Below are 66969 nucleotides of genomic sequence, written 5' to 3' on the forward strand. Positions count from 1 at the left end.
AAAAACCCCAAAACTCCCCCAAAACCCCAAAATTCCCCAAAATTCCCAAAAAAATCCCAAAATTCCCTCAAAAACCCCCAAAATTTCCCCAAATTCCCCAAAATTCCCCAAATTCCCCAAAATTCCCCAAATTCCCCCAAATTCCGCTCACCGGGGCCGGGGCCGCTCCTCCTCTGGGGGAGAGAAAATGGGGAAATTTGGGGAATTTGGGAATTTTGGGAATTTGGGGGAATTTGGGGAATTTAGGGGAATTTGGGGAATTTTGGGGAATTTGGGGAAATTTGGGGAATTTGGGGTTTTGGGGAAAATTTGGGGGGAATTGGGGGATTTTGGGGAATTTGGGGAAATTTGGGGAATTTGGGGATTTGGGGGCGATTTGGGGGGAATTTGGGGGAAATTTGGGGTTTTGGGGGGGATTTGGGGATTTGGGGAATTTTGGGAAATTTGGGGGATTTGGGGAATTTGGGGGAATTTGGGGAATTTGGGATTTTGGGGGATTTGGGGAATTTTGGGGGGTTTGGGGAATTGGGGATTTGGGGAATTTGGGGGAAATTTGGGGGATTGGGGAATTTTGGGGGAAATTTGGGGAATTTTGGGGGTTGGGGTTTGGGGAATTTGGGAATTTGGGAAATTTGGGGAAATTGGGGATTTGGGGATTTGGGAGATTTTGGGTGATTTTGGGGGATTTTGGGGGGATTTTGGGGGAATTTGGGGAATTTTGGGGGATTTTGGGGGATTTGGGGTTGGATTTTGGGGGAATTTGGGGATTTGGGGAATTTTGGGGGAAATTTGGGGAATTTTGGGGGGTTTGGGGATTTGGGAAATTGGGGGAAATTTGGGGTAATTTGGGGGAAATTGGGGGAAATTTGGGGGATTTCAGGGATTTTGGGGATTTTGGGTTTTGGGGGGATTTGGGGTCCAGGGCTGTTTTTGGGTATTTTGGGGCGGTTTTGGGTGTTCCAGGGGGATTTTTGGGGTCCAGGGGATTTTTGGGGTAATTTTGGGGTATTTTGGGTCATTTTTGGGCTATTTTGGGGCAGTTTTGGGGTTATTTTTGGGGCTCTTTTAGGGCAGTTTTTGGGGTGTTTTGGGCTGTTTTGGGGTTATTTTTGGGGCAGTTTTTGGGGTATTTTGGGGCAGTTTTGGGGGTATTTTTGGGGCACTTTTAGGACAGTTTTTGGGGTGTTTTTGGGCCGTTTTGGGGTTATTTTTGGGGTATTTTGGGGCAGTTTTTGGGGTATTTTGGGCTTTTTGGGGCAGTTTTTGCAGTTTTTAGGGTTATTTTTGGGGCAGTTTTTGGGGGTGGTTTTGGGGGCATTTTGGGGCAGTTTTTGGGTCATTTTTGGGGTATTTTTGGGGGAGTTTTGGGGTATTTTGGGGCAGTTTTTGGGTGATTTTCGGGCAGTTTTTGGGGCAGTTTATTGGGCAGTTTTTGGGGTATTTTTGGGGCAGTTTTGGGGCAGTTTTTGGGTCATTTTTGGGTGATTTTGGGTCATTTTTGGGGCAGTTTTCAGACTATTTTGGGGTCATATTTGGGCCATTTTCGGGTCATTTTTGGGTGATTTTGGGTCATTTTTGGGGCAGGTTTTGGGTCGTTTTTGGGTCATTTTTGGTGCAGTTTTTGGGTCATTTTGGGTGATTTTGGGTCATTTTTGGGCTATTTTGGGGCAGTTTTCGGGCAGTTTTTGGGTCATTTTCAGGGCAGTTTTTGGGTCATTTTTGGGCCATATTTGGGTCATTTTTGGGTCATTTTTTGGGTGATCTTGGGTCATTTTCAGGGGCAGTTTTTGGGTCATTTTGGGGTCATTTTTTGGGTGATCTTGGGTCATTTTGGGGTCATTTTTTTGGGTGATCTTGGGTCATTTTTGGGTGATTTTGGGTCATTTTTGGGGCAGGTTTTGGGTCGTTTTGGGTCATTTTTGGTGCAGTTTTTGGGTCATTTTTGGTGATTTTGGGTCATTTTTGGGGTGTTTTGGAGCTGGTTTTGGGGCAGTTTTTGGTGTCATTTTTGGAGCAGTTTTCGGGTCATTTTTGGGTGATTTTTGGGTGATTTTGGGTCATTTTTGGGTCCCCTACCTGGCTCCTCCGGGGGGCTTTGGCGGCTCCGAGGCTGCGGGGGAGGAACAGGGAGGGGTCAGAACTGGGGGTTTTGGGGGAAATTCCCCAATTTGGGGTTTTTGAGGGGAATTCCCCCAAAATTTGAGGTTTTTTGAGGGGAAATTCCCCAAATTTTGGGGTTTTTTGGGGGACAATCACGAAATTTGGGATAATTTGGGCAACAATCCCAAAATTTGGGATTTTCTGAAGGAAATCCCTCCAAATTTTGGGGTTTTTGAGGAAATTCCCCAAAATTTAAGGTTTTTTGAGGGGAACTCCCCAAATTTTGGGATTTTAAGGAACTTCCCCCAAATTTTGGGGTTTTTTTGGGATTTTTTTGGGATTTTTTTTCGATTTTTTTTTATTTTTTGCGGATTTTTTTGGGATTTTTTTGGGATTTTTTTGTGGATTTTTTGGGGATGTATTGGATTTTTTTGGGATATTTTTTTTGGGATTTTTTTTTGCGGATTTTTTTGGGATTTTTTTGGGATTTTTTTTCCGATTTTTTTGGGATTTTTTTTGGATTTTTTTGGGGGTTTTTTTGGATTTTTTTTGGGTTTTTTTTAATTTTTTTGTGGATTTTTTGTGGATTTTTTGGGATTTTTGGGATTTTTTGGATCTTTGGATTTTTTGGGATTTTTTTGCGGATTTTTTTGCGGATTTTCTGGGATTTTCTTTGGGGATTTTTCTTTTTTTTTTTTTTGGATTTTTTTTGGAGATTTTTTTGGGAGATTTTTTTGGGATTTTTTGGGATTTTTTGGAATTTTTTTTGGGGATTTTTTTTGGGTTTTTTTTGGGGATTTTTTGGTGTTTTCCTTCCTCACCTTCCTCCTCCTCCTCCTCCTCCTCCTCCGGCTCCGCCTCCTCTGGGGGGGGGATTGGGGGGAGGGGCGGCAGCGCCCCGCCCCCCGCGCTAATTAGCATATGGAGTGTGCTAATGAACCCGCTAATTATGCTAATTACACCCGGTAATCATGCTAAACAGCCCGGTCATTATGTCAATTAGCCGATAATTATATTAATTAGCCCGTTAATTATGCTAATTACACCCGGTAATTATGCTAATCAGCCCTTAATTACACTAAGTAGTCCGGTGATTATGCTAATTAGCCGATAATCATGCTAATTATCCCAGTAACTATGCTAATCACGCCCGGTAATTACACTAATTAGCCCGTTAATTATGCTAATTAGCCGATAATCACGCTAATTATCCAGGTAATTATGCTAATTACACCCGTCAATTAGCCGATAATTATACTAATCAGCCCGCTAAATATGCAAATTAGCCGATAATTAACTAATCAAGCTAATTAGTATGATTACCGGCTAATTAGCCCGTTAATTATGCTAAGTAGCCGAAAATCACGCTAATTAGAAGCTAATTATGCTAATTAGCAAATTAAATACGCTAATTAGGCCATTAACCATGGCAATTATCTCGGTAGTTATGCTAATCACACCGGTTAATTACGCTAATCAGCCCGTTAATTACGCTAATTAGCCCATTAATTATGCCAATTAGCGATCATCATACTAATTAGCCCGTTAATTATGCTAATTAGCCGATAATCATGCTAATTAGCAGCTAATCATGCGAATTGGTTGATTATGCTAATCAACATATTAACCACGCTAATTAGCCCGGTGATTATGCTAATTACACCCGTTAATTATGGTAATTAGCCGATATTCATGCTGATTAGCCCGCTAATTACGCTAACTAGCCAGTTAATTATGCTAATTAGGTCCGTTAATTATGCTAATTAACAGATTATTATGCCAATTATGCTAATTAGCCACCCCCAGGCCTTTCCGTTAGGCTCCGGGGGGTTCGATGTCAATTAATTAAGGACTAATTAAGGATTAATTAAGGATTAATTAAGGATTAATTAACGGGTTTGGGTTAATCAAGGGGATTTTAAGTTCTAGAAGGGTTTAATGGGAATGAATTAATTATTAATTAACGCTTTGGGGTTAATTAAAGGGGTTTCACCTTCTGGAGAAGGTTTAGTGTTAATTAACCCGTTATTAATTAACGGTGTGGGGTTAATTAAGGGGATTTCACGTTCTATAGAGGGTTTAATGTTAATTAACCCATTATTAATTAACGGTTTGGGGTTAATTAGGGGGTTTCATGTTCTATAGAGGATTTAATGTTAATTAACCCATGACTAATTAACGCTTTGGGGTTAATTAAGGGGATTTCACGTTCTATAGAGGTTTAATTTAATTAACCCATTATTAATTAACGGTTTGGGGTAATTAGGGGGATTTCACGTTCTATAGAGGGTTTAATTTTAATTAACCCATTATTAATTAACGGTTTGGGGTTAATTAAAGGGGTTTCATGTCCTTTAGAGGGTTCAATGTTAATTAACCCGTGACTAATTAACGGTTTGGGGTTAATTAGGGGATTTCACGTTCTATAGAGGGTTTAATGTTAATGAACCCGTGTTAATTAAAGGGGTTTGGGGTTAATTAAAGGGGTTTGGGGTTAATTAAAGGGGTTTGGGGGCAGTTTTGGGGCATTTTGGGGTCTGGCTGGGGTTAATCAGCGTTCATGAGCATTAACGATCGTTAATTAGCATTAATTAGTGTTAATGATGGTAATTAGCATTAATTAGTGTTGATGATGGTTAATTAGCATTAATGATGGTTAATGATGGTTAATTAGCATTAATTAGCATTAATGATGGTTAATGACGGTTAATTAACATTAATGATGGCTAATGAAGGTTAATTAGCATTAATGATGGTTAATGAGCATTAATGATCGTTAACGATGGCTAATTAGCGCTAATTAGCGTAACAATGGTTAATTAGCATTAATGATCATTAACGACGGTTAATTAGCGCTAATTAGCGTTAATGATGGTTAATTAGCATTAATTAGCATTAATGACGTTAATTAGCATTAATGATCGTTAACGATGGTTAATTAGCGCTAATTAGTGTTAACGATGGTTAATTAGCATTAATTAGTGTTAACGATAGTTAATAGCATTAATGATGTTAATGACGGTTAATTAGCATTAATGATCGTTAATGACGGTTAATTAGCATTAATCGTGTTGATGATGGTTAATGATGGCTAATTAGCATTAATTAGCATTAATGATGGTTAATGACAGTTAATTAGCATTAATGATGGTTAATGACGGTTAATTAGCATTAATTAGCATTAATGATGGTTAATGACAGTTAATTAGCATTAATGATGGTTAACGATGGTTAATTAGCATTAATGATCGTTAACGACGGTTAATTAGCATTAATTAGTGTTAATGATGGTTAATGATGGTTAATTAGCATTAATGATCGTTAATTAGCATTAATTAGCGTTAACGATGGTTAATTAGCATTAATGATGGTTAATTAGCATTAAATAGTGTTAACGATGGTTAATTAGCATTAATGATCGTTAACGATGGTTAATTAGCATTAATGATGGTTAATGATGGTTAATTAGCGCTAATGATGGTTAACGATGGTCAATTAGCATTAATGATCGTTAATGACGGTTAATTAGCATTAATTAGCGTCAATGACGGTTAATTAGCATTAATTAGCATTAATGACCGTTAATGACGGTTCATGAGCATTAATTCGCGTCAATGACGGTTAATGATCATTAATTAGCATTAATTAGCGTCAATGACGGTTAATGATCATTAATTAGCATTAATTAGCGTTAATGACGGTTAATGATCATTAATTAGCATTAATGACCGTTAATGATGGTTCATGAGCATTAATTAGCGTTAATGACCGTTAATGACGGTTCATTAGCATTAATTAGCGTTAATGACGGTTAATGATCATTAATTAGCATTAATGACCGTTAATGACGGTTAATGATCATTAATTAGCGTTAATGACCGTTAATGACGGTTCATTAGCATTAATTAGCGTCAATGACGGTTAATGATCATTAATTAGCATTAATTAGCGTTAATGACGGTTAATGATCATTAATTAGCGTCAATGACGGTTAATGATCATTAATTAGCGTTAATTCGCGTCAATGACGGTTAATGATCATTAATTAGCGTTAATTAGCGTTAATGACGTTAATTATCGCTGATTGTTGGCGCTGCTGGGGCTCTCTCACCCTCCTGGGGTTCCCTGCGGGAGGAAGAAGCGGCTGAGGGGGATTTGGGGCATTTTGGGGAATTTGGGGAATTTTGGGGAATTTGGGGAATTTGGGGATTTGGGGAATTTTGGGGAATTTGGGGCATTTTGGGAATTTGGGGAGGATTTGGGGGGAATTTGGGGAATTTGGGAATTTGGATTGGGAATTGGGGAGGATTTGGGGGAATTTGGGGGAATTTGGGGGAATTTGGCGAATTTTGGGGCATTTTGGGGGAATTGGGGGAATTTGGGGCATTTTGGGGAATTTTGGGGAATTTGGGGGATTTGGGGAGGATTTGGGGCATTTTGGGGGGACTTGGGGAATTTTGGGGGATTTGGGGAATTTTGGGGGATTTGGGGCATTTTGGGGGATTTGGGGAATTTTGGGGATTTGGGGAGGATTTGGGGAATTTTGGGGATTTGGGGAATTTGGCGAATTTTGGGGCATTTTGGGGGAATTTGGGGAATTTGGGGGAGATTTGGGGAATTTTGGGGCATTTGGGGAATTTGGGGATTTGGGGCATTTTGGGGGAATTTGGGGGAATTTGGGGAATTTTGGGGATTTGGGGAATTTTGGGGCATTTGGGGGAATTTGGGGGGGAATTGGGGAAATTTGGGGAGGATTTTGGGGCATTTTGGGGTGGGTTTGGGGCATTTTGGGGAATTTGGGCATTTTGGGATTTTTGGGGAATTTGGGGCATTTCAGGGGAATTTGGGGAGGATTTGGGGCATTTTGGGGGTCCTGGAAGATTTTGGGGAGGATTTGGGGAGGTTTTGAGGAATTTCGGGTTTTTTTGGGGTGCGTTTGGGGAATTTGGGGTCCTGGTGAATTTGGGGGATTTTGGGGGTCCCAGGGGAATTTTAGGGAGGTTTTGGGGATCCCGGGTGAATTTTGGGTCAGTTTTGGGGGATTTTGGGGGTCCCAGGGGATTTTGGGGGTCCTGGTTGGATTTTTGGGAGGATTTTGGGGAATTTTGGGGTGGATTTTGGGGAATTTGGGGCATTTGGGGAATTTTGGGGAATTTGGGGATGATTCGGGGGTCCCAGGTGAATTTGGGGAGGTTTTGGGGGTCCCAGGGGGCTTGGGAGGATTTTGGAGTGGGTTTGGGGTCCCAGGTGAATTTGGGGGATTTTGGGGGGTCCTGGATGGATGGGCTCCCAGGTGAATTCGGGTGAATTTTGGGGTGGGTTTGGGGGTCCCAGGGGAATTTTGGGTCAGTTTGGGGGATTTTGGGGGCTCCTGGTTGGATTTTGGGGAGGTTTTAGGGAATTTCGGGTTTTTTTGGGGTGGATTTGGGGGTCCCGGGTGAATTTGGGGAAGTTTTTGGGGGTCCCAGATAAATATGGGGCAGTTTTGGGCCATTTTGGGCCATTTTGGGCCATTTTGGGGCAGTTTTGGGGCATTTTGGGGCCGTTTTGGGGCATTTTGGGGCAGTTTTTGGGGCATTTTGGGCCATTTCGGGGCATTTCGGGGCAGTTTTGGGCCATTTTTGGGGTGATTTTGGGGCATTTTGGGGTCACTCACTCGATCTCCTCCTCGGGCTCTGCCATGGCTGCGATTTGGGGGCTCCTGGGGGGGGGTCGGGGTCTCAATCCCCCCCAAAAAACCCCAAAAAACCCAAAAATCACCCAAAAAACCCCAAAATCCAACCCAAAAAAAACCCAAAATCTCCAATCCCCCCATCCAAAAACCCCAAAATCCCCCCCCAAAAAACCCCAACTCATCCCAAAAAACCCCAAATTCACCCAAAACCCCCCAAAAAACCCCAAAATTCTCCAAACCTGCCCCCAGGAACCCCAAAATCCCCCCAACCCCCCCCCCCCAAAACCCTAAAAATAGAAAATCTACCCCAAATTCCCCCCAAAAACCCCAAATTCCCCCCAAACTTTCCCCAAAATCCAAATTCCCCCCAAAAACCCCAAATTCCCCCCAAACTTTCCCCAAAATCCAAATTCCCCCCAAATTCCCCCCAAAAAACCCCAAAATTCCCCCAAATCCCCCCAAAATTTCCCCAAATTCCCCCCAAATTCACCCAAATCCCCCCCAAATCCCCCAAATTCCCCACCCAAAACCACCCCCAAAACCTCAAATTCACCCCAAATTTTCCCTAAAAATCCCAAATTCACCCCAAATCCCCCCCCAAAACCCAAATTACCCCCCCAAATCCCCCCAAAAATCCCCAAATTCTCCCCAAATTCCCCCAAACCCCCCCAAATTCTCCCCAAACCCCCCCAAATTTTCCCCAAATTCCCCCCAATTTTCCCCCCCCCATTTCCCGCTCCCCTCCCCCACCGCTCTCCTCTCCCGGGTCCCTCTCTCGCCCCTCCCCCCCCCTTGGGGTCCCTTTATCCCCCCCCGCCCCTCCCCCCGCCGGTGACGTCACCGCCCATTGTCCCCGGCTCTGTCGCGACATCCGACACCGCCCCTCCCCCCCCCTCGGGGCCTTTTTGGGGTGAAAAAGACAAAAGGGGGTGGGGGAGGGGCGCGCGGTGACGTCACGGAGCCGCCCCTCCCCCACCCCGCACCTGTCGCGGCTTTTTTGGGACCCCCCCAAAAAATGACAAAAGGTGGGGGAGGGGAAAGGGGGGGGAGGGGGGGGAGGGGTCACCTTCACCCATCCCCCACCCCCCGAATCCTCCGCAGCCGCTTTTGGGTCCAAATTTCTTTATTTTGGTACAAAAAGGGCCCCGAATTCACCTCCCCCCCACACAAAAAAAAATAAAAATAAAAATAAAAATAAAAATAAAAAATAAAAAATAAAAATAAAAAATAAAAATAAAAATAAAAAATAAAAATAAAAATGAAAATAAAAAATAAAAATAAAAAATAAAAATAAAAAATAAAAAATAAAAATAAAAAGTAAAAATAAAAATAAAAATAAAAATAGAAAAGCACCAGGGACCGACCCCTCCCCCACCCCCAGCCCCTCCCCCAGCCCCTCCCCAAATCCCCCTCCCCAAAATGGAACCGGGGGGGGGAGGGGAAGGGGGGAGGGGCTGAGCTCCAAAATTGGGGTCCGGAGAACAAAAATTGGGGGGAAAACCCCGAAAATTGGGGGGAAAACCCCAAAATTGGGGGGAAACTCCCAAAATTCGGATCCAGAGAACAAAAATTGTGAAACTCCCAAAATTCGGGTACAGACCCCAAAATTTGGGGGGAAACTCCCAGAATTCGGGTCCAGAGAACAAAACCTGGGGTGAAACCCCCAAAATTGGGGTGAAACTTCCAGAATTCGGGTCCAGCCCCAAAACTGGGGTGAAACTCCCAGAATTTGGATCCAGAGCCCAAAATTGGGGTGAAACCCCCAAAATTGGGGTCCGGAGAACAAAAATTGGGGGGAAAACCCCAAAAATTGGGGTGAAAACCCCAAAATTCGGGTCCAGAGCCAAAAAAATTGGGGTGAAACCCCCAAAATTCGGATCCAGACCCCAAAATTTGGATCCAAATGCCAAAAATTGGGGTGAAACCCCCAAAAATCAGGTCCAGAGAACAAAAATTGGGGGGAAAACCCCAAAATTCGGATCCAACACCCCAAAACTTGGATCCAAATGCCAAAAATTGGGGTGAACCCCCAAAATTCAGATCCAACTCCCCAAAATTCAGATCCAGACCCCAAAAATTGGGGTGAAACCCCCAAAATTCGGGTCCAGAGGCCAAGAATTGGGGTGAAACCCCAAAAATTGGGGTGAAACCTCCCAAAATTTGGATCCAGACCCCAAAAATTGGGGTGAAACCCCCAAAAATCAGATCCAGACCCCAAAACCGAGGGTTTTAACCCCAAAAATTCAGATCCAGACCCCAAAACTGGGGGGTTTAACCCCAAAAATTTGGGTTTGTTCCCAAAACCGGGGGGTTTAACCCCAAAAATTCGGGTCCAGACCCCAAACCCGGGGGTTTAACCCCAAAATTCGGGCCCAGACCCCAAACCTGGAGATCCAACCCCAAAAATTCGTGTCCAGACCCCAAAACCGGGGGGTTTAACCCCAAAATTCGGGCCCAGACCCCAAACCTGGAGATCCAACCCCAAAATTCGGGTCCAGACCCTAAAATCAGGGTTCTAACCCCAAAAATTCAGATCCAGACCCCAAACCCGGGGGTTTAACCCCAAAAATTTCCATTGGACCCCAAAACCCGGGGGTTTAACCCCAAAAATCCGGGTGGAACCCCCCAAAATTTGGCTCCAAACAGCAAAAGGGGGCAGCGAAACCCCAAAATTCCCGGTCCAGACCTTAAGAACTGGGGCCTGACCCCCCAAAATTTGGGGTTCACCCCCAAAATCCGGGTTTAACCCCCCAAAATCCAGGTTTAAATTCCCAAAATCCAACTCTAACCCCCCAAATCCAGGTACAGACCCCCAAATCCAGGTACAGACCCCAAAATCCAGGTTTAACCCCCCAAAACTTGGGGTTAACCCCAAAAATCCGGGTTTAGCCCCCAAAATCTGGGTCCAGACTCTCAAAATCCGGGTTTAACCCCCCAAAATCTGGGTCTAATCCCCCAAATCCAGGTTTAACCCCCCAAAATCCAACTCTAACCCCCAAAATCCAGGTTTAACCCCAAACTTGGAAATAACCCCCAAAAATCGGGGTTTAACCCCCCAAAATCTGGGTCTAATCCCCCAAATTCAGGTTTAAGCCCCCAAAATCCAACTCTAAACCCCCAAAATCCAGGTCTAACCCCCAAAATCCACATCCAGATCCCCAAAATCTGGGTTTAACCCACCCAAAAATCCAGGTCTAGCCCCAAAATTCAGGTTCAGACTCCAAAATCCAGGTTTAACCCACTAAAATCCAGGTCCAGACCCCAAAATCCAGGTTTAACCCCAAAATCTGGGTCCAGACCCCCAAAATCCGGGTTTAAATTCCCAAAATCCAACTCTAACCCCCCAAAATCTGGGTCTAACCCCAAAATCCGGGTCCAGACCCCCAAAATCCGTGTTTAACCTACTAAAATCCAGGTTTAACCCCCCAAAATCCACCTCTAACCACCCAAAATCCAACTCTAATGCCCCAAAATCCGGGTCTAACCCCAAAATCCGGGTTTAACCCCCCAAAATCCGGGTTTAGCCCCCAAAATCTGGGTTTAACCCCCCAAAATCCAGGTTTAGCCCCCAAAATCCAGGTCTAACCCCCAAAATCCACATCCAGACCCCCCAAAATCCGGGTTTAGCCCCCCAAATCCAGACCCTTCCCCAAACCAGGGGGGTTCCCCCTCCCCAAAATCCATCCCTGCCCCCCCCCCCCAGAGGGATCCAGCCCCCCCAAAATGTCCCCAAACCCCCCAAATTTGGGGCGCTCACACCTGAGCGGGGTTGGGGGGCAGCGCCAGCTCCAGCCCCCCAAATCCCCCCCAAATTCCCACCAAAATCCCCCAAATTTGGGGCGCTCGCAGCCGGGCAGGATTGGGGGCCAATACCGGCTCCAGCCCCCCCAAATTCCCCCCAAATTCCCCCAAATTTCCCCAAATTTGGGGGCGCTCACGCCTGGTTCGGGGGCAGCGCCAGCTGCAGCCCCCCCTGTGTCACCACCAGCCGCAGCCGGGGGGGGCTCCCCGGGCCGGGTTTGGGGGCGCTGCCCCCCAGGCGCACGTGGGCGTACAGGGACAGTTTTGGGTCTGGGGGCTCCGCCGGGGCCGGGGCCGCTTTGGGGGCGGCCCTGGGGGGCTCGGGGCGGCTCCGCAGCCGCACCACGGGGACCCCGGCCCGCAGCTTGCAGCGCCCCCCGCAGGACACGCAGTCGTGCAGGGACACGCGGGGCTGCGCCGCCAGGGGGCGCCCGGCTCCGGCGAGGGGGCGCCGCTTCCGGTTCCGGTCGCGCTTCCGGTTCCGGGGGCGCCGTTTCCGGTCAGGGGTCCCGGACTGGGTTGGCCCCGCCCCCCGGCGCATGCGCACCTCGGTCTCGCGCAGTTCGTATTTGGGGGGGGGGGTCCTGAGGGGGGGGAGGGGAGGGGGCGGCTTGGCCCCTCCCCCCCCCCGCGGCCACGGAAGGCGCCCTTGCCGAGCCTGGGGGGAGGGGACGGGAATCAGGGACCCCAGACCCAAATTGGGGACCCCAGACCCAGATTGGGGGGGGGGGGAACAGGAATGAGGGACCCCAGACCCAAATTGGGGGGGGAGAACAGGAATTGGGGACCCCAGACCCAAATTGGGGACCCCCGACCCAGATTGGGGGGGGGAACAGGAATGAGGGACCCCAGACCCAAATTGGGGGGGAGAACAGGAATTGGGGACCCCAGACCCAAATTGGGGACTCCAGACCCAGATTGGGGGGGGGACGGGAATCAGGGACCCCAGACCCAAATTGGGGACCCCAGACCCAGATTGGGGGGGGGGAACAGGAATGAGGGACCCCAGACCCAAATTGGGGGGGAGAACAGGAATCAGGGACCCCAGACTCAAATTGGGGGGGAACGGGAATCAGGGACCCCAGACCCAAATTGGGGACCCCAGACCCAGATTGGGGGGGGAACAGGAATTGGGGACCCCAGACCCAAATTCGGGGGGGGGAAGAATGGGAACTGGGGAGTCCTGACCTGGAACTGGGGACCCCCGACCCCAGAATTGGGGACCCCCACCCTGGAACTGGGGACCCCCACCCAGAATTGAGGAGCATCACCCCTGAACTGGGGACCCCCACCCAAAATTTCGGGGTCCCTCTGAGGTTTTTGGGGTCCCTCTGGGGTTTTTAGGGTCAGGATTTTGGGGTCCCTCTGGGGTTTTGGAGGTCAGGATTTTGGGGTCCCTCTGGGGTTTTTAGGGTCAGGTTTTTGGGGTCCCCCTCTGGATTTTTGGGGTCCCTCTGGGATTTTCAGGGTCAGGATTTTGGGGTCGCTCTGGGTATTTTGGGGTCCCTGTCAGGATTTTTTGGGGTCCCCGTGGGTATTTTGGGGTCCCCGTGGGGTTTTTGGGGTCCCTCTGGGTATTTTGGGGTCCCCGTGGGTATTTTGGGGTCGGGATTTTGGGGTCCCCGTGGGTATTTTGGGGTCAGGTTTTTGGGGTCCCCGTGGGTATTTTGGGGTCCCCGTGGGGTTTTTGGGGTACCTCTCGCAGGTGCGGCACTCGCAGCCGCGGTTGCCCTCTCCGAAGAAGCCGTCGCCATAGAAACAGGTGATTTCTGCCCGGGGGGGGATGTCCCGCAGCGCCTGCACCCGCGCCCCGCCCGGCGCCGACACGAACTGCGCCCCAAAACGGGAGAGAAACGGTGAGACCAAAAATGGGAAACCAAAAACGGGACCCCGAAAAGGGGAGAGACCCGAAAACGGGACCCTGAAAATGGGACCCCGAAAACGAGAAACCAAAAATGGGGGAGATACAAAAACGGGAGAGAAATGGTGAGCCCAAAAATGGGAAACAAAAAACGGGAGAGAAACGTGAGACCAAAAACGGGACCCCGAAAATGGGAGAGAGACAAAAATGGGAGAGAAACGTGAGACCAAAAATGGGAAACCAAAAATGGGACCCCAAAAACGGGACCCCGAAAAGGGGAGAGAAACGTGAGACCGAAAACGGGAAACCAAAAACGGGACCCCAAAAATGGGAGAGACCCGAAAACGGGACCCCAAAAATGGGACCCCAAAAATGGGAGAGAAACGTGAGACCAAAAATGGGACCCCGAAAATGGGAGAGACACAGTGAGGCCAAAAATGGGAAACCAAAAACGGGACCCCAAAAATGGGAGAAACCCAAAAACGGGACCCCGAAAATGGGAGAGAAACGTGAGAACAAAAACGGGACCCCAAAAATGGGAGAGACACGGTGAGACCAAAAATGGGACCCCAAAAATGGGAGAGACACGGTGAGACTGAAAATGGGAAACCAAAAACGGGACCCCGAAAATGGGAGAGACCCGAAAACGGGAGAGAAACGGTGAGGCCGAAAATGGGACCCCAAAAATGGGAGAGACCCGAAAATGGGAGAGACACGGTGAGACCAAAAATGGGAAACCAAAAATGGGATCCTGAAAATGGGAGAGACCCGAAAACGGGAGAGAGACGTGAGACCGAAAACAGGAAACCAAAAATGGGAAACCAAAAATGGGAGAGAAATGTGAGACCAAAAACGGGACCCCGAAAACAGGAGAGAGACCATTTCCCCCTCATGTTTCCCCCCTTTTCTCCTCACGTTTTCCCCATTTTCCCCTCAAGTTTCTCTCCATTTTCCCCTCACGTTTCCCGCTCTTTTTCCCCCCTCACGTTCCTCCATTTTCCCCCTCGCATTTCCCCCATTTTCCCCTCACATTTCTCTCCCTTTTCCCCCTCACATTTCCCACCTTTTTTCCCCTCACATTTCCCACCTTTTTCCCCTCACATTTCCCACCATTTTCCCCCCACATTTCCCCCCCTTTCCCCTCACATTTCCCTCCATTTTTCCCCTCACCTTTCCCCGCCCTTTTCTCCCCTCACAATTCCCGCCCTTTTTCCCCCCTCACAATTCCCGCCCTTTTCTCCCCTCACAATTCCCGCCCATTTCCCCTCACACTCCCCACCCCAAACCCAACCTTTTTTCACCCCAAAACCCCAAAAAAACCCCCAAAAAACCCCTTTTTAAACTCACCCTGCAGTTCGGCCGACAATCTGAGGACAAAGCAGCACCATCAGCACCCGCTGGAGGCCCCCACAGCGCCCGGGTGCGTCCTGAGGGCGCTCGGGGGCCTTGAGGGGTGGGTGGGGAAGGGGCCGGGGGTGGAACTACAGGAGGGATTTTTTTGTGTTTTAGCCGCATTTCGGGGCAGTTTCGGGCTCCCACCGTGGTTGATGAAGGCGGCCGGCCCCAGCCAGAGCTGGGTTTTCCTGCGGCGGGTGGAGTACATGAGGCTGAAGTCGTTGTCCCCCGCCCGCAGCAGCGCCCGGTCCGAGCCCCGCAGCTCCACACTGCAGCCGCCCAGCAGCTCCAGCGTCTCGTGTTTCTGCCTGCACGGCCAAAAATAGGGGAAAAACCTCAAATTTTGGGGTTTTTAAAAAAATTTAAAGGGTTTTGGAGAAGTTTAAAAGGTGGATTTTTGTAGAGATAGCAGGGCTGTAGAGTTAGGCCCCATAGGCCCCACAGCTCCACGCTGCAGCCGCCCAGCAGCTCCAGCCTCTCGTGCTTCTGCCTGCATGGCCAAAAATAGGGGAAAAAACTCAAATTTTGGGGTTTTTAAAAATTTAAAGGGTTTTGGGGAAGTTTAAAATGTACAATCTAGAGAAATAAAGGGTTGTAGTTAGAATTAATAGCAGCTCCACGCTGCAGCCGCCCAGCAGCTCCAGCCTCTCGTGTTTCTGCCTGCACCCACAAAAACGGGGAAAAAAATTAATTTTAGGGTTTTTTTTTAAATTTAAAGGGTTTTGGGGAAGTTTAAAAGGTGGATTTTAGAGATAGCAGGGCTGTAGAGTTCGGCCCCACAGCTCCATGCTGCAACCGCCCAGCAGCTCCAGCCTCTCGTGCTTCTGCCTGCACCCACAAAAATGGGAAAAAAACCAAATTTTGGGGCAAAACTTAAACTTTAAAGGGTTTTGGGGAAGTTTAAAATGTACATTTTTGTAGAAATAGCAGGGTTGTAGAGTTGGGCCCTGTAGGCCCCACAGCTCCACACTGCAGCCGCCCAGCAGCTCCAGCGTCTCGTGTTTCTGCCTGCACCCACAAAAACGGGGGAAAAAAAATCACATTTTGGGGAAAAATTTAAAATTTAAAGGGTTTTGGGGAAGTTTAAAAGGTGGATTTTTGTAGAAATAGCAGGGTTGTAGAGTTGGGCCCTGTAGGCCCTGCAGCTCCACGCTGCAGCTGCCCAGCAGCTCCAGCCTCTCGTGCTTCTGCCTGCATGGCCAAAAATAGGGGAAAAAACTCAAATTTTGGAGTTCTTAAAAAAATTTAAAGGGTTTTGGGGAAGTTTAAAAGGTGGATTTTAGAGTTAGCAGGGCTGTAGAGTTAAGGCCCCATAGGCCCCACAGCTCCACGCTGCAGCCGCCCAGCAGCTCCACACAGTTTTTGGGGTGGATTTTGGGGTTTTTGGGGTGGATTTTGGGGTTTTTGGGGCAGTTTTTGGGGTTTTTGGGCTCACCATGTGCGCGTTGCCACCACCCTGGCGCCGTTGGTGTCCCGGCTGTAGCGGGTGCAGCGTTTTTGGGGCGGTTTTGGGGTTTTTGGATATTTTGGGATATCAGGGCAGTTTTTGGGGTGGATTTTGGGTATTTTTTGGGGTTTTTGGCTCACCACGTGCGCGTTGCCACCACCCTGGCGCCGTTGGTGTCCCGGCTGTAGCGGGTGCAGCGCTGGATGCTGAAGCCGCTCTCGGGCAGGAGCGTCCGCAGGTACCGGAACACCTGGGGGGGGGGGAAAAAGGGGGAAACCAGGGGGGCTCGGGACCCCCACAGGGACCCCAGAACCCCAAAACCCTGCCCTGACCCCACTGAGACCCCACAGAGACCCCAAAACCCTGCCCTGACCCCACAGACCCCCCTGTGCCCCCCTTAGGGACCCCTCCAGACCCCCCCCGTGCATCCCTCGCCCCCCAAATCCCCCCAGGGACCCCCCAAAGACCACCCCAGACCCCCCTATACCCCTCAGGACCCCCCAAATCCCCCCAGGACCCCCCCAAACCCCTCTAGGGACCCCCCAAACTCCCCCTAGGACACCCCAAAACCTCTCAGGACCCCCCCCCAGCATCCCCCAGATCCCTCCCAGGACACCCCAAACCCCCCCAAACCCTCCCCAGGACCCCCCAAACCCCTCTAGGGACCCCCTAAATCCCCCCTAGGACCCCCCAAACCCCTCCTAGAACACCCCAAACCCCCCCAGGACCCCCCCAAACCCCCCATAGGACCCCCCAAACCCCTCCAGGGACCCCCAAACTCCCCCCAGACACCCCCCAAACCCCCCCTAGGACACCCCAAACCCCCCCCAGGACCCCCCAAACCCCCCCTAGGACACCCCAAACCCCCCCAGGACCGCCCAGATCCCTCCCAGGACCCCCCAAACCCCCCCAGATTCCCCCAGGACCCCCCAACCCCCCCCAGGACCCCCCAGATCCCCCCCAAACCCCCCCTAGGACACCCCAAACCCCCCCAGATTCCCCCCAAACGCCCCCCAGGACCCCCCAAACCCCCCCAGGACCCCCCAGATTCCCCCAGGACCCCCCAAACCCCTCCCGGACCCCCCCAAACGCCCCCCGGTTCCCCGTACGTGGTTTTTGAGCGCTGCCCGCTGCGCCGGGCGCCGCTGGCGGAAGAACGCGGGGGCCCAGGCCCCGCTCAGCGTCCGCCAGGCGGCCTCGAGGTCCCGGCGCTGCCGGAAGGCGGCGATGGCCGCGCGGAGCTGGGCCCGGCGCCGCAGCGCCGGTAACGGGCTGGGAACGGGGGAGAATCGGTAACGGGAACGGGACAGGGGGAACGGGACAGACCCGGGACAGCCGCGATGGTAACGGGCTGGGAACGGGGGAGAATCGGTAACGGGAACGGGACAGGGACACCGGGACAGGGACACCGGGAACGGGACAGGGACAGCAAACAGCGAGACCGGGAGAGACTCGGGACCGGGACCGGGACCAGGGAGAGAATCGGGACCGGGATGGGACAGCGGGAACGGGAGAGACTCGGGACCGCCGGGATGGGGACAGCGGGAACCGGGACCGGGAGAGACTCAGGACAGCGGGAACGGGAGAAACTCGAGACCAGGATGGGACAGCGGGAACCGGGACAGGGACAGCAGGACCGGGACCGGGACGGGATAAAGGGAACGGCAGAGGGGACAGCGGGCACCGGGAGAGCATCGGCACCTCGGGGATAGGGACAGCAGGAACGGGAGAAACTCGGGACCGGGACACCGGGACGGGGATCCCACACACCGGGACAAGGTCCCCGCACTCGGGGCCCCACCGAGGTGACGGCCCCGGTACAGGGGCCCCCTCAGCACCCCCGCCCCGCCCCGTTCTTCCCCTCCGGCTGTTCCCCGCCTCGGCCCCTCAGGAGCGCGGTTCTCCCTCCCGGTGCCCCCGTGCCCGCTCCCGGTGTCCCCGGGCTCACCTGACGCCCATTTTGTGCGTTCGGAAGCCGAGCACCGAGTCCAGCACGAGGCTCGTGGCCAGGTCATCGTTCTCGCAGAGCTCCCGCGCCGTCACCGCCGTCCCCGCCGCCCGGGCCCGCATGGGCTGCGGCCGCCGCCGCCGCCTCCGCCGCGCCTGCAGCACCGGGAGCAGCACCGGGAGCGTCACCGGGAGCTGCCGCGGCGCGGGACCCCGAGCACGGGGCGAGCCCCGGGAGCCCCGTCCCGGCCGTTACCGCAGCGCCGCGGCTGCGGGACCGGCCGGGGCCGCCGCCGGTACCGGGCCCGGCGCGGCCCCGGCGCCGCCGCCCGCCCGCTCCCGCCGCCCGCTCCGCCATCCCCATTGGCCGCCCGCCTCCCGCGCCGCCGCTCCGATTGGCTGCCCGCGGGGAGTCCCGCCCCCTCCGTGAGGCGCTCGGCGAGATGATTGGTGGAAGCGGCGGCGCCACCGCATTGGTCAGCGGCGTTGCGGGCGTGCTATTGGTCCAGAGAGAGGCCGCTCAAGCCGCGCTATCATTTCATTGGCTAACACCGCGCGGGTCCCTCCCTTTCCCTTCCATTGGCTAAACCCCACCGCCCTCCTCTTTTCCTATTGGCTTTCTCCTTACCAAGCTTCCCTCGTATTGGTGAAACGCGCTGTCACTCATCACCACAGCCTCACAATGAGCCCAGCGTGTGGCCGGCCATAAACAATACACTCGAGGCCCCGCCTCTTCCGCCGCCAGGCCCCGCCTCTTCCTCCCCGGGGCTCCGCCCTTTCCAAGATGGCGCCCGCCAGGCGCGGCGGGCAGCATTAGCGGGGCCGGGCGGTACCGGGCGGGACCGGGGCGGTCCCGGAGCGCTCCCGGCGGGGCCCGGAGCGGCCGCGAGGCCTCTGCGAGCGGCGATGGCGGCGGCGGCGGGCGGCGGGGCCGGCGGGGGCCGGCGGGAGCCGCCTCACACGCTGCAGGGGCTGCTGGAGATGGCGGTGGTGGCCGGGGAGGCGCAGCCCGAGCCCCGGCAGCCCATGGCCGAGGAGGTGAGCGACGCTTTTGGGGGGCTTTGGGGCTTTTGGGGGATTTTTGGAGCTTTTTGGGGCTTTTTGGGGCATTTTGGGGCAGCTCGGGGGGTCCTGAGGGGCTTGGGGGGGGTCTGGGGGGGTCCCGGGGATGATTGAGGATCCCAGAGGCTGATCCTGAGGTAAATTTTGCTGATTTTGAGGTAATTTTTGCTCATTTGGGGGTAACTCCGCCTCATTTTGTGGAAATTTGGGCTCCCAGGGGCCCATTTTGGGGCTTTTGGGCCTTTTTGGGCTCTTCGGGGCCGCTCCGGTGCTCCCTGAGGCGTTTGAGGCGTCCGAGGGACGATTCGGGGTCCCAGGGGCTGATTTCGAGGTAATTTTTGCCGATTTTGAGGTAATTTTTGCCGATTTTGAGGTAAATTTTACTGACCCGCCCCATCTCGCAGAAATTTGAGGTCCCGGGAGGCGATTTTGGGGTAATTCTGGTCGATTTTGGGGTCATTTTGGACAATTTCACCCAATTTTCCCCTCAGAGGCAGCGGTGGCTCCGAGCTGGGACATCCAAGGCTCTGGGTTAATTCCAGTGGAACTTTATTACAATTTTGAATAATTTTATGATAATCTTTAATAATTTTATGATAATTTTGGATAATTTTATGATAATTTTGGACAATTTCACCCATTTTCCCCCTCAGAGGCAGCGGTGGCTCCGAGCTGGGACATCCAAGGCTCTGGGTTAATTCTGGGTTTATTCCAGCGGAACTTTGGGATATTTTGGGGTAATTTGGGATATTTTTCGGTAATTTGAGATAACTTTGGATTATTTTGGATAACTTTGGGATATTTTTATGATCATTTCGGGTGATTTTTGTCGTTTCTGAGGCCCTCTCAGGCCCTGGCTCCACCGGGGCCGAGGCTCCAGCGCTGCCTGCGGGCCCTGGGCTCTCTCTGGCTTCATTTCTATGCTAATTTATGCTAATTTATCCTAATTTTTATTAATTTCTCTCTCTCCAGAGGCAGCAGTGGCTCCATGAGGCCGTGTCCCAGGCCCTGGGGTCATTCTGGGTTAACCCCATGGAACTTTTAGATAATTTTATGATAATTTATGCTAATTTTATGCTAATTTATGCCAATTTCCCCCGTTTTTCCCCTCTAGAGGCAGCAGTGGCTCCGTGAGGCCGTGTCCCAGGCCCTGGGTTCATTCTGGGTTAACCCCATGGAACTTTTGGATAATTTCAGATAATTTAATGATATTTTATGCTAATTTATGATAATTTATGCTAATTTCTCCCCTTCAGAGGCAGCAGTGGCTCCGTGAGGCCGTGTCCGAGGCCCTTTCAGGCTCTGGCTCCATTAGGGCCCAGCTCCAGCGCTGCCTGCGGCTCTGGGCTCGTTCCTATGCTAATTTATGCTAATTTATGCTAATACCTCCCCGTTTTTTGCCCCTCCAGAGGCAGCAATGGCTCCGTGAGGCCCTGGGTTCATTCTGGGTTAACCCCATGGAACTTTTAGATAATGTCACATAATTGTATGGTAATTTTAGATACTTTTATGGTAATTTATGCTAATTTATGCTAATTTGACCCCGTTTTTTCCCCTCCAGAGGCAGCAATGGCTCCGTGAGGCCGTGTCCGAGGCCCTGTCAGGCTCTGGCTCCATCCGGGCCCAGCTCCAGCGCTGCCTGCGGCTCTGGGCTCATTCCTATGCTAATTTATGCTAATTTCTCCCCGTTTTTTTGCTCTCCAGAGGCAGCAATGGCTCCGTGAGGCCGTGTCCCAGGCCCTGTCGGGCTCAGGCTCCATCAGGGCCCAGCTCCAGCGCTGCCTGCGCCTCTGGGCTCATTCCTATGCTAATTTATGCTAATTTATGCTAATTTCTCCCCGTTTTTTTGCTCTCCAGAGGCAGCAATGGCTCCGTGAGGCCGTGTCTGAGGCCCTTTCAGGCTCGGGCTCCATCCGGGCCCAGCTCCAGCGCTGCCTGCGGCTCTGGGCTCATTCCTATGATAACTTTATGCTAATTTATGCTAATTTCTCCCCGTTTTTTCCCTCCAGAGGCAGCAATGGCTCCGTGAGGCCGTGTCCGAGGCCCTTTCGGGCTCAGGCTCCATCCGGGCCCAGCTCCAGCGCTGCCTGCGGGTCCTGGCCGGGCCCTGTCCCGGGGAGGCGGCGCCCGAGCGGGGCCTGGGGGACACCGGGGGCCACGAGGGGGCGCTGGAGGAGCTGGCGGAGCTCTGCGAGAGCCTGGACTGCGCCAACGGTGACAATGGGGGCGTTGGGGTCACTCTGGGGTCACTCTGGGGTCACTGGGGTCAGTCAGGGGTCATTCAGGGGGCATTGGGGTCATTGGGGTCACTCAGGGTCACTCAGGGCTGCTTTGGGGTGGATTTTGTGCCATTTTTGCCCCTTTGAACCCCATTTTTCTCCCCAGAATTCTGCTCCCTGGGAGGTCTGGAGGTGGCGCTGTCCCTCCTGGGATGATTTGGGGCTGATTTTGGGTGGTTTTGGTCCATTTTAACCCCATTTTAACCCAATTTTCCCCATTTTTACCCCGTTTTTTCCCATTTTTTCCCATTTTGACCCAATTTTTGCTCTTTTCTCCCCAGAATTCTGCTCCCTGGGCAGCCTGGAGCTGGCCCTGTCCCTCCTGGGTCCCCTCTGATCCCCTCTCCGTGCTGGGGCTGAATTTGGGGCTGAATTTGGGTGGTTTTGGGCCATTTTAACCCCATTTTTTCCCATTTTAACCCAAATTTCCCATTTTTCTCCCCAGAATTCTGCTCTTTAGGAGGCCTGGAGGTGGCCCTGTCCCTGCTGGGTCCCCTCTGATCCCCTCTCTGTGCTGGGGCTGAATTTGGGGCTGAATTTGGGGGATTTTGGGCCATTTTAACCCTGTTTTTCCCCATTTTTTTCCCATTTTGACCCAATTTTTTGGTTTTTCTCCCCAGAATTCTGCTCTTTGGGAGGCCTGGAGGTGGCCCTGTCCCTCCTGGGTCCCCTCTGATCCCCTCTCTGTGCTGGGGCTGAATTTGGGGCCATTTTCCCCATTTTTAACCCATTTTAACCCCATTTTTTCCCATTTTAACGCCGTTTTTTCCCCATTTTAACCCCATTTTAACCCAATTTTTGCTCTTTTCTCCCCAGAATTCTGCTCTTTGGGTGGCCTGGAGGTGGCCCTGTCCCTCCTGGGTCCCCTCTGATCCCCTCTCTGTGCCGGGGCTGAATTTGGGGCTGAATTTGGGGCTGATTTTGGGTGGTTTTGGGCCATTTTAACCCCGTTTTTTCCCATTTTGACCCAATTTTTTGGTTTTTCTCCCCAGAATTCTGCTCTTTAGGAGGCCTGGAGGTGGCCCTGTCCCTGCTGGGTCACCGCTGGCCCCCTCTCCGTGCTGGGGCTGAATTTGGGGCTGAATTTGGGCGGTTTTGGGCCATTTTAACCCCATTTTAACCCAATTTTCACCATTTTAACCCCGTTTTTTCCCATTTTAACCCAAATTTCCCATTTTTCTCCCCAGAATTCTGCTCTTTAGGAGGCCTGGAGGTGGCGCTGTCCCTGCTGGGTCCCCTCTGATCCCCTCTCCGTGCCGGGGCTGAATTTGGGGCTGAATTTGGGCGGTTTTGGGCCATTTTAACCCCATTTTAACCCAATTTTCACCATTTTAACCCCGTTTTTTCCCATTTTAACCCAAATTTCCCATTTTTCTCCCCAGAATTCTGCTCTTTGGGCGGCCTGGAGGTGGCCCTGTCCCTGCTGGGTCACCGCTGGCCCCCTCTCCGTGCCGGGGCTGAATTTGGGGCTGAATTTGGGTGGTTTTGGGCCATTTTAACCCCGTTTTTTCCCATTTTTTTTCCCATTTTGACCCAATTTTTTGGTTTTTCTCCCCAGAATTCTGCTCTCTGGGTGGCCTGGAGGTGGCCCTGTCCCTGCTGGGTCCCCTCTGATCCCCTCTCTGTGCTGGGGCTGAATTTGGGGCTGAATTTGGGGGATTTTGGGCCATTTTAACCCTGTTTTTCCCCATTTTTTCCCATTTTAACCCAATTTTTTGGTTTTTCTCCCCAGAATTCTGCTCTTTGGGAGGCCTGGAGGTGGCCCTGTCCCTCCTGGGTCACCGCTGGCCCCCTCTCTGTGCTGGGGCTGAATTTGGGGCTGAATTTGGGTGGTTTTGGTCCATTATAACCCCATTTTAACCCCGTTTTTTCCCATTTTTTTCCCATTTTGACCCAATTTTTTGGTTTTTCTCCCCAGAATTCTGCTCTTTGGGCGGCCTGGAGGTGGCCCTGTCCCTGCTGGGTCACCTCTGGCCCCCTCTCCGTGCCGGGGCCGCTGGGCTGGGGGTGCCTGGGGCTGAATTTGGGGCTGAATTTGGGGCTGAATTTGGGCGGTTTTGGGCCATTTTCACCCCGTTTTTCCCCATTTTTTTCCCATTTTAATCCAAATTTCCCATTTTTCTCCCCAGAATTCTGCTCTTTAGGAGGCCTGGAGGTGGCCCTGTCTCTCCTGGGTCACCGCTGGCCCCCTCTCCGTGCCGGGGCCGCGCGGCTCCTGGGCTGCTGTGCCCAGAACCTTCCGGAAGCTCAGGGCCGGGCGCTGGCCCTGGGGGCTCTGCCCGCGCTCCTGGGGCTGCTCCGCGCTGACCCCGAGCCCCGCGTGGCCCCCAACGCGCTCTTCGCGCTCTCCTGTGAGTACAGGGGGGATTTGGGGAATTTTGGGGGGTTTTGGGGCATTTTGGGGGGTTTGGAGGGTTTGGGGCATTTTGGGGGGTTTGGGGGAATTTTTTGGGATTTTTTTGGGGTTTTTTTGGAGAATTTTGGGGGATTTTTAGGGATTTTTCGGATATTTTTTGGGGTTTTTTTTTGGAGGTTGTTGGGGATTTTTAAAAAATATTTTTGGGATTATTTCAGATTTTTTGGGGATTTTTGGGGGTTTTTTGGGATTTTTTAGGGAAATTTTTAGGGATTTTTTGGGGGATTTTTGGGGCATTTTCGGGGATTTTTGGTGGATTTTTTGGAAGGATTTTTGGGATTTTTTTGGGGTTTTTCTGGGGTTTTTTTGGAGAATTTTTGGGATTTTTTTGGGATTTTTGGGGAATTTTTAGGGATTTTTTTGGGGGATTTTTTAAGGATTTTTTGGGGGATTTTTTGAGGATTATTTCGGGATTTTTTTGGGGAATTTTAGGGATTTTTTTGGGATTTGTTTGGGATTTTTTTGGGATTATTTCGGATTTTTTTGTGATTTTTTGGTGATTTTTTAGGATTTTTTGGGGTTTTTTTTAATATTTTTGGGATTTTTTTGGACTTTTTTGGGGGATTTTTTGGGGAATTTTTTGGGATTTTTTTGGATTTTTTTGGGATTTTTTGGAGATTTTTTTGGGGATTTTTTGGGGTTTTTTTGGGATTTTTTGGGGATTTTATTGGGGATTTTTTGGGATTATTTAATATATTTTTTGGGATTTTTTGGGGGTTTTTTTGGGGTTTTTTTTGGGGTTTTTTGGGATTTTTTGGGGGATTTTTTGGGGAATTTTGAGGGATTTTTTGTGGTTTTTTGGGGATTTTTGGGGGTTTTTTTGGGATTTTTTGGAAGGATTTTTGGGATTTTTTTGGGGTTTTTTTGGAGAATTTTGGGGAATTTTTTGGGTTTTTTTGGAGGTTTTTTGGGGGTTTTTTTGGTGATTTTTGGGGGGGTTTTGGGGAATTTTTTTGGATTTTTTGAGGGATTTTTTTGGGATTTTTGGGGGTTTTTTGGGGATTTTTTGAGGGATTTTTTTGGGGATTTTTTTTTGTGGATTTTTTAGGGATTTTTTGTGGTTTTTTGGGGAATTTTGGGGTTTTTTGGGGATTTTTTGGTGATTTCTTGGGGATTTTTTGGGGGATTTTTTAATATAATTTTCTAATTTTTTGGGGATTTTTTGGGATTTTTTTTGGAATTATTTTGGATTTTTTTGTGATTTTTTGTGGATTTTTTGGAGATATTTTTGTGATATTTTGGAGAATTTTGGGGAATTTTTTGGGTTTTTTTGAGAAATTTTTAGGGATTTTTGGGGGGATTTTTGGGGCATTTTCGGGGATTTTTGGTGGATTTTTTGGAAGGATTTTTGGGATTTTTTTGGGGTTTTTCTGGGGTTTTTTTGGAGAATTTTTGGGATTTTTTTGGGATTTTTGGGGAATTTTTAGGGATTTTTTTGGGGGATTTTTTAAGGATTTTTTGGGGGATTTTTTGAGGATTATTTCGGGATTTTTTTGGGGAACTTTTAGGGACTTTTTTGGGATTTGTTTGGGATTTTTTTGGGATTATTTCGGATTTTTTTGTGATTTTTTGGTGATTTTTTAGGATTTTTTGGGGTTTTTTTTAATATTTTTGGGATTTTTTTGGACTTTTTTGGGGGATTTTTTGGGGAATTTTTTGGGATTTTTTTGGATTTTTTTGGGGATTTTTGGGGGGTTTTTGGGGTTTTTTGGGGGGTTTTTTGGGGTTTTTTGAGGATTTTATTGGGGATTTTTTTGGGATTTTTTTGGGGGTTTTTTGGAGACTTTTTGGGGGTTTTTGGGGATTTTTTTAGGGTTTTTTTTTTTTTGATTTTTGGGGGAATTTTTGGGGATTTTTTGGGGATTTTTTTGGATTTTTTAATATATTTTTTGGGATTTTTTAATATATTTTTTGGGATTTTTGGGGGGTTTTTTGGGGGTTTTTTGGGATTTTTTGGGGGATTTTTTTGGAGATTTTTTGGGGGATTTTGGGGATTTTTTGGGGATTGGGGGTATTGGGGAGGTTGGGGGGATGGGGGGATTTTGGGGGATTTTGGAGATTTTTTGGGGGATTTTTGGGGAATTTTTTGGGATTTTATTGGGGGCTTTTGGGGGATTTTTTGGGGGGTTTTGGGGGATTTTTTGGGGATTTTTGTGCCGTTTTAACCCCGTTTTTCCCTCTCCAGGCCTGGTGAGGGCCCAGCCCCAGGGGCTGCAGGAGCTCGAGGCCCTGGGGTGGATTTGGGGCAGATTTTGGGGCCGATTTTGGGGTTTTTGGGGCAGATTTTGGGGTTTTTGGGGTTTCTGGGGTGGTTTTTTATCGATTTTTGTGCCATTTTTCCCGTTTTTGGCCGTTTTAACCCCATTTTTCCCCTCTCCAGGCCTGGTGAGGGCCCAGCCCCAGGGGCTGCAGGAGCTCGAGGCCCTGGGGTGGATTTGGGGCAGATTTTGGGGCCGATTTTGGGGGTTTTGGTGCAGATTTTGGGGTTTTTGGGGTTTCTGGGGTGGTTTTTTATCGATTTTTGTGCCATTTTTCCCATTTTTGGCCGTTTTAACCCCGTTTTTCCCTCTCTCCAGGCCTGGTGAGGGCCCAGCCCCAGGGCCTGCAGGAGCTCGAGGCCCTGGGGGGGCTGGAGGTGCTGGGGGGGGCCCTGCAGAGCCCCCACCCCCCCCTGAGGGCCCGCGCCGCCTTCCTGCTGCACTGCCTGCTCAAGGAGCACCCCCGCCTCAAAGGTCAGCCCCAAAACCGCCCAGATTCACCCCAAAAACCACCCTGAAATACCCTTGGTACCACCCTGGGAGTGAGGCCCCAAAAAACCCCGAAATTCCCACAAAAATTGCCCCAAAACCGCCCAGATTCACCCCAAAAACAGCCCTGAAATACCCTCGGTGCCACCCTGGGAGTGAGGCCCCAAAAAACCCCAAAATTCCCACAAAAATCGCCCCAAAATCCCCCAGATTCACCCCAAAAACTGCCCTGAAACCCCCTCGGTACCACCCCGGCAGGGAGACCCCAAAAAGCTCCAAAATTCCCCCAAAATTCCCCCCAAAATCCCCCAAATTCACCCCAAAAACCGCCCAGGAACCCCCTCAGTACCACCCCAGCAATGAGACCCTAAAAAATCCCAAAATTCCCACAAAAATCGCCCCAAAACCGCCCAGATTCACCCCAAAAACCGCCCTGAAATCCCCTTGGTGCCAGCCTGGGAGTGAGGCCCCAAAAAACCCCGAAATTCCCACAAAATTCCCACAAAAATACCCCAGAATGGACCCAAAATCCCCGGATTTCACCCCAAATTCCCCATTTTTCACCCCAATATCCCAGAATTGCCCAAAATCCCCATTTTTCACCCCATTTTTCCCGCAGTTCCCCTGGTGCAGCAGGGCCTGGTCCCACAGGGTTCCCTCTATTGCCCAAATTCCCCATTTTTCACCCCAAATTCCCCCAATTTCACCCCAAATTCCCCATTTTTCACCCCAATATCCCAGAATTGCCCAAAATCCCCATTTTTCACCCCATTTTTCCCGCAGTTCCCCTGGTGCAGCTGGGCCTGGTCCCACAGGGTTCCCTCTATTGCCCAAATTCCCCCGATTTCACCACAAAATCCCCATTTTTCACCCCAAATTCCCCAGATTTCACCCCAAAATCCCAGAATTGACCCCAATTTCCCCATTTTTCACCCCAATATCCCAGAATTGCCCAAAATCCCCATTTTTCACCCCATTTTTCCCTCAGTTCCCCTGGTGCAGCTGGGCCTGGTCCCACAGGGTTCCCTCTATTGCCCAAATTCCCCAATTTCACCCCAATTTCACCCCAAATTCCCCATTTTTCACCCCAATTTTCCCCTGTTTCACCCCAAAATCCCGGAATTGCCCAAAATCCCCATTTTTCACCCCATTTTTTGCAGTTCCCCTGGTGCAGCAGGGCCTGGTCCCGCGGGCGGCGGCGCTGCTGCGCTCCGAGCACGACGGGGCCCACGAGCACGGCCTGGGCACCCTCTGCAGGTACTGAGACCCCTCCCCAAAATCCTAAAAATCCCAAAAAACCCAAAAAACACAAAATCCCAAAAATTTGGGAAAAAAACCCCGAAATCCCGGGGAAAAAATCTCAAAATTTGGGGAAAAAACATCGAAATTTGGGGGAAAATCATCAAAATTCGGAAGGAAAAAAGGGGAGGGGATGGGGGCACTGAGGGGGTGGAGACCCCTCCCCAAATTAACAAAAACACCAAAAAACCAAAAAAACCAAAATTTTGGGAATAAACCCCAAAAATTGGGGAAAAAAATATCAAAATTTGGGGAAAAATCATCAAAATTTGGGGCAAAAACCTCAAAATTTGGGGCAAAAGGGAATGAATGGGATTGGGCCCATGAGCACGGCCTGGGGACCCTCTGCAGGTACTGAGACCCCTCCCCAAATTCACAAAAACACCAAAAACCCCAAAAAACCAAAAAACCAAAAATTTGGGGAAAAAAACCCCGAAATCCCGGGGAAAATTCATCAAAATTTGGGGAAAATTCATCAAAATTTGGGGAAAAATTATCGAAATTTGGAAGGGAAAAAGGGGAGGGGATGGGGGCACTGAGGGGGTGGAGACCCCTCCCCAAATTAACAAAAACACCAAAAAACCAAAATTCCCAAAAAACCCAAAATCCTGGGAATAAACCCCAAAAAACCTGGGGAAAAAAACCTCAAAATTTGGGGCAAAATCATCAAAATTTGGGGAAAAAACCTCAAAATTTGGGGAAAATCCATCAAAATCTGGGGCAAAAACATCGAAATTTGGGGCAAAAACATCGAAATTTGGGGCAAAAACATCGAAATTTGGGGGGAAAACTCCAAGAAAGGGGAAAAAAAAATCCCAAAAATTCCCATTAAAAAATCCCAAAATTCAGGGGGAAATCCCAAATTTTGGGGGGTCTTGGGATGGATTTGGGGGGGATTTTTTGGGGGGGGATTTTGGGGCTTTTTTGGGGGATTTTGGGGCTTTTTGGGGGGATTTTTGTGGGGGAGTTTTGGGGGATTTTGGGGCCATTTTTGGGGGATTTTCAGGTGATTTTGGGGGAATTTTTGGGGGATTTTGGGGCATTTTATCAGGGATTTTTGGCTGATTTTTGGGGCATTTTATCAGGGATTTTTGGCTGATTTTGGGGGTGATTTTGGGGTGATTTTTTAGGGATTTTGGGGCACTTTTTTGGGGGATTTTTGGCTGATTTCAAGGGATTTTTGGCTGGGTTTTTGGGCGATTTTTGGCTGATTTTGGGGCATTTTATCAGGGATTTTTGGGGCATTTTTGGCTGATTTTGGGGTGATTTTGGGGTGATTTTTTAGGGATTTTGGGTCAGTTTTTTGGGGGATTTTTGCCTGATTTCAAGGGATTTTTGGGTGGTTTTGGGGAGTTTTTTGGGTGATTTTGGGGCAGTTTTTGGGGTGATTTTGGGGCAGCTTTTGGCTGATTTTGGGGTGGTTTTGGGGCAGTTTTGGGCTGATTTTGGGGCAGTTTTTGGCTGATTTTGGGGCAGTTTTTGCCTGATTTTGGGGCAGTTTTTGGCTGATTTTGGGGCAGTTTTTGGCTGATTTTGGGGTGGTTTTGGGGCAGTTTTTGGCTGATTTTGGTGCAGTTTTTTGGCTGATTTTGGTGCATTTTTTGGCTGATTTTGGGGGCATTTTTGGCTGATTTTGGTGCAGTTTTTGAGCTATTTTTGGTCTCTCTCTGTCTCCTGCTCTTCTCCACTTTGTGATTTTCCCAAAATCCCGGTTTTTCGCCCCAGCCTGGCCTCGGGCTGCCCCGAGGGGCTCCGGGAGTGCCGGGACCCCGCGCTGGGGCTGGAGGAGCTGCTCAGGGAGCGCCGGGAGCTGCTCCGGGGCCGCGACGAATTCCAGGTGGGTTTGGGGCAAATTCCGGCCATTTTGGGCAAAACACAAAAATGGGGCAAATTCTGGGCGGGTTTGGGTCGGAAATTCCTGGAATTTTGGGGCAAATCCCTTAAATTTGGGAGGGTTTTGGGTGCGGGAGATTCAGGGGGTTTCGGGGGAAAATCTCGGGATTTTGGGGGTGGGAATTCCTGGAATTTTGGGGTTAATCCCTAAAATTTGGGAGGGTTTTGGGTGAGGGGAATTCACGGGGTTTTTAGGGTGGAAATTAATGGGATTTGGGGAGGAAGTTCCTGGAATTCTGGGGGGAAAATTCCTGGGATTTTGGGGCAAATCCTTGGGATTTTGGGAGGAGAAAACCGCGAGATTTTAGGGCAAATCCCAAGGATTTTATGGGGGGCGAAATTCGCAGGATTTTGGGGCAGATCCTCGGGATTTTGGGGGCGAAATCCCCTGGAATTTTGGGGCGATTATCCGTGGGATTTTAGGGGGTAAAATCTCTGGGATTTTGGGGAGAATCTGGGAGATTTTGGGGTAAATTCCTGGGAGATTTTGGGGTAAATTCCTGCGATTTCCTCCCCACAGGAAGAGCTGGAATTCTGCGAGCGGCTGCTGCAGCTCTGCTTCGAGACCCCCCCCGAGGAATCCACCATGGACCGATGACCCCAAAACCCCCCAAAATTCCCCCAAAAATGCCCCCAAAAACCCCCAAACGCTGCGAGCCCCCCGAGCCAGGGGGGAATAAACGCTCCGGACCCGACCCTGGCTGAGATTTGGGGGGAAAAACGGCGCTGGATGACGTCAAAAAGGAAAAAATGGGGAAAAAACTCGAAATTTTCTTCAAATTCAGCACCGGCAGCGCGGACAGCGCAGGGGCGGGGTTATGCTAATTAAGAGGCGTTGTTATGTTAATGACACTGAGTGGAGGCGTGGTTATGTTAATGAGCGTTGTAGGAGAATTACCCTGGCAACCGCGTCCCGGTGGGCGGGGCTTCTCCGCCGTTCTGGCCTCTCATTGGTCCGTTGAAGTTTCCCGCCGTTTCTCTGGCTTCTCATTGGTCGGCGCGCTTAGCACCGGCTCCGTTCTGGCTCGTGATTGGTCAGCGGCGTTGCCGGGGCTCCGTGAGGGCTCGGCCATGGCGGCCGCGCTGGAGGAGGCCGTGGGCACCGTGTGCTGGTGGGGGCTGTCCCCGGCCATCGATCTCCGCCTTCACCGTGAGCCCACAACCCCGCCTGACCCTCCCGGTGTTACCGGCGCCGCTCCCGGTGCTCCCGGTGACCGCCGTCCCCTCACGATTTCCCGCAGTCCCGCCGGAACCGGAGGCCTCGGTGCTGCTGGTGGGGGCGGCTGAGGGGCGGCACCTCCTCATGACAGCGGCCCGGGCCCGGCGGGGACCCCCCCGGGACATCACGGTACGGACCGGGACCGGGAGGCGACATCGGTTTGGGGTTCTCCCGGTGTTACCGGAGCTCTCCCGGTGTTACCGGGGCTCTCCCGTAGCTGTTCGTGGCCGAGCAGAGCCCCGAGACCGTGGCTCGCCAGCTCCTGTTCCTGCTGCTGGCGCTGGAAGCACCGGAGAGGCCCCGGCCCGCAGGTACCGGTACACCCGGTAACCCTCCCGGTGACCCTCCCGGTGTCCCCGTTACCCCTCTGGGATGTCCCCAAGGCTTCCCCGATGTCCCTCCCGGTAACCCGGACGCCTCCCGGTAACCCCGCTGTCCCTCCCAGTAATTCCCGGTAAATTCCCGGTAATTCCCGGTAAATTCCCGGTGTCCCTCCCGTTGTCCCAGCCCGCGCCGCCGCCATCCTGGAGCTGCTCGGTTCGGGCTCGCTCCGCCCGGGCACGGCCGCGCTGCTGCGGGGGGCGGCGGGGCGGCTCCGCCGATGGATCCGAGCCGGGACCGAACCGGAACCGGGACAGAACCGGGACCGGGATGGACCCGCGGATCTGCGGCTCATGAAGGTCAGAACCGGCACCGGGACCGGGGGGAAGCGGGGCCGGACGGGAGTGGGGAGGAGCGGGGCTGGGACACCGGGACTGCGCGGTACCGGGGTTCTGAGGGCACCGGGAATGGCCGGTACCGGGGTTCTGAGGGCACCGGGACTGCGCGGTACCGGGGTTCTGAGGGCACCGGGAATGGCCGGTACCGGGGTTCTGAGGGCACCGGCACTGTCCGGTACCGGGGTTCTGAGGGCACCGGGACTGCCCGGTACCGGGGTTCTGAGGGCACCGGGACTGTCCGGTACCGGGGTTCTGAGGGCACCGGGAATGGCCGGTACCGGCGTTCTGAGGGCACCGGGACTGTCCGGTACCGGGGTTCTGAGGGCACCGGCACTGTCCGGTACCGGGGTTCTGAGGGCACCGGGAATGGCCGGTACCGGCTTTCTGAGGGCACCGGGAATGGCCGGTACCGGGGTTCTGAGGGCACCGGGAATGGCCAGTACCGGGGTTCTGAGGGCACCGGGAATGGCCGGTACCGGCGTTCTGAGGGCACCGGGAATGGCCGGTACCGGGGTTCTGAGGGCACCGATGCGGTCGGAACCGGCTCTCATTGTCCCGGTACCGGCTCTCATTGTCCCGGTTCCCTCCGTTACCGCAGTGCCGGGACCGGGACGCGCTCGAGGCGGTTCTGCAGCGCTGGGAGCGATCGGTGCCGCTACCGGGGGCGGAACCGGAGGCGGTGCCGGTACCGGAGGCGGTGCCGGTACCGGAGGCGGTGCCGGGACCCCCGGGCTGGGACCGGCGGCTGCGGCGGCGCCTCGGGGCCCGCTACGAGGCGAGGGCGGCGGTGGCGGATTGGGAGCTGCGGATGGCGCTGCACCCTCGGGGGGTAACCGGGGACACCGGGGGGACACCGGGGAGGTGTTGGGGACCCCCCAACATTGCCCCATTCCCCGTGTGTCCCCAAGGCCACGTCGGTGTCACCGGCGGAGTTCGGGCGCTGGCGGGAGAGCGGCGACGCCTTCGGCGGAGGGGGAACGACCCCGAACCCGACGGTGCTGAGCGACCCCAGACCCCGGGCCGTGAGTACCGGGAGGGACACCGGGACACCGGGAGGGACACCGGGAGGGACAGACGGACACCGGGAGGGACAGACGGACACACGGACACTGCTCTGCCCCCTCCCCCTTGTCCAGGACGGGCGCTCGGTGTCCCCCCCCTCCTATTGGGGGGACACGGTCACCGGACCCTTCCTCAGCTTCGGCCTCGGGCCCAGCGGGACCCGGAACCCCCCCAAGGTACCGGGGAGGGGTCCCGGGGGTCCCTAATGAGGGGAGGGGTCCCAGGGGTGTTTAATGAGGGGGGTCCCAGGGTGTTTAATGAGGGGAGGGGTCCCGGGGGTGTTTAATGAGGGGAGGGGTCCCGGAGGTGTTTAATGAGGAGGGGTCCCGGGGTGTTTAATGAGGGGGTCCCCAGGGTGTTTAATGAGGGGAGGGGTCCCAGGGGTGTTTAATGAGGGGGGGTCCAGGGGTGTTTAATGAGGGGGGGGTCCCAGGGTGTTTAATGAGGAGGGGTCCCAGGGTGTTTAATGAGGGGAGGGGTCCCCAGGGTGTTTAATGAGGGGGGGTCCCCAGGGTGTTTAATGAGGGGGGCCCGGGGGTGTTTAATGAGGGGAGGGGTCCCAGGGGTGTTTAATGAGGGGGGGTCCCCAGGGGTGTTTAATGAGGGGGGGTCCTGGGGGTGTTTAATGGGGAGGGGTCCCGGGGACAGGGATTATTTAGGGGGGGTTATTTAGGGGTCCCTATTGAGGGGGGTCCCTATTGAGGGGGGGTTATTTAGGGAGGGTTTATTTGGGGGTTCCCTATTTAGGGAGGGTTATTTAGGGGTCCCTATTGAGGGGGGGTTATTTAGGGGGGGTTATTTAGGGGTCCCTATTGAGGGGGGGTCTCTCACGGGACCCCTCCCCACCCCAGACGGCCTCCGAGCTGTCCCTGGCCGCTGTCACGGAGCTGCTGCACGAGCTCCTCACCGGGGACACCCCCGGGATTGGGGACACCCCCGGGGACACCCCAAAAACCGGGGACACCCCTGGGAATGGGGAGACCCCCGGGGATGATCCCAACCCGCTGGGTGAGTTTGTGTACCCCCCTCCCCTGAGTGGCACCTGAGGGTCCCCAACCCCACCAGGACCTCTCCTCAAAATTCTCCCAAAATTCGCCTCAAAATTCCCTTGAAATTCCCTCAAAATTCCCTCAAAATCCCCCCAAAATCCCCTCAAGATCCCCTCAAAATCCCCCCCAAAAACCGCTCCAAATCCCCCCAAAATCCCCTCCAAAATCCCCTCAAAATTCCCTCAAAATTCCCTCAAAATCCCCTCAAAATTTCTCCCAAAAACCCCTCAAGATCCCTTCAAAATCCTCTCAAAATCCCCCCCAAAATTCCCCTCAAAATCCTCCTCAAAATCCCCCCAAAATCCCCTCAATATTCCCCCCAAAAACCGCTCCAAATCCCCCCAAAATCCCCTCCAAAATCCCCTCAAAATTCCCCCAAAATCCCCTCAAAATTCCCCTCAAAATTCCCTCAAAATCCCCCCAAAATTCTCCCAAAATTCCCCTCAAAATCCCCTCAAATTCCCCCTAATTCCCCTCAAAATCTCCTCAAAATTCCCTCAAAATTCCCGCCAAAATCCCCCCCAGATGCCCCCAGATTTCCCCATAGACCCCTCCAGGACCCCCCAAACCCCCCACAACCCCCCAAAATTGCCCACAAACCCCCCCAGGACCCCCAAATCTCCCCCCAAAATTCCCCCAAACACCCTCAGGACCCCCAAACCCCCCCCCAGGACCCCCAAATCTCCCCCAAACTCCCTCAGGACCCCAAATCTCCCCCCAAATCACCCCAGACCCCCCCAAATTGTCCCTAAACCCCCCAGGACCCCCCAAATCCCCCCCGGACCCCCCAAAATACCCCAAGATTCCCCCAAAGCCCCCCAGGACCCCCAAATCTCCCCACAGACCCCTCCAGGACCCCCAAATCTCCCCCCAAACCCCCCCAGGACCCCCAAATCTCCCCCCAAAATTCCCCCAAACACCCTCAGGACCCCCAAAATCTCCCCACAAAATTGTCCCCAAATCCCCCCAGGACCCCCCAAATCTTCCCCCAAACCCCCCCAGGACCCCCCAAAATTGCCCCCAAACCCCCCCAGGACCCCCAAACCCCCCCAGGACCCCCCAAAATTTTCCCCCTCCCCTTTCCAGGGCCCCTGGCCCCGCTCCCGCTCCGGGTTCGGTTCCTGCCCTTGGGGGGCCCCCCCGAGACCCCCGCCCGCCTCGGGGGGCGCTGCCGGCTGCTGGTGCTGGGCTGGAGGTGCCCGGGGGTCCCGGGGGGATTTGGGGGGTCCTGAGGTGAATCTGGGGGGTCCTGGGGGGTTTTGGGGGGTCCTGGGGGGGGTTTGGGGGGTCCCGAGGGAGGTTTTGGGGGTCCTGGGGGGGTTTTGGGGGGAGATTTGGGGGTCCCGGAGAGTTTTTGGGGGGTGTGGGGGAGGTTTTGGGGGGTCCTGGGAGAGGTTTTGGGGGTCCTGGGGGAGGTTTTGGGGGGTCCTGGGGGGTTCTGGGGGGAGATTTGGGGGTCTTGGGGGGGTTCAGAGGGGTCCTAGGGGAGATTTTGGGGGTCCTGGGGGGGGGGGTTTGGGGGTCCTGAGGAGAATTTGAGGGGTCCTGGGGGGTTTTGGGGGAGGTTTTGGGGGGTCCTGGGGAGGTTTGGGCGTCCTGGGGGAGGTTTTGGGGGGTCCTGAGGAGAATTTGGGGGGTTTGGGGGTCTTGGGGGAGTTTGGGGGAGGTTTTGGGGGTCCCGGGGGGGTTTTGGGGGGTCCTGGGGGAGTTTCTGGGGGCTTTGGGGGAGGATTTGGCGGGTCCTGAGGTGAATTTGGGGGGTCCTGGGGGAGGTTTTGGGGGGTCCCGGGGGAGGTTTTGGGGGGTTCAGAGGGGTCCTTGGGGAGATTTTTGGGGGTCCTTGGGGGGTTTTGGGGGTCCTGAGGTGAATTTGGGGGGTCCTGGGGGGGTTTTGGGGGGATCTGGGGAGGTTTAGGGGGGTTCAGAGGGGTCCTAGGGGAGATTTTTGGGGGTCCTGGGGGGTTTTTGGGGAGGTTTTGGGGGGTTCTGGGGGTCCTGGGTGAGGCGTTGGGGGTCCTGAGGAGAATTTGGGGGGTCCTGGGGGAGTTTTTGGGGGTCTTGGGGGGGTTTGGGGGAGGTTTTGGGGGTCTCTGGGGGGTCCTTGTGGGTTCCCAGCCGGCCCCAATTGGGTCTGGGGTCTCTGGGGCTTCCCATCAATTGGGTCTCTATGGGTTCCCAATTGGGTCTGGGGTCTCTGGGGTGGTTCCCATCAATTGGGTCTGGGGTCTCTGGGTTTCCCATCAATTGGGTCTGGGGTCTCCCAGGTCTCTCCCATTCCTGACCCCCCAGCTGGGGGCTCTGGCGGCCCCGGGGGCGACGCTGCTGCTGGAGCTGCCCACGTGAGAGGAGCCCCCTCCCCAAATTAACCCAAATTAACCCCGAGACCCCTCCCCAAATTAACCCCAAATTAACCCTTGAGACCCCCTCCCCAATTCCCCCAGCCCCATTAATGCCCCATTAATGCCCCACTGACGCCCCCCTCCCCAATTCCCCCAGCCCCATTAACGCCCCATTGATGCCCCCTCCCCAAATCCCCATTGACGCCCCCTCCCCAATTCCCCAGCCCCATTAATGCCCCATTGCTGCCCCATTGCCCCCCCACTGACGCCCCCTCCCCAATTCCCAGGTTCGTGCCCACCCTGAGCCCCCCCCAGCCCCACTGACGCCCCCTCCCCAATTCCCCAGCCCCATTAATGCCCCATTAATGCCCAATTAACGCCCCCTCCCCAATCCCCATTGACGCCCCCTCCCCAATCCCCCAGCCCCATTCATGCCCCATTAATGCCCCATTGACGCCCCCTCCCCAATTCCCCAGCCCCATTAACGCCCCATTAATGCCCCATTGACGCCCCCTCCCCAATCCCCCAGCCCCATTTATGCCCCACTGACGCCCCCTCCCCAAATTCCCACGTTCGTGCCCACCCTGCGCCCCCTCCAGCCCCATTGACGCCCCATTAATGCCCCACTGACGCCCCCTCCCCAATCCCCCAGCCCCATTAATGCCCCATTAATGTCCCATTCCCCCCCCACTGACGCCCCCTCCCCAATTCCCAGGTTCGTGCCCACCCTTGGCCCCGCCCACCTGGACTCGTTCCGGGCCCGGGCTCTGGCGCTGGCCCGGGCCGGGGGCTTCGAGCCCTGGGGGGGTCCCGGGGAGCCCCCGGCCCACGCGCGCTTCCGCAAGGCCCCGCCCCCGCCGCGCTGAGACCCCGCCCCAAATTATCCCCAAATTCCCCGAGACCCCTCCCCAAAAACCGGCCCCAAATTATCCCCAAATTCCCCGAGACCCCTCCCCAAAAACCGGCCCCAAATTATTCCCAAATTCCCCGAGACCACTCCCCAAAAATCAGCCCCAAATTCCGTTCCGTGTCCCTGAGACCCCTCCCCAAAAATCAGCCCCAAATTCCCCTCCCTGTCCCTGAGACCCCTCCCCAAAAATCAGCCCCAAATTCTGTTCGTGTGCCTGAGACCCCGCCCCAAATTATTCCCAAATTCCCCTTCCCTGTCCCCGAGACCCCTCCCCAAATTGTCCTCTCAGTGCCTGAGACCCTCCCTCAAATCCCCCTCAAAACCCTCCCCCAAAATCCCCCCAGGACCCCCAAAATCCCCCCCCAAATCTCCCCCAAATCCTCCCCAAATTTCCCCGAAATCCTCCCCAAATCCCCCCAAATTTCCCCAAAATCCCCCCCAAATCTCCCCCAAAATCCCCCCCAAATCCCCCTCCCTGAGCCCGAGACCCTTCCCCAAATTCCCCCCCTCAAATCCCCCCCAAAATCCCCCCAAATCCCTTCCCACGCCCCTCTAAGCCCCGCCCACTCCCATTGACAACTCCGCCCTGCTCTAAGCCACGCCCACTCTCATTCACAACCCCGCCCCCGCTCGAGGCCACGCCCCCTCCCATTCATAAAGCGCCGCCGCTTTCCCACGGCTCCGCTCCCGCAGGTACCGAGGGGGTCCCGATTTGGGGAGGGGTCTTGGGGGCATTTTGGGGTTTTTTGGGGGGATTTTGGGGTTTTTGGGGGGTCTCGGGTCCCTCCTCGGCTTTTCCAAAGTCTCGGGGAGATTTTGGGGCGGATTTTTGGGGGGATTTTTGAGGATTTAGGGGTGGATTTGGGGGTCCCGGGGGGATTTTGGGGGGAATTTGGGGAGGGGTCCCAAGAGGTTTTGGGGGAAATTTGGGGAGGGGTCCAGGGAGATTTTGGGGTGGTTTTTTGGGGGATTTATTTTGTATTTTTTAGGTAATTTGGGGAGGGGTCCCGGGTGATTTTAGCCTGATTTTTTTGGGGATTTATTTTATATTTTTTAGGTAATTTGGGGAGGGGTCCCGGGAGATTTTGGGGTAATTTGGGGAGGGGTCTCGGGAGGTTTTGGGGTTGATTTGGGGAGGGGTCCCAGGAGATTTTGGGGTAATTTGGGGAGGGGTCCCGGGCGATTTTAGCCTGATTTTTTTGGGGACTTATTTTATATTTTTTAGGTAATTTGGGGAGGGGTCCCGGGAGGTTTTGAGGGAAATTTTGGGAGGGGTCCCGGGCGATTTTAGCCTGATTTTTTGGGGGATTTATTTTATATATTTTTAGGTAATTTGGGGAGGGGTCCCGGGAGATTTTGGGGTAATTTGGGGAGGGGGTTTTGGAATATTTTGGGCTGATTTTTTGGGGGATTTATTTTATATTTTTTCGGTAATTTGGGGAGGGGTCCCGGGCGATTTTAGCCTGATTTTTTAGGGGATTTATTTTTTTTTTTAATTATTTTTTCGGTAATTTGGGGAGGGGTCTCCACGTCCTGGGTGCCCTTGGGGTTGTTGTTGTTTTTTTGGGGGGGTGGGGGAGGGGCGGCCCTGGCCCCCGCGGGGTGGGGGAGGGGCTGATAACGGGGCTATTTTTAGCCCCCTCCTCTCCCTTATCAAACAGGGGCGGGTTCGGGGGGGGGGAGGGGAGGGTTGGAATTTGGGGGAGGGGTCCCGTGACCCCCCCCATGACCTCTCGTGACCCCCCCGTGTTTTCCAGAAGCTTCCGGATGGCCGAAGAGTGAGTGGGGGGCTGGGGGGGGGCGGTGGGGAGGGGCTTTGGGGACCCCTCACCCAAATTTGGGACCCCCACCCCCAATTCAGGGGTCTCTAACCCTATTTTGGGGTCTCTAACCCCAATTCGGGGGTCTCTAACCCCATTTTGGGGGTCCCTAACCCCAATTCAAGGGTCTCTAACCCCATTTTGAGCCCCCCACCCCAATTCGGGGGTCCCTAACCCCATTTCGGGGGTCTCTACCCCCATTTCGGGACCCCCACCCCATTTCGGGGGTCTCTAACCAATTCTCTCCCCCCCCCCCTCCAGGGAGGACACCTCGGTGAGACCCCTCCCCCACTTCCCCTCCCCATTTCCCATTTTTTGGGACCCCTCCCCCCCCCGTTTAAACCCCTCCCTCCCCGTGTGACCCCAGCGACCCCCGGAGGAGGAGGGGGAGGGGCAGGGTCCCGAGGCCCCTCCCCCCGCGCCGCCCCCCCTGCGCCGCAAATCCTCGGCCAATTACCGGGGCTACGCCGTGGAGCCGCACGCCAAGGTGGGCACAAAACACCCCTGGAAACCACAAAAAAAACCCAAAAAACAGCCTGAAAACAAAAAAACCCCAAAAAAACCCCCAAAAAACAGCCTGAAAACCAAAAAAAACCAAAAAAAAAAAACCCCAAAAAAGCCTGAAAACCAAAAACAAAAAAAAAGAAACCCAAAAAACAGCCTGAAAACCAAAAACACAACAAAAAAAAAACCCCAAAAAACAGCCTGAAAACCAAAAAAAAAACCCAAAATACCCACCCTGAAAACCCCAAAATACCCACCCTGAAAACCCAGAAAAACCCAAAAAAACCATCCTGAAAACCCAAAAACCCAAAAAAACACGCCCTGAAAACTCCAAAAACCCAAAAAAAACAGCATGAAAACCCCCAAAAACACCCAAAAAAACCACCCTGAAAACCTAAAAAACCCCAAAAAAACCCACCCTGAAAACCCTAAAAACCTCAAAAAACCCCAAAAACCACCCTGAAAACCTCAAAAAACCCAAAAAAACACCCTGAAAACCCCAAAAACCCCCAAAACCCCTCTGAAAACACAAAAAAAACCCCAAAAAAAACCAAAAAACCCACCCTAAAAACACCCTGAAAACCCAAAAACCCCCAAAAAAACCAAAAAACCACCCTAAGAACCAAAAAAAACCAGCCTGAAAACCCCAAAAACCACCCTGAAAACCTCAAGAACCCCAAAAAACCCACCCTAAAAACCCACCCTGAAAACCCCAAAAATCCACCCTGAAAACACCAAAACCCAAAAAACACCCAAAAAACCCCCCTGAAAACACAAAAACCCAAAAAACCCACCCTGAAAAACGCCCCAAACCCCAAATCCCTCGATTCTGACCCCAAATTTTTCTGTTTTTAGAGAAAATCCAAAATTTCGGCGTCTCGCAAGCTCCAGCTGAAGGTGAGGGGTGGGGAGGAGTCCCCAAATTTCAGGAAATCTCCCCAAATTCTTGAGGGGGTCCCTCAAAAAAAAACCCCCAAAATTGAAATTTCCCAGCTAAATTTGAGGGGTTTGTCCCCAAATTTCATAACTTACCCCTGATTTTGGTGTCCGGGGGGACTCCCCAAATTTTTCGGGGGTTGTCCCCAAAATTTTGGGGGTTCGTCCCCAAATTGTCCCTCACAAAAAAAAAAAAAAAACAAAATTGAAATTTCCCAGCTAAATTTAGGGGTTTGTGCCCAAATTTTGTAACTTACCCCCGATTTTGGTGTCCTGGGGGACTCCCCAAATTTTTGGGGGGTTGTCCCCAAAATTTTGGGGGTTTGTCCCCAAATTGTCCCTCACAAAAAAAAAAAAACCCAAAATTGAAATTTCCCAGCTAAATTTGAGGGGTTTGTGTCCAAATTTCGTAACTTACCCCTGATTTTGGTGTCCTGGGGGCGTCCCAAAATTTTTTGGGGATGTCCCTCACCAAAAAAAAACCCCAAAATTGAAATTTCCCAGCTAAATTTGAGGGGGTTATCCCCAAATTTCACAACTTACCCCTGGTTTTGGTGTCCGGGGCCACTCCCCAAATTTTTCAGGGTTTGTCCCCAAATTGTCCCTCACAAAAAACCCCCAAAATTGAAATTTTCCAGCTAAATTTGAGGGGTTTGTGCCCAAATTTTGTAACTTACCCCCGATTTTGGTGTCCTGGGGGACTCCCCAAATTTTTGGCGGGTTGTCCCCAGATTTTTGGGGGGTTTGTCCCCAAATTTTTGGGGGTTTGTCCCCAAATTTTTGGGGGTTTGTCCCCAAAATGCCGTGGCCCCCAGACGCTGCTGCTGCAGAGGGCGAAGCGGGAGCTGGAGAAGGAGGAGCAGGAGAGGGCGGCCGAGAAAATTCGGGTGCTGGGGGAGCTGTGCCCACCCCTGGCGGCCCTGGAGGGGATGGGGGCGACGGAGCTGCAGGTGAGCGGAAATTTGGGGCGAAAATTGGGGATATTGGGGGTGGGAAATGGGAGGGGAAAATGGGGAAAATGGTGGGAAATGTGAGGGGAAAATGGGGGGAATGTGAGGGGAAAATGGCGGAAATGTGAGGGGGAAAATGGGGAAAATGGTGAGAAGTGTGAGGGGAAAATGGAGGGAATGTGAGGGGAAAATGGAGGGAAACGTGAGGGGAAAATGGGGGGGGAAAATGTGAGGGAAATGTGAGGGGGAAATGTGAGGGGAAAATGTGAGGGAAATGTGAGGGGAAAATGGGGAAGATGTGAGGGGAAAATGGCGGGAAATGTGAGGGAAGAAATGGGGAAGATGTGAGGGGAAAATGGGGAAAATGTGAGGGGAAAATGGCAGGAAACGTGAGGGGAAAATGTGAGGGGAAATGTGAGGGGAAATGTGAGGGGAAAATGGCGGGAAATGTGAGGGAAAAATGGGGAAGATGTGAGGGGAAAATGTGAGGGGAAAATGGGGAAAATGGAGGGAAATGTGAGGGGAAAATGTGAGGGGAAATTGGGGGAAACGTGAGGGGAAAATGTGAGGGGAAAATGGAGGGAAATGTCGGGGGAAAAGGGTGGAAAATGTGAGGGGAAAACGGAGGAAAATGTGAGGGGGGAAAGGTGGGAAATGTGAGGGGGAAAATGGTGGGAAATGTGAGGGGGGGAAAGGTGGGAAATGTGAGGGAAGAAATGGGGAAAATGTGAGGGGAAAATGGTGAAAATGTGAGGGGAGAAAAGGGCGGGGAATGTGAAGGGAAAATGGAGGAAAATGTGAGGGGAAAATGGTGAGAAATGTGAGGTGGAAATGGGGGAAATGTGAGGGGAAAATTGTGGAAAATGTGAGGCAAAAATGGAGGAAAATGTGAGGGGAAAAAGGGGGAATATGAGGGGAAAATGGCGGTGAACGTGAGGGGAAAATATCTGAGGGTGACAGAGCTGCCGGTGAGGGGACATTGAGGACATTGGGCACATCAGGAGCTCTGCGATACGGGGGGGGCGGCCTTGGGGACACCATGGGGACATCCCAAGGGTGGGGACAGTGAAACCCTCCCGACATCCCTGGTGCCAGCGCTGTCCCCTCCGTGTCCCCTCCGACAGGAGCTGTGCCGGGAGCTGCACGCCCGCGTGGCGCGCGTGGACGAGGAGCGCTACGACATGGGGACGCGCGTCAGCAAGAACGTCACCGAGGTGGGGACGAGGCCGCGGCCATCTTGGGGACGGCCCCAGGGCGGGGACACTGGCCCCAAGGTGTCCTCGAGGTGTCCTTGAGGTGTCCTTGAGGTGTCCCCAGCTCTGCCGGGGTGTGGGGGGGAATCTGTCCCTGAATGTCCCCAAATCCCCTCCATGACCCCAAACCCCCCGATGTCCCCAATGCCCCCAATGTCCCCAAACCCCTCCATGACCCCAAACCCCCCAATGTCCCCAAATCCCCTCCATGACCCCAAACCCCCCAATGTCCCCAAATCCCCTCAATGTCCCCCAAACCCCCTCAATGTCCCCAATCCCCTCCATGACCCCAATCCCCCCAATGTCCCCAGTCCCCCCGATGTCCCCAATCCCCCCAATGTCCCCAATCCCCCCAATGTCCCCAGTCCCCCCGATGTCCCCAAACCCCCCAATGTCCCCAATGTCCCCAGTCCCCCCGATGTCCCCAATCCCCTCAGTGTCCCCAATCCCCCCAATGCCCCCAATGTCCCCAATCCCCTCCATGTCCCCAATGTCCCCAATCCCCCAATGCCCCCAAACCCCCCAATCCCCCCAATGTCCCCAATCCCCCCAATGTCCCCAATCCCCCCAATGTCCCCAATCCCCTCCATGTCCCCAATGTCCCCAATCCCCCAATGCCCCCAAACCCCCCAATGCCCCCAATGTCCCCAATCCCCCCAATGTCCCCAATGCCCCCAATGTCCCCAATGTCCCCAATCCCCCCAATGTCCCCAAACGTCCCCCCCAGCTGGAGGAGCTGCGTCGCCGCGTGGCCGCCGGCCGCTTCGTGCGGCCCAACCTGCGCCGGGTGCGGCTCTCGGCCGACGCCATGATGGCGGCGCTGCTGGGCACCAAACCCCGCGTGGGCACCGACCTGAGGGCGGGGCTGCGCCAGGTGCGCAAGGACGACGCCGAGAAGGTGAGGGGACACTGGGGACATTGTGGGGATTTGGGGACATTGGGGACATTTGAGGGGATTGGGGACATTGAGGGGATTTGGGGACATTGAGGAGATTTGGGGACATTGAGGGGACACTGGGGACATTTGAGGGGATTGGGGACATTGAGGAGATTGGGGACATGGAGGAGATTTGGGGACATTGAGGGGATTGGGGACATTGAGGGGATTGGGGACATTGGGGACATTGGGGACAATGGGAACCTGGAGCCACCTGTGGGTGTTTTGGGGGGTTTTTTGGGGGTATTTTTGTGGTGGTTTTGGGGTTTTTTTTGGGGGGGGTTTTGGGGCTGGGTTTTTGGGGATATTTTTAGGGTGGTTTCTGAGTATTTTTGGTGTGATTTTTGTGGTGTTTTGGGGGTATTTTTGGGGTGGTTTCTGGATATTTTTGTGGTGATTTTTGTGGTGGTTTTGGGGTATTTTTGGGGGTGCATTTTGTGGTTTTTTGGGGGTGTTTTTGTGGTGGTTTTGTAGTGGTTTTGTGGTGTTTTGGGGGTATTTTTGGGGTGGTTTCTGGATATTTTTTGGTGACTTTTGTGGTGGTTTTGGAGTAATTTTAGGGATATTTTTGGGGTGTTTTTGGGGGTATCTTTGGGGTGTTTTTGTGGTGGTGTTGTAGTGTTTTTGTGGTGTTTTAAGGGTATTTTTGGGGTGGTTTCTGGATGTTTTTGGGGGATTTTTGTGGTGATTCTTGTGGTTTTGAGGTAATTTTAGGGATATTTTTGGGGTGTTTTTGGGGGTATCTTTTGGGTGTTTTTGTGGTGGTGTTGTAGTGTTTTTGTGGTGTTTTTGGGGATATTTTTGAAGTGGTTTCTGGATGTTTTTGGGGGATTTTTGTGGTGATTCTTGTGGTTTTGAGGTAATTTTAGGGATATTTTTGGGGTGTTTTGGGGGGTATTTTTGGGGTGTTTTTGTGGTGGTTTTGTACTGTTTTTGTGGTGGTTTTGGGGATATTTTTTAGGGTGGTTTCTGGATATTTTTGGGGTATTTTTGTGATTTTTAGGGTGGTTTTGGGGTATTTTAGGGGTGTTTTTAGCAGTGTTTTGTGGGTGTTTTTAAGGTTTTTGGGGGTAGTTTTTAGGAGGGATTTTGGGTAGGTTTTGTGTTGATTTTAGGTTTTTTTGCAGGGTGTTTTTAGTGGTATTTGGGGTATTTTCAAAGGTGGTTTGGGGGTATTTTTAAGGATGTTTTTTGGGTGTTTTTTAGGGTTTTTTTGGAGATATTTCTGGGGTTTTTATGGGGTGGTTTTGTGGTGGTTTCGGGCTATTTTTAGGAGTTTTTCAGCCGTGTTTTGTGGGTGTTTTAGGATGTTTTGGGGGTGTTTTAGGATGGATTTTGGATGGGGTTTCTGGCAATTTTAGGGGTTATTTTTAGGAGGGATTTTAGCTGGGTTTTATGCCAATTTTGGGGTTTTCTGGGTGTTGTTTTCGGACAGACTTTGGGTGGGTTTTATGGGGATTTTAGGGAATTTTGGGGGTTGTTTTCAGTGAATTTCAGGAGGTTGTTTTGAGGTACTTTTGGGGGTGTATTTGGGGACACTGGGGACACTGGGGACACTGGGGACAATGTCCCAGGAGAGCTACGAGGTCGGGGACTGGCGCAAGAACGTGGACGCCATGAGCGGGATGGAGGGGCGCAAGAAGAAATTCGAGGGGGCGGCGGCCTGAGGGTGAGACCCCCACCAAAACCGCCCCAAAATCCCAGAATTTCTCCCAAAAAAACCCCAAAAAATCCCCAGGATCACCCCCAAAAAAACTGGGATCTTCACTCTTAAAAACCCTCCAGGACCCACGCCTCAAAAAATTCCAGATTTCTCCTCAAAAAAAGTAGGATTTCCCCCCAAAAACCTCTGGGACCCTTCTCCAGAAACCTCCAGAATTGTCCTCAAAAAAACCCTGGGATTTCTCTCTAAAAATACCCCTGGGACCATTTCCCAAAAACCTCCAGAATTTCCCTCAAAAAATCCTGGAATTCCCCCCCAAAAAATCCCCCAGGACCCTTCCCCAAAAACGCCCAGAATTCTCCTCAAAAATCCTTGGGATTCCCCCCAAAAACTTCCAAAAACCTTCCCCAAAAAACCACAGAATTTCCTTTAAAAAATCCTGGGATTTTCCCCCAAAAAAATACTTGGGATCCTTCCCCAAAAATGCCCAGAATTCTCCTCAAAAATCCTTGGGATTTCCCCCAAAAACCGCTGGGACCGTTCCCCAAAAAACTCCAGAATTTCCTTAAAAAAAAATCCCTGGATTTTCCCCCAAAAAATACTTGGGATCCTTCCCAAAAATCCACAGAATTCCCCTCAAAAAGAAAAAAAAAAAAAAGTGCGATTCTCCCTCCAAAAAAAACCCCAGGACCCCTCCCCAAATTCCCCAAATTTCCACAGGAGGAGCCCCCATGGAGCACCCCCTTCTATCATCATCATCACCTTCATCATCATCATCTTCATCATCTTCATCACCTTCATCATCCCCACGGGCACTGGCACGACCCCCCCCACCTAAAATAAACCCCAAATAAACTTCCTTTTCTGCATCAATTAACGGAGTCGTTGAGTGCTGATTGTTAATTAACACAATTTGGGGCGGGGGGGGGTGGGCGGGGGAATCACGCAGGGATTTGGGGCGGCCATTTTGTCCCCTCACGTTTCCCGCCATTTTGTCCCCTCCCGTTTGCCGCCATTTTGTCCCCTCCCGTTTGCCGCCATTTTGTCTCCTCCCGTTTCCCCGCCATTTTGTCCCCTCACGTTTGCCGCCATTTTGTCCCCTCACGTTTGCCGCCATTTTGTCTCCTCCCGTTTCCCGCCATTTTGTCCCCTCACGTTTGCCGCCATTTTGTCCCCTCACGTTTGCCGCCATTTTGTCCCCTCACGTTTGCCGCCATTTTGTCTCTTCACATTTCCCGCCATTTTGTCTCCTCACGTTTGCCGCCATTTTGTCCCGTCACGTTTCCCGCCATTTTCTCCCCTCACGTTTGCCGCCATTTTGTCTCCTCACGTTTCCCGCCATTTTGGCCCCTCACGTTTGCCGCCATTTTGTCTCCTGACGTTTGCCGCCATTTTGGCCCCTCACGTTTGCCGCCATTTTGTCTCCTCACGTTTCCCGCCATTTTGTCCCCTCACGTTTGCCGCCATTTTGTCTCCTGACGTTTGCCGCCATTTTGTCCCCTCACGTTTGCCGCCATTTTGTCTCCTCACATTTCCCGCCATTTTGCCCCTCACGTTTGCCGCCATTTTCTCCCCTCACGTTTGCCGACATTTTCTCCTCATATTTCTCTCTATTTTCCCTCACATTTTCCTCCATTTTCCCTCACATTTTCCTCCATTTTCCCCTCACATTTTCCCCCAATTTTTCCCTCACATTTTCCTCCATTTTCCCCCTATTTTCCCTTGTATTTCCACCCTCAGAACCCCTCCCCAAAACCTCCAGGATTCCTCCAAAAATCCTCCAGGCCCCCTCCTCAAAATCCCCAGGACTCTTCCCTTAAAAATCCCTGAGACCCCTCCCAAAAAAAAACCCAAAAACCCCTGGGATTTTCCCCAAAAACCTCGGGATTTTCCCTAAAAATCCCTGAGACCCCTCCCCAAAAAACACCGAGATTTTCCCCAAAAAACCTCAGGTTTTTCCCAAAAAAAAATCCCAGAGACCCCTCCCCAAATTTCCTCAAATAAACCCCCCCCAAATAAACTCCCTTTGATCAATTAAGTGCGTCATTAATTGGTGTTTATTAATTAGCCTCATTTGGGGAGGGGTCCCTCATTTGGGGGGGGGCGGTTTGGGGACCCCCAAATTGGGGAGGGGTCCTAAGGGGATTTTTGGGGGGTCCTGGGGGTGGTTTTGGGGGTCTCGGGGCATTTTTGGGGCATTCTGAGGGGTTTTGGGGGGTCCTGAGGGGTGTTTTTGGGGGGTCCTGAGGGGTTTTTGGGTTTTTTGGGGGGTTCCCTCTGATTTTTGGGGGTCCTGAGGGTTTTTTGGGGGTTTCCCCCTCCTATGGAGCATCTTGAGGGGTTTTTGGGGGGGATTCCTCCTCTTTTTGGGGGTCCTGAGTTTTTGGGTTATCCTGAGTGGTTTTTTGGGGGGGTCCCTCCTCTTTTTGGGGGTCCTGAAGCCATTTTGGGGGAGTTTCCCCCTTTTTTGGGGGGGTTTCCCCCTCTTTTGGGGTATCCTGGGTGGTTTTTTGGGGGGATTCCTCCTCTTTTTGGGGGTCCTGAGTGGTTTTTGGGGTATCCTGGGTGGTTTTTTGGGGGGATTCCTCCCCTTTTTGGGGGGATTCCTCCCCTTTTTGGGGGTCCTGAGTGGTTTTTGGGGTATCCTTGGTGTCTTTTTGGGTGGATTCCTCCCCTTTTTGGGTGGATTCCTCCCCTTTTTGGGTGGATTCCTCCCCTTTTTGGGGCTCCTGCAGGGACTGGGGGGATTTTGGGGGCGATTCCGGGGGGTCCCAGGGGAAGGAGACCCCCAGCCCCTCCATGCGCTCGCGGTAGACGAGGTCGAAGCGCCGGCTCTGCTCGGGGGTCAGGTGGTTCCGCCAGTCCCCCGAAATTCCTGGGGGAAAACGGGGCAAAAATGGGAAAAATCGGGAAAAAAATGCTGAATAATGGGGAAAAAATGGGTTAAAAAATCGGGAAAAAATGGGCAAAAATGGTCCAATAATGGAAATAAAATAAAGGGGGAAAGTGGGGGAAAAAAGAGAAAAAAAGCCAGGGAAAAATGGGGGGAAAATGGGTAAATATGGGAAAAATGGTCAAAAAATGGGGGAAAACAGGAAAAAATCAAGGAAAAATGGGTAAATATGGGGGGGAAAAGGGGAATAAAGGGGAAAATGGCTAAAAGCAGGGAAAAAAACCCTCAAAAAATGGGGAAAATGGGCAAAAATTGGGAAAAAAATGGGGGAAAATTTAAAAAAGGGGAAAAACAGGATAAAAATGGGAAAGAAATGAAAAAAAGGGGGAAAAAATAGGGGAAGAAGGAGGGAAATGGAAAAAACTGAAAAAATGGTGGAAAAATGGGCCATAAAATTGGAAGAAATGGGTAAAAATAGTAAAAAATTGGAAAGAATGGGTAAACAGGGAAAAAATGAGAAAAAAACAGGCAAAAATGGGCAAAAAATGGGAAAAATGGGAAAAATAAGGGAAAAAAAGGGAAAAATGGGCAAAAATGGACGAAACTTGGGAAAAAGTAGGAAAAAATTGGAAAATAGGGAAAAAATGGGGAAAACACAGGAATAATCAGCAAGAAATGGGCAAAAATGGGCAAACCCAGGGAAAACTGGGGGAAAATGGCCAAAAATGGGAAAAAATGGGGAAAAAAAAAGGGGGAAAATTGGGCGAACCCCCCCTCCCCCCAAATTCAGAGCTCCCCAAATCCCCCTCCCCAAATGTCCCCATTGTCCCCAACAGCCCAAATGTCCCCAATCCCACTCAATCCCCCCAATGTCCCAAACATCCCCAAACGTCCCCAATGTCCCCAATGCCCCTGAGTGTCCCCAATCCCCCCAATGCCCCCAAATGTCCCCAGATGTCCCCAAATGTCCCAAAACGTCCCCAAATATCCCCAAATGTCCCCAATCCTCCAATCCCCTCAATGTCCCCAATCCCCCCAATATCCCAAACATCCCCAAATGTCCCCAAATGTCCCCAATCCCCTCAATGTCCCCAATCCCCCCAATGTCCCCAATCCTCTCAACACCCCCCGATGTCCCCAATGTCATCAATGTCCCCAATGTCCCCAATGTCCCCAATCCTCCCAACACCCTCAAATGTCCCCCCTCCCCTCAATGTCCCCAAACATCCCCAAATGTCCCCAAACATCCCCGATGTCCCCAAACATCCACAAACGTCCCCAAACGTCCCCAAATATCCCCAATCCCCTCAATGTCCCAAACATCCCCAAACGTCCCCAAACGTCCCCAAATGTCCCCAAACATCCCCAAACCTCCCCAGGTGTCCCCAGATGTCCCCTCTGTCCCCAGGTGTCCCCAGATGTCCCCAATGTCCCCAAACGTCCCCAAATGTCCCCAATCCCCCCGATGTCCCCAATGCCCCTGAGTGTCCCCAGCACCCCAAACGTCCCCAAACATCCCCAATGTCTCCAATCCTCCCAGCACCCCCAGATGTCCCCAATTCCCCCAATGTCCCCGATGTCCCCAATGTCCCCAATCCCCCCAAGGTCCCCAATCATCCCCAAACGTCCCCAAATGTCCCCAAATGTCCCCAATCCCCCAATATCCCAAACATCCCCAAACGTCCCAAAACGTCCCCAAACGTCCCCAAATGTCCCCAAATGTCCCCAATCCCCCCAATATCCCAAACATCCCCAAACATCCCCAAACATCCCCAAACATCCCCAAACGTCCCCAAACGTCCCCTCTGTCCCCGTGTCCCCACCCTTGCGCAGGAAGGGCCCGCGCCGCCGGTCCAGGATGAAGGCGGGGCTGAGGCTGAAGTTGCTCATGGGGTTGTGGCTCATGGTGACAAAGGAGGCGTTGGCCACCACCGCGTCCAGCGCCGGCCCCGACAGCGGCCGGCCCAGGAAGGAGCAGAGGCGCTGGACGCTGCCACGGAGGTCCTGGGGACATTGGGGACACTCAGGGACATTGGGGACATTGGGGACATTGGAGGTACATTGGAGGATGTTTGGGATATTGAGGTGATTTGGGACATTGGGGGGATTGGGGACATTGGGGGGACATTGGGGGCATTGGGGGGACATTGGGGACATTGGGGGCATTGGGGGCATTGGGGGGACATTGGGGACATTCAGGGGCATTGGGGACACTGGGGACACTCAGGAGATTGGGGGGATTGGGGACATTGGGGGGACATTGGGGACATTGGGGACATTGGGGGACATTGGGGACACTCAGGGACATTGGGGGATGTTTGGGATATTGAGGGGATTGGGGACATTTGGAGACATTGGGGACACTCAGGAGATTGAGGGGGCATTGGGGACATTGGGGACATTGAGGACATTTGGGGACATTGGGGACATCCAGAGGGATTGGGGGCATTGGGGACACTGGGGACACTCAGGAGACTGGGGAGACACTGGGGACATTGGGGACACTGGGGACATTGGGGACGTTGGGGACATTGGGGACATTGGGGGACACTCAGGAGATTGGGGGGACATTGGGGGGGACTGGGGACAATGGGGACATTGGGGGGACATTGTGGGGATTTGGACAATGGGGACATTTGGGGACATCGAGGGGGCATCAGGGTGACCCTGGAGACACCGAGGGGACACTGGGGGTGACCCTGAGGTGTCCCCAGGTGTCCCCATTTTGCTGCCCCCATTTTGGTGTCCCCATTTTGGTGTCCCCATGTCCCCCCAGGTGTCCCCATGTCCCCCCAGGTGTCCCCAGGTGTATTTTGACATCCCCAGGTGTCCCCAGGTGTGTTTTGGTGTCCCCGGGTGTATTTTAGGTGTCCCCAAAGTGTCCCCATGGTCCCCCAGGTGTTCTGAGGTGTATTTTGGTGTCCCCAGGTGTCCCCCGATGTCCCCCCAGGTGTCCCCATTTTGATGTCCTCGTTTTGGTGTCCCCAGGTGTCCCCCCCATGTCCCCCCAGGTGTGTTTTGGTGTCCCCATGTCCCCCATGTCCCCCCAGGTGTCCCCATTTTGGTGTCCCCATGTCCCCCCAGGTGTCCCCAGGTGTGTTTTGGTGTCCCCGTTTTGGTGTCCCAGGTGTCCCCATTTTGATGTCCCCATTTTGGTGTCCCCATTTTGTCCCCCCAGGTGTCCCCATTTTGGTGTCCCAGGTGTCCCCATGTCCCCCCAGGTGTATTTTAGGTGTCCCCATGTCCCCCCAGGTGTCCCCATTTTGTCCCCAGGTGTCCCCAGGTGTATTTTGGTGTCCCCATTTTGTCCCCCAGGTGTCCCCATTTTGTCCCCCCAGGTGTCCCCATTTTGATGTCCCCATGTCCCCCCATGTCCCCCCAGGTGTCCCCAGGTGTGTTTTGGTGTCCCCATTTTGTCCCCAGGTGTCCCCACCTGCTGCAGCTCCTCGTAGCTGATCCAGAAGAAATTCTCGCGTCCCCGGAGCTGCAGCCACCCCCGGACGTGCTGGAACCAGGAGCCGAAGGGCACTGGGGGGGACATTGGGGGGGACATTGGGGATGTCACCCCTGGGGACACCTTGGGGACACCCAAAGCCCCCAAATCCCCAAGTCCCGGCCCCAAATCCCCCCAAAATCCTCAATTTCCAGCCCCAAATCCCCCCAAAATCTGGAATTTCCAGCCCCAAATCCCCCCAAAATCCCCAATTTCTGACCCCAAATTCCCCAAAATCCCCAATTTCTGACCCCAAATCCCCAAGATCCAGCCCCAAATTCCCCCAAAATCTGGAATTTCTGGCCCCAAATCCCCCCCAAAATCCGGAATTTCCTGCCCCAAATCCCCAATTTCTGACCCCAAATCCCCAAATTCCGGCCCCAAATCCCCAATTTCTGACCCCAAATTCCCCAAATTTCCAGCCCCAAATCCCCAATTTCCAGCCCCAAACCCCCAATTTCAGCTCCAAATCCCCAATTTCTCACCCCAAATCCCCAATTTCTGACCCCAAATCCCCAAGTTCAGAATTTCCAGCCCCAAATCCCCAATTTCCGACCCCAAATCCCCAATTTCAGCCCCAAATCCCCAATTTCCAACCCCAAATCCCCAATTTCTGACCCAAATCCCCAATTATTTCTGACCCCAAATTCCCCAAATTTCCAGCCCCAAATCCCCAATTTCTGACCCCAAATCCCCAATTTCCAACCCCAAATCCCCCAAATTCCCCAAAATCCCCAATTTCCAACCCCAAATCCCCAATTTCTGACCCCAAACCCCCAATTTCTGCCCCCAAATCCCCCAAATTTCCCCAAATCCCCAATTTCCAACCCCAAAATCCAGAATTTCTGACCCCAAATCCCCAATTTCCAGCCCCAAACCCCCAAATCCCCAATTTCCGCCCCAAATCCCCCAAATTTCCCCAAACCCCGCGGTTTCAGCACCGTCTCCCTGCAGGAATTTCTCCATGAACTCCTCGAGGCTCCCGGGGTCTTTGTAGGGGCGGAAAATCCGAGCGAAGTGGAAAAGGGACACGAGGACGTCCTTGGGGTCCCGCACGGTGTAAATCACCTGGGAGGGCCAAAAAAAACACCCAAAAACACCCAAAATTACCCCAAAATACCCAAAATTACCCAAAAATACCAAATCGGACATTCCTGGCCCCAAATCCCAGCGAAATCCGGTGGGTTTGACCCAAAATCCCATCAAAAACGGACATTTCGGAGCCAAAATTCCTGATAAAATTCAAAATTTTTGACCCCAAAATCCCATCAAAAACGGACATTTCTGACCCAAAATCCCATCAAAAATGGACATTTCTGAGCCAAAATTCCTGACAAAATCTCACATTTCTGAGCCAAAATTCCTGATAAAATTCAAAAATTCTGACCCAAAATCCCATCAAAATCCAAAATTTCTGACCCAAAATTCTGGACAAAATCTGAAATTTCTGACCCAAAATCCCATCAAAAACGGACATTTTTGAGCCAAAATTCCTGATAAAATCCAAAAATTCTGACCCCAAATCCCATCAAAATCCGAAATTTCTGACCCAAAATCCCATCAAAAATGGACATTTCTGACCCAAAATCCCCACAAAAATCCAAAATTTCTGACCCCAAATCCCATCAAAAATGGACATTTTTGAGCCAAAATCCCAGACAAAATCTGAAATTTCTGACCCCCAAAATCCCATCAAAAACGGACATTTTTGAGCCAAAATTCCTGATAAAATTCAAAAATTCTGACCCAAAATCCCATCAAAATCCAAAATTTCTGACCCAAAATTCCCGGACAAAATCTGACATTTCTGACCCAAAATCCCATCAAAAATGGACATTTCTGAGCCAAAATTCCCACAAAATCCAAAATTTCTGACCCAAAATTCCCATCAAAATCTGACATTTCTGACCCAAAATCCCATCAAAAACGGACATTTCTGAGCCAAAATTCCTGATAAAATCCAAAAATTCTGACCCCAAATCCCAGCAAAATCAAAAATTTCTGACCCAAAATGTCACAAAATCCGATGGGTTTGACCCAAAATCCCATCAAAAATGGACATTTTTGACCCAAAATCCCCACAAAATCCAAAATTTCTGACCCAAAAACCTAAAAACTCCTTTTTTTTCACCAAAAATCCCCTTTTTCCCCAAAATCTCCAATTTCCCATTTCCCCCTCCTAAGAATCCCATTTCCTCCCCCAAAAAAATTCCATTTTTCCACCACAAAAAATCTCATTTTTCCCCCGTAAAATCCCCATTTTTCACTCTAGAAACGTCATTTTTTCACCAAAAAACTCCATTTTTTCACCAAAAATCCCCATTTTTTCCCCAAAATCTCCAATTTCCCCCTCCTAAGAATCCCATTCCCCCCCCCCCAAAAAAATTCCATTTATTCGCCAAAAAAAATCCCATTTTTTCCCCCATAAAATCCCCATTTTTTGCCCTAGAAAGGCCATTTTTTCACCAAAAAACTCCATTTTTTTTCACCAAAAATCCCCATTTTTCCCCAAAATCTCCAATTTCCCCCTCCTAAGAACCCCATTTTCCCCCCCCAAAAAATTCCATTTTTCCACCACAAAAAATCTCATTTTTTCCACGTAAAATCCCCATTTTTCACTCTAGAAACGTCATTTTTTCACCAAAAAACTCCATTTTTTCACCAAAAATCCCCGTTTTTTCCCCAAAATCTCCAATTTCCCATTTCCCCTTCCTAAGAATCCCATTTCGCCCCCCCAAAAATGCAATTTTTTATCAAAAAAAAAATCATATTTTCCCTCGTAAAATCCCCATTTTTCGCCCTAGAAACGTCATTTTTCCACCAAAAAACTCCATTTTTTTTTCACCAAAAATCCCCATTTTTCCCAAAATCTCCAATTTCCCATTACCCCTTCTAAGAATCCCATTTCCCCCAAAAAAAACCTCCATTTATTCGCCAAAAATAATCCCATTTTTCCCCCGTAAAATCCCCATTTTTGGCCCTAGAAACGCCATTTTTTCACCAAAAAACTCCTTTTTTTTTTTCCCCAAATCCCCGTTTTTCCGGCCCAGACCTTGGCCTTGGAGCCGAAGAACTTTTTGGGGAAGAGGTTGACGGGCAGGTGGGAGCTGATGATGTGGGGCCCCCTAAAATCCCCATTTTTTCCCCTAAAATCCCCATTTACCCCTAAAATCCCCATTTTTCAACCTAAAATCCCCATTTTCCCCCCCAAAATCCCATTTTTTTCTCCTCAATCCCCAATTTTCCCATTTTTTGCCAAAAATCCCCACCTTTTCCCCAGAAAAACCCCAATTTTTTCCCCCTAAAATCCCCAATTTCCCCATTGCCAAAATGCCCCGTTCTCCCCCATAAAATCCCCATTTTTCAACCTAAAAACTCCATTTTTCACCAAAAAACTCCATTTTTTCACCAAAAATCCCCTTTTTTCCCAAAATCTCCAATTTCCCATTTCCCCCTCCTAAGAATCCCATTTCCTCCCCCAAAAAAATTCCATTTTTCCACCACAAAAAATCTCATTTTTCCCCCGTAAAATCCCCATTTTTCACTCTAGAAACATCATTTTTTCACCAAAAAACTCCATTTTTTCACCAAAAATCCCCATTTTTTCCCCAAAATCTCCAATTTCCCATTTCCCCTTCCTAAGAATCCCATTTCGCCCCCCCAAAAATGCAATTTTTTATCAAAAAAAAAATCATATTTTCCCTCGTAAAATCCCCATTTTTCGCCCTAGAAACGTCATTTTTCCACCAAAAAACTCCATTTTTTTTTCACCAAAAATCCCCATTTTTCCCAAAATCTCCAATTTCCCATTACCCCTTCTAAGAATCCCATTTCCCCCAAAAAAAACCTCCATTTATTCGCCAAAAATAATCCCATTTTTCCCCCGTAAAATCCCCATTTTTGGCCCTAGAAACGTCATTTTTTCACCAAAAAACTCCATTTTTTTTTTCCCAAATCCCCGTTTTTCCGGCCCAGACCTTGGCCTTGGAGCCGAAGAACTTTTTGGGGAAGAGGTGGACGGGCAGGTGGGAGCTGATGATGCGGGGCCCCCTAAAATCCCCATTTTTTCCCCTAAAATCCCCATTTACCCCTAAAATCCCCATTTTTCAACCCAAAATCCCCATTTTTTCCCCCAAAATCCCATTTTTTTCTCCTCAATCCCCAATTTTCCCATTTTTCGCCAAAAATCCCCACCTTTTCCCCAGAAAAACCCCAATTTTTTCCCCCTAAAATCCCCAATTTCCCCATTGCCAAAATGCCCCGTTCTCCCCCATAAAATCCCCATTTTTTCACCTAAAAATTCCATTTTTTTACCAAAATTTCCCATTTTTTTGGTCAAAATCTCCAATTTCCCATTTCCTCCTTCTAAAAATCCCATTTCTCCCCCCAAAAAATTCCATTTTTTCACCAAAAAAATTCCTATTTTCCTCCATAAAATCCCCATTTTTTAACCTAAAAACTCATTTTTTTTCACCAAAAATTCCCATTTTTTTCCCAAAATCTCCAATTTCCCATTTCCTCCTTCTAAAAATCCCATTTCCCCCCACTAAAAGTCCCATTTTCCACCCAAAAAATTTCCTCTTTTCCACCAGAAAAAACCCCAATTTTCCTGCGTAAAATCCCCATTTTTCAGCCTAGAAATGTCATTTTTTCACCAAAAAACTCCATTTTTTTTCACTAAAAATCCCCATTTTTTCCCAAAATCTCCAATTTTCCCCTCCTAAGAATCCCATTTCCCCCCCCAAAAAATGCAATTTTTTATCAAAAAAAGAAATCGCATTTTCCTTCGTAAAATCCCCATTTTTGGCCCTAGAAACGCCATTTTTTCACCAAAAAACTCCATTTTTTTTTCCCAAATCCCCGTTTTTCCGCCCCAGACCTTGGCCTTGGAGCCGAAGAACTTTTTTGGGAAGAGGTGGACGGGCAGGTGGGAGCTGATGATGCGGGGCCCCCTAAAATCCCCATTTACCCCTAAAATCCCCATTTTTCAACCTAAAATCCCCATTTTTCCCCCCAAAATCCCATTTTTTTCTCCTCAATCCCCAATTTTCCCATTTTTCTCCAAAAATCCCCACCTTTTCCCCAGAAAAACCCCAATTTTTTCCCCCTAAAATCCCCAATTTCCCCATTGCCAAAATGCCCCGTTCTCCCCCATAAAATCCCCATTTTTCAACCTAAAAACTCCATTTTTTCACCAAAAAACTCCTTTTTTTCACCAAAAATCCCCTTTCTCCCCAAAATCTCCAATTTCCCATTTCCCCCTCCTAAGAATCCCATTTCCTCCCCCAAAAAAATTCCATTTTTCCACCACAAAAAATCTCATTTTTCCCCCGTAAAATCCCCATTTTTCACTCTAGAAACATCATTTTTTCACCAAAAAACTCCATTTTTTCACCAAAAATCCCCATTTTTTCCCCAAAATCTCCAATTTCCCCCTCCTAAGAATCCCATTTCCCCCCCAAAAAAATTCCATTTTTCCACCAAAAAAAATCCCATTTTTCCCCCATAAAATCCCCATTTTTGGCCCTAGAAACGCCATTTTTTCACCAAAAAACTCCATTTTTTCACCAAAAATCCCCATTTTTCCCCAAAATCTCCAATTTCCCCCTCCTAAGAACCCCATTTTCCCCCCCCAAAAAATTCCATTTTTCCACCACAAAAAATCTCATTTTTTCCACGTAAAATCCCCATTTTTCACTCTAGAAACGTCATTTTTTCACCAAAAAACTCCATTTTTTCACCAAAAATCCCCGTTTTTTCCCCAAAATCTCCAATTTCCCATTTCCCCTTCCTAAGAATCCCATTTCGCCCCCCCAAAAATGCAATTTTTTATCAAAAAAAAATCATATTTTCCCTCGTAAAATCCCCATTTTTCGCCCTAGAAACGTCATTTTTCCACCAAAAAACTCCATTTTTTTTTCACCAAAAATCCCCATTTTTCCCAAAATCTCCAATTTCCCATTACCCCTTCTAAGAATCCCATTTCCCCCCAAAAAAACCTCCATTTATTCGCCAAAAATAATCCCATTTTTCCCCCGTAAAATCCCCATTTTTGGCCCTAGAAACGCCATTTTTTCACCAAAAAACTCCATTTTTTTTTTCCCAAATCCCCGTTTTTCTGCCCAGACCTTGGCCTTGGAGCCGAAGAACTTTTTTGGGAAGAGGTGGACGGGCAGGTGGGAGCTGATGATGCGGGGCCCCCTAAAATCCCCATTTTTTCCCCTAAAATCCCCATTTTTTCCCCTAAAATCCCCATTTTTCCCCCCAAAATCCCATTTTTTTCTCCTCAATCCCCAATTTTCCCATTTTTCTCCAAAAATCCCCACCTTTTCCCCAGAAAAACCCCAATTTTTTCCCCCTAAAATCCCCAATTTCCCCATTGCCAAAATGCCCCGTTCTCCCCCATAAAATCCCCATTTTTTCAACCTAAAAACTCAATTTTTCACCAAAAAACTCCATTTTTTCACCAAAAATCCCCTTTTTTCCCAAAATCTCCAATTTCCCATTTCCCCCTCCTAAGAATCCCATTTCCTCCCCCCAAAAAAATTCCATTTTTTCGCCAAAAATAATCCCATTTTTTCCCCTGTAAAATCCCCATTTTTGGCCCTAGAAACGTCATTTTTTCACCAAAAAACTCCATTTTTTTTTTCCCAAATCCCCGTTTTTTCTGCCCCAGACCTTGGCCTTGGAGCCGAAGAACTTTTTTGGGAAGAGGTGCACGGGCAGGTGGGAGCTGATGATGCGGGGCCGGGCGTTGCCGCGCGCCCCTCCGCAGCCCCAGCAGCGTCTCCAGCCACGGCCCCCGCTCCCAGTTGGGCACCGAGCGGCACCACCGGGGGTCCCCGCCCTGCCGGATCAGGCTCAGGATCTCCAGCATCCACACGGTCCCTGGAAAAGAAAAAAATTGGGAAAATTTGGGTGAATTTCCCCTTTTTTTCCGGTTTTTTTTTGGATTTTTTTCGGATTTTTTTCGGATTTTTTTCGGATTTTTTTCTGATTTTTTTGGATTTTTTTCGGATTTTTTTTCTGCATTTTAGGGTCGGATCAGGCTCAGGATCTCCAGCATCCACACGGTGCCTGAAAAACAAAAATTTGGGTGAATTTGGGTCAATTTCCCATTTTTTTCCGTTTTTTTTTCGGATTTTTTTGGATTTTTTCGGATTTTTTTTTAATTTTTTTTCGGATTTTTTTCTAATTTTTTCTGATTTTTTTCCTGATTTTTGGGGATTTTTTTCTGATTTTTTCTGATTTTTTTTTCCAATTTTTTCGATTTTTTTGGCATTTTTTTGTGATTTTTTGTGACTTCTAGGGCCAGATCAGGCTTAGGATCTCCAGCGTCCACACGGTCCCTGAAAAACAAAAATTTGGGTGAATTTCCCCTTTTTTCTGATTTTTTTCTGATTTTTTTGGATTTTTTTCTGATTTTTTTCTGATTTTTTTGGATTTTTTTTTCTGATTTTTTGGGATTTTTTTCTAATTTTTTTCTGATTTTTTTTCTGATTTTTTTGGTGCATTTTAGGGCCGGATCAGGCTCAGGATCTCCAGCATCCACACGGTCCCTGGAAAACAAAAATTTTGGGTCAATTTCCCTTTTTTTTGGGATTTTTTTTGGATTTTTTTTGGATTTTTTTTCTGATTTTTTTTTCTATTTTTTTCGGATTTTTTTCGAATTTTTTCTGAATTTTTTCTGAATTTTTTCTGATTTTTTTTCTGATTTTTTTCTGATTTTTTCTGATTCTTTTTTTGGATTTTTTTCTGATTTTTTTCTGATTTTTTTGGTGATTTTTTGGAATTTTTTTTGTGACTTTTAGGGTCGGATCAGGCTCAGGATCTCCAGCATCCACACGGTCCCTGAAAGAGAGAATTTTGGCAAAATTTGGGTCAATTTCCCCCTTTTTTTAGGATATTTTTTTCTGATTTTTTTTTTAATTTTTTTTCCGATTTTTTTCGGATTTTTTTCGGATTTTTTTTTCTGATTTTTTTGCGATTTTTTTCTGATTTTTTGGTGAATTTTAGGGTCAGATCAGGTTTAGGATCTCCAGCATCCACACTGATCCTTAAAAAAAAAAAATCAAAATTTTGGGTCAATTCTGGGTTTTTTTTCCCCAATTCTTAAATTTTTTTTTATTATTATTTTTTCCCAATTTTTTTGCTTTTCTTGGGTTTTTTTTTTTTTGGTTTTTTTTGGTGCATTTTAAGGTCAGATCAGGCTCAGGATCTCCAGCATCCACACAAAAAAAAAAAAATCAAAATTTTGGCTCTTTTTTTTTTTTTTTTTTTCCCCAATTTTAAAATTTTTTTATTATTATTTTTTCCCAATTTTTTTGCTTTTCTTGTTTTTTTTTTTTTTTTTCTTCTTTTTTTTTTATTTTTGTGATTTTTTTTTGGTATTTTCCCCCTCCAGAGCCCGGAATTTCCCCGAATTCCTGTAAATTTTCCCCAAATCCCTGTAAATTTTCCCCAAATCCCTGTAAATTTTCCCCAAATTCCTGTAAATGTCCCCAAATTCCTGTAAATTTTCCCGAAATCTCCGTTTCTAGCCCCAGAGCTGACCGGATTTCTGGTAGGTGACGTTGAAGACGTCGTCGTCCTCCACGGGGAATTCTCGGGCGGCCTCGAGGCCCCGGGGGGGAGTAAAGGAGGCCTGGGGAACGTCACCCCCCCGTGCTGGGAAATACCCGCGGGACATGGCCAACCTGGCACGGGGAAAACAGCCCTGAAAAGGGGGAAATTCAGCCCAAAAATCCCAAAATTCACACCAAAAATCCCCAAAATGTCAGCCCAGAAATGGGGAAAATTCACACCAAAAATCCCCCAAAAATGTCACCCCAGAAACGGGGAAAATTCAGCCCAAAAATGGGGAAAATCCAGCCCAAAAATGGGGAAAATCCAGCCCAGAAATGAGGAAAATCCAGCCCAAAAATGGGGAAAATTCAGCCCAAAAATCCCCAAAAATGTCAGCCAAGAAATGGTGAAAATCCAGCCCAAAAATGGGGAAAATTCACCCCAAAATCCCCAAATGTCAGCCCAAAAATGGGGGAAAATTCAGCCCAAAAATGGGGAAAATTCAGCCCAAAAACGGGGAAAATTCAGCCCAAAAATGGGGAAAATTCAGCCCAAAAATCCCCAAAAATGTCAGCCAAGAAACGGGGAAAATCCACCCCAGAAACGGGGGAAATTCAGCCCAAAAATCCCCAAAATGTCAGCCCAGAAACGGGGAAAATTCACCCAAAAATGGGGAAAATTCACCCCAAAAATGGGGAAAATTCACCCCAAAAATCCCCAAAAATGTCAGCCCAGAAATGGGGAAAATTCAGCCCAAAAATCCCCAAAAATGTCAGCCCAGAAATGCCCAAAAATGTCACCCCAGAAACGGGGAAAGTTCACCCCAAAAATGGGGGAAAATTCAGCCCAAAAAATCCCCAAAAATGTCAGCCCTGAAACGGGGGAAATTCAGCCCAGAAATCCCCAAAATGGCACCCAGAAATGCCCAAAATCCACCCCAAAAATGGGGAAAATTCACCCCAGAAATCCCCAAAAATGTCAGCCCTGAAACGGGGAAAATTCACCCCAGAAATGGGGAAAATTCACACTGGAAATGGGGAAAATTCAGCCCAAAAATGGGGAAAATTCAGCCCAGAAATGGGGAAAATTCAGCCCAAAAATCCCCAAAATGTCACCCCAAAACAGTGAAAATTCACCCCAGAAATGGGGAAAATTCAGCCCAAAAATCCCCAAAATGTCAGCCAGAAATGCCCAAAATCCACCCCAAAAATTGGGAAAATTCAGCCCAAAAATGGGGAAAATTCAGCCCAGAAATGCCCAAAAATGTCAACCCAGAAATGGGAAAATTCAGCCCAAAAATGGGGAAAATTCACCCCGGAAACGGGGAAAATTCACCCTGGAAATGCCCAAAAATGTCAGCCCTGAAATGCCCAAAATCCACCCAAAAACGGGGAAAACTCAGCCAAAAAATCCCCAAAATGTCAGCCCAGAAATGCCCAAAATCCACCCCAAAAATGGGGAAAATTCACCCCAGAAATGGGGAAAATTCAGCCCAAAAATCCCCAAAAATGTCAGCCCAGAAACGGGGGAAAATTCAGCCCAAAAATGGGGGAAAATTCACCCCGGAAATCCCCAAAAATGTCACCCAAAAATCCGTCCAGAAATCCCAAAAATCCACCCCAAAAATCCACCCGGAATTCCCGAAAATCCACCCCAAAATCCACCCGGAATTCCAAAAATCCACCCAAAAATCCCTGTTTCAATCTGCCAAAAAATCCCAAAAATCCACCCCAAAAATCCCAAAAATCCGCCCCAAAAATCCCCAAAATCCACCCCAAAAATCCACCCGGAATTCCCAAAAATCCACCCCAAAAATCCCCCCCAAAAAACCTGAAAATCCCCAAAATTCACCCCCAAAATTCCAAAAATCCACCCCCAAAATCCCCCGAAACCGGACCCCAAATCCACCCAGAATTCCCCCAAAATCCCAAAAATTCTCATCCAAATCCACCCGGAATTCCCAAAATTCGCCCCCAAAATTTCCCAAAAAATCCCCATCAAAATCTGCCTGGAATTCCCAAAATTCCACCCCAAAATTCCCAAAAATCCACCCCAAAAATCCCAAAAATCCCCCAAAAATCCACCCCCAAAAATCCCCAAAATTCGCCCCAAAATTCACTGGAAATTCTGCAAATTCTGTCCCAAAATTCGCCCAAAATTCCCAAAAAATCCCAAAAAATCCAAAATTCCCCAATCCCCCAGCACGTCCCCACCCCCGGGGGAGAATTTTGGGATTTTGGGGAGAATTTTGGGATTTTGGGGAAATTTGGGGAGGATTTTGGGGAGAATTTTGGGGGAGATTTTGGGGATTTTTGGGAGAATTTTGGGAGAATTTTGGGGGAGGATTTTGGGGAGAATTTTGGGATTTTAAGGAGAAATTTGGGGGAGAATTTGGGGATTTTTGGGAAATCTGGGGGGATTTTGGGGGGAGAATTTTGGGATTTTTTTGGGGAGAATTTGGGGATTTTGGGGAGAATTTTGGGATTTTTAGGGGGAAATTTGGGATTTTCGGGAATTTGGGGATTTTGGGGGAGAATTTTGGGATTTTGGGGGAAATTTGGGGATTTTTAGGAGAATTTTGGGATTTTGGGGGGAGAATTTTGGGGGGGGATTTGGGGAGAATTTTGGGATTTAAGGGAGAATTTTGAGATTTTGGGGAGAATTTTGGGATTTTGGGGAGGAATTTGGGATTTTGGGGGAGGATTTTGAGATTTTGGGGAAGAATTTTGGGATTTGGGGAGAATTTTGGGGACTTTAGGGAGAATTTGGGGATTTTAAGGAGAATTGTGGGATTTTGGGATATTTTGGGATTTTAAGGAGAATTTTGGGATTTTGGGGAGAATTTGGGATTTTTGGGGAGAATTTTGGGGATTTTGGGGGAGAATTTTGGGGATTTTGGGGGAGAATTTGGTGGGAGATTTTGGGGATTTTTAGGAGAATTTTGGGATTTTGGGGGAGAATTTTGGGGGTTTTGGGGGAGAATTTTGGGATTTTTGGGGAGAATTTTGGGGATTTGGGGGAAATTTGGGGATTTTTGGGGAGAATTGGGGATTTTCGGGAAATTTGGGGATTTTGGGGAAGAACTTGGGATTTTTAGAGATTTTGGGATTTTTGGGGAAGAATTTTGGGGATTTTGTGGAGAATTTGGGATTGTTGGGGGGACAATTTGGGGATTTTTGGGGGAGAATTTGGGGATTTTTTGTGGGAATTTGAGAAAAATTTGGGGAATTTTGGGATTTTTAGGGGGATTTGGGGGCGGAATTTGGGGGAAATTTGGGAATTTTGGGGATTTTTGGTGGGATTTCGGAGGTTTTTGGGATTTGGGGGATTTTTGGGGAATTTTGGGGGCGAATTTTTCGATTTTAGGGGATGTTGGGGGGTTTTTGGTGGGCTTTTTTTGGGTTTTGGCGTTGGGTTGGGGTTGGTTTTGAGGTTTTGGGGCTCATTTGGGATTTTTTGGGGTTTATTTTAATTTTTATTTTTAATTTAATTAACTTTAATTTTAATTTTAATTTTAATTTTAATTTCTTATTTTATATTTTTGGTGGTGCAGATTGGGAAGAAAATTTGAAAAAATTGGATTTTTTAATATTTAAATTTAATTTTTAATTTCCTTTTTTAAATGGATATAGGGAGATTTTATGAAGATTTTTTAAATTAAATTTTCTCTTATTTTAAATGGATTTAGGGAGATTTTGTAAAAATCCTTTAAAATTAAATTTTAAAATTTAAATTTCTCTTATTTTTAATTGGACTTGGGGACATTCTGCTAAAATCCTTTTAAATTAAAATTAAATTTTCCCTTTTTTAAATTGGATTTGGGGACATTCTGTGAAAATTCTTTGTTAAAATTGGATTTGGGGATATTTTGTGAAATTTCTTTTAATTAAATTAAATTTTCTCTTTTTTAATTGGATTTGGGGAAGATTTTCTGAGGCATTATTTTCAATTTAAATTTGAATTTTTTAATTATTTTTTCAGACAATTTTTGAGCCTTATTTTTATTTCTCATTTCATTATTTATTATTATCATTATTTATTTATTATTTCAAATTTTTATTTTTCTCATTTCGTTTCATTATTTATTATTATTATTTATTATTTAAAATTTTAATTTTTGTCATTTCGTTTCATTATTTTTTATTATTTATTATCAAACATTTTTATTTTTTCTCATTTCGTTTCATTATTTATTATTATTATTTATTTATTATCAAACATTTTTATTTTTCTCATTTCATTTCATTATTTATTATTATTTATTATTACCATTATTTATTTATTATCTAAAATTTTAATTTTCTCTCATTTCGTTTCATTATTTATTATTATTATTTATTAATTATTAATTTTTTTTTCTCATTTTCGTTTCTTTTCACCAAAACTCCGAAAAATTCCAAATTTTTTTCCCCCCCATTTTCCCCTTTATAAAAAATCCGAATTTTCCCCGAAATTTCTGCGAATTTTCGCCGATTTTTTAAAATTTTTTTCCCATTAAAATTTTCGGATTTTTAAAATTTTTTAATTTTTTGGGGGTTTTTTTTCCTCTCTGGGGGGTGGGGGAGGGGCGGGGGCCGGCGCGCGGGGGTGGGGGAGGGGCGGGGTTCCCCAAATTTCTCCCAAATTTTCCCCAAATTCCCCCCAAAAAGGCCCCGAGCGCCGCCCCTCCCCCCACCCTTTACCTGCAGCCGCGGCCCGCACCTGAGCCGGGGGTGGGGGAGGGGCGGGCACAGGAGGGGGCGGGGCCAACGCGGGCCCCACCCGCCCCTCCCCCCACCCCCGCGCTTTGCGCAAAACCCCCCGGACCGGTCCTGGCCACGCCCCCTTTCTTTAGGCCACGCCCCCTTTTTTAGGCCACGCCCACATCACACAAAATTTGGGCGTCGCCGCCATTTTGGTTTTTGCCCTCCCCCACCCCGGATTTTGGGGAATCCCCCCCAATTTTTTGCCCCCTCCCCCCACCCCCAAAATTTGGGGAATTCCCCCCCAATTTCAGGCCCCTCCCCCACCCCAAATTTGGGGAATTCACCCCAATTCTGGGCCCCTCCCCCACCCCAAAATTTGGGGATCCCCCGAATTTTTTGCCCCTCCCCCACCCCAAATTTCAGCCCCTCCCCCACCTCAAAGTTTAGGGACCCCCCCCCCCCAATTTAGCCCCTCCCCCCTCCAAATTTTTAGGACCCCGCCCCCAATTCCAGGCCCCTCCCCCACCCCCAAATTTTAGGGAACCCCCCCCCCCAAATTTTTTGCCCCTCCCCCACCCCCAATTCCGGCCCCTCCCCCTCCAATTTCCAGCCCCTCCCCCACCCCAAATTTTAGGGACCCCTCCCAAATTATTTGGTCCCTCCCCCCTCCCAATTTTGGGCCCCTCCCCCACCCCAAGAACTTGGATCCCGCCCCTCCCCCACCCCAAATTTTGGGGAATCCCCCCCAATTTTTTGCCCCTCCCCCACCCCAAATTTTAGGGATCCCCCCCCAAATTGGGGATCCCCCCAATTTTTTGCCCCTCCCCCACCCCCAATTTCGGCCCCTCCCCCTCCAATTTTCAGCCCGTCCCCAACCCCCAATTCCCGGCCCCTCCCCCCCCCCCAATTTGGGACCCGCCCCCAAATTTTTTGGCCCCTCCCCCACCCCAGATTTTGGATCCCGCCCCTCCCCCCCCAATTTTTTGGCCCCTCCCCCACCCCAAATGTTTGAGAATCCCCCGAACTTTTTCCCTCCCCCACCCCCAAATTTCGGCCTCTCCCTCCCCCCCCCCCCAATATTTTAGGGACCCCTCCCCCACTCCTCCCAAATTTTGGGGACCCCCCCCAAAATTCCTTTCCCCTCCCCCACCCCAATTTCCTGCCCCTCCCCCACTTTTTTTGGGCTTTTTTTCCTGTTTTTTCCCCCCAAAAAACCCCAAAATTTGGGGAATTTTTGGCCCCCTCCCCCCATTTTCTACCCCTCCCCCCACCCCCCCCAAAATTCGAGGCCCCTCCCCCAATTTTCCCCTCCCCCACCCCAATTTCCGGCCCCTCCCCCACCTTTTTTTTTTGTCTTTTTTCTGTTTTTTCCTCCCCCCAAAACCCCAAAATTTTGGGGATTTTTGACGCCGGCCCCTCCCCCATCCCCCCCAAATTTTGGGGACCCCTCCCCCCCCCCAAATTTCAAGGCGGAGCCCCCCCCCTTTATTTGCCTTTATTTGCCTTTATTTGATATAAAAACATAACTTACAAAGGGGGGGGAGGGGAAGCCCAAAATCGCCCCTCCCCCACCCCCCAAATCCCCTCCCCCACCCCAAAAATGCCCCAAGGGGGGGGGGGGGAGGGGGAGAAACGGCGCCAAAACCCCCCCAAAAAATGAGGGAAAAACCCCAAATTTGGGACAAAATAGGGAAAAAAATCAAAATTTAGGGGACAAAATGGGGGGAAAAATTGGGGTTAAAATGAAGAAAAAAATCCCCAAAATTTTGGGTCAAAAATGAGGAAAAAATCCCAGAATTGGGGGACACCAAAATTTGAGGTCGAAAAGAAGAAAAAAACCCCAAAATTTTGGGGATCAAAATGAAAAAAAACCCCAAAATTTTGGGGATCAAAATGAGTCAAAAAACCCCAAATTTGGGGATTCCTAAAATTGGGGAAAAAATCAAATTTGGGGAAGAAAAAGGGAAAAAAACCCCTCAAAATTTGGGGGAAAAATTAAGGAAAAACCCCAAAGTTTGGGGTCCCCATTTGGGGCAAAAAAAAGAAATTTT

General features: G+C 50.2%; 6 protein-coding genes and 2 long non-coding RNA genes across 16 annotated transcripts in view; 4 read left to right on the forward strand and 4 right to left on the reverse strand.

Moving 5' to 3' along the window:
- Positions 1-11752: 11752 nt before the first annotated feature.
- Positions 11753-18885, reverse strand: KMT5C (lysine methyltransferase 5C). The gene is made up of 7 exons (XM_071420957.1): positions 18227-18885; positions 17388-17550; positions 16419-16528; positions 14976-15139; positions 14784-14803; positions 13272-13405; positions 11753-12233 (listed from the first exon to the last, which is right to left on the reverse strand). The coding sequence occupies exons 1-7, from the start codon at positions 18346-18348 to the stop codon at positions 11753-11755; spliced, it is 1194 nt and encodes a 397-aa protein (XP_071277058.1). The 5' UTR covers positions 18349-18885.
- Positions 13399-15081, forward strand: LOC139587097 (uncharacterized). Its single transcript, XR_011678214.1, has 3 exons — positions 13399-14276; positions 14791-14856; positions 14946-15081. It is a non-coding gene; the product is annotated as an uncharacterized lncRNA (long non-coding RNA).
- On the forward strand, positions 18865-30771 carry HSPBP1 (HSPA (Hsp70) binding protein 1). 9 transcript variants are annotated; one of them, XM_071420961.1, is made up of 8 exons: positions 18865-19263; positions 21297-21501; positions 22187-22212; positions 23722-23917; positions 26559-26714; positions 27890-27986; positions 29754-29865; positions 30442-30771. In XM_071420961.1, exons 1-8 carry the CDS (start codon positions 19132-19134, stop codon positions 30517-30519), a joined length of 1002 nt encoding a protein of 333 aa, XP_071277062.1. In that variant the 5' UTR covers positions 18865-19131; the 3' UTR covers positions 30520-30771. The 9 variants fall into 9 exon arrangements, with proteins under 9 accessions (XP_071277062.1, XP_071277065.1, XP_071277066.1 ...); XM_071420964.1 differs by lacking the exon at positions 22187-22212 and adding an exon at positions 22383-22408; XM_071420965.1 differs by lacking the exon at positions 22187-22212 and adding an exon at positions 22949-22989 and having other exon boundaries at positions 23737-23917.
- On the reverse strand, positions 22513-23116 carry LOC139587098 (uncharacterized). Its single transcript, XR_011678215.1, has 2 exons — positions 22677-23116; positions 22513-22633 (listed from the first exon to the last, which is right to left on the reverse strand). It is a non-coding gene; the product is annotated as an uncharacterized lncRNA (long non-coding RNA).
- Positions 30762-38998, forward strand: DNAAF3 (dynein axonemal assembly factor 3). The gene is made up of 12 exons (XM_071420956.1): positions 30762-31071; positions 31163-31269; positions 31358-31451; positions 31648-31820; positions 32458-32688; positions 32768-32881; positions 32996-33097; positions 33773-33929; positions 35057-35165; positions 36235-36309; positions 37025-37912; positions 38977-38998. Exons 1-11 carry the CDS (start codon positions 30762-30764, stop codon positions 37173-37175), a joined length of 1623 nt encoding a protein of 540 aa, XP_071277057.1. The 3' UTR covers positions 37176-37912; positions 38977-38998.
- Positions 38945-45788, forward strand: TNNI3 (troponin I3, cardiac type). Its single transcript, XM_071420968.1, has 8 exons — positions 38945-38997; positions 39301-39313; positions 39407-39526; positions 40399-40440; positions 41295-41429; positions 42554-42643; positions 43410-43580; positions 45194-45788. Exons 1-8 carry the CDS (start codon positions 38945-38947, stop codon positions 45284-45286), a joined length of 717 nt encoding a protein of 238 aa, XP_071277069.1. The 3' UTR covers positions 45287-45788.
- Positions 45789-47321: 1533 nt separating this feature from the next.
- On the reverse strand, positions 47322-60450 carry LOC139587100 (sulfotransferase 2B1-like). The gene is made up of 7 exons (XM_071420969.1): positions 60222-60450; positions 58347-58556; positions 54721-54833; positions 52610-52736; positions 51609-51703; positions 49999-50179; positions 47322-48157 (listed from the first exon to the last, which is right to left on the reverse strand). The coding sequence occupies exons 1-7, from the start codon at positions 60355-60357 to the stop codon at positions 47604-47606; spliced, it is 1416 nt and encodes a 471-aa protein (XP_071277070.1). The 5' UTR covers positions 60358-60450; the 3' UTR covers positions 47322-47603.
- Positions 60451-66406: 5956 nt separating this feature from the next.
- The window catches only part of LOC139587102 (protein arginine N-methyltransferase 1-like), a gene marked incomplete at its 5' end in the record, with an annotated part of 6001 nt that continues 5438 nt past the window's right edge, over positions 66407-66969 (reverse strand). Inside the window, one exon of the mRNA XM_071420970.1 lies at positions 66407-66969. This exon is cut by the window's right edge and continues 557 nt beyond it.

This window comes from Agelaius tricolor, unplaced genomic scaffold (genome assembly GCF_023055355.1).
Source record: "Agelaius tricolor isolate 1412-34295 unplaced genomic scaffold, bAgeTri1.0.p SCAF_179, whole genome shotgun sequence".
NCBI lineage: Eukaryota > Metazoa > Chordata > Aves > Passeriformes > Icteridae > Agelaius > Agelaius tricolor.

Bases quoted from the DNA above. Each gene is read 5' to 3' on its own strand.
- TNNI3 (XM_071420968.1), top strand. From the start codon at position 38,945: ATGACCTCTCGTGACCCCCCCGTGTTTTCCAGAAGCTTCCGGATGGCC. The intron at 42,644-43,409 runs GTGGGGACGAGG...CGTCCCCCCCAG, and splicing joins TCAGCAAGAACGTCACCGAG to CTGGAGGAGCTGCGTCGCCG. The intron at 43,581-45,193 runs GTGAGGGGACAC...ACAATGTCCCAG, and splicing joins GCAAGGACGACGCCGAGAAG to GAGAGCTACGAGGTCGGGGA.
- KMT5C (XM_071420957.1), bottom strand. From the start codon at position 18,348: ATGCGGGCCCGGGCGGCGGGGACGGCGGTGACGGCGCGGGAGCTCTGC. The intron at 16,529-17,387 runs GTACGGGGAACC...CCCCCCCCCCAG, and splicing joins GGGCAGCGCTCAAAAACCAC to GTGTTCCGGTACCTGCGGAC. The intron at 14,804-14,975 runs GTGGGAGCCCGA...CTTTGTCCTCAG, and splicing joins GGCCGCCTTCATCAACCACG to ATTGTCGGCCGAACTGCAGG.
- LOC139587100 (XM_071420969.1), bottom strand. From the start codon at position 60,357: ATGTCCCGCGGGTATTTCCCAGCACGGGGGGGTGACGTTCCCCAGGCC. The intron at 52,737-54,720 runs GTCTGGGCCGGA...TGGCCCTCCCAG, and splicing joins TCTTCGGCTCCAAGGCCAAG to GTGATTTACACCGTGCGGGA. The intron at 50,180-51,608 runs GTGGGGACACCT...CAATGTCCCCAG, and splicing joins GCTACGAGGAGCTGCAGCAG to GACCTCCGTGGCAGCGTCCA.
- HSPBP1 (XM_071420961.1), top strand. From the start codon at position 19,132: ATGGCGGCGGCGGCGGGCGGCGGGGCCGGCGGGGGCCGGCGGGAGCCG. The intron at 22,213-23,721 runs GTGGCCCTGTCC...GGAGGCCTGGAG, and splicing joins GCTCTTTGGGAGGCCTGGAG to GTGGCCCTGTCTCTCCTGGG. The intron at 26,715-27,889 runs GTCAGCCCCAAA...CATTTTTTGCAG, and splicing joins GGAGCACCCCCGCCTCAAAG to TTCCCCTGGTGCAGCAGGGC.
- DNAAF3 (XM_071420956.1), top strand. From the start codon at position 30,762: ATGTTAATGACACTGAGTGGAGGCGTGGTTATGTTAATGAGCGTTGTA. The intron at 31,452-31,647 runs GTACCGGTACAC...CCGTTGTCCCAG, and splicing joins GGAGAGGCCCCGGCCCGCAG to CCCGCGCCGCCGCCATCCTG. The intron at 36,310-37,024 runs GTGAGAGGAGCC...CCCAATTCCCAG, and splicing joins CTGCTGCTGGAGCTGCCCAC to GTTCGTGCCCACCCTTGGCC.